The sequence below is a fragment of the Spermophilus citellus genome, assembly GCF_964194105.1.
Source record: "Spermophilus citellus genome assembly, contig: SCAFFOLD_113, whole genome shotgun sequence".
Lineage (NCBI taxonomy): Eukaryota > Metazoa > Chordata > Mammalia > Rodentia > Sciuridae > Spermophilus > Spermophilus citellus.
The window spans coordinates 581,319-653,407 of record NW_027672919.1 but is presented as its reverse complement, the minus strand read 5'-3'; positions in this window follow the sequence as shown (position 1 = coordinate 653,407).

The following is a 72,089-nucleotide window of genomic DNA, read 5'->3' as shown; positions in this document are numbered from 1 at the left end:
CCATTTCACTACTGTTAATAATTCTACAGTGAACATGGGAGTACAGATGTCTCCTCAACCTAGTGATTTCATTTCCTTTGAATATACATCCAGGAGTGGGGTTGCTGGATTATATGGAAGTGCTATTTTTTTAAAACTTTTTGAGGAACCTCCATACTGTTTTCCATAACAGTGTTACCATATTTATATTCACACTAAAGCATCACATGGTACCACATACATGTGTGAAACGTGAATGTTTTATATAACAATTAAAAACAAAGTTAATTTTTAAAAAAGATGCACCAAAGATTGTCAGTAGCCACCAGAAGTTAAGACCAATGGGAAAGGATCCCACTCTGTAGCTCTCAGAGAAAGAACCCACCTTTTCTGTCACCTGGTTCATATTTCTATCCCCCAGAACTATGGAATAAACAAAATTATTCTGTTTTAAGCCACTTGGTGTTTGGTACTTTGGCTTCTTACTCCTCATTTTGTTCATTTGAAACTAACTCCAAAAGAAATGCCACAAACATGGGAATACCAAGAGAAGGAGATAAAGGACCCACCAGGATCATAGTGGAAGGGTCCCTTCAGCGCCTTCATGGGGCAGTGCTTGCTAATGCACGTTTTTGTCATTACTTTAGTCCCTTTAGGAATGCTTATGCTGATTCTGACCTCAGTGCATTCTGACAACATGTTATAGTGTCATAGCAGGGTCATGAGAACATATTTTTGTATTAAGTAGATTGTCAGATGTTTGCACCTGTTTGTTCTAGTTCTGAATTTTGGACAACAGAGTATAAATTTACTATTAATAGAATACCTCCTAAAATATTTGAAGGCACACATTCTCTATGCCCTTGATCTTCTGTTTTTCTTAGTATATTTGGAAAATAAAGAGCTGGAATGTTCATAGTCATATTGTAGTTCATAGTCATTATTACACATGCACACAACTGCAGCAACATGCTTTGTAGATATTTTAAAAAACACCATTCAGTCCAGCAAGCCATGTGATGAAGTCTGAAGGGAGAATAGAAAGCATCCCCTACACAGGACATTCTTACAGGATGTTTGGGTCACAAGAAGCAGCTCCTGCAGTGTGCACCCGTGGTGCTGAGATTAAGGCAGGCCTTCGCACAGCTCCTAGGGAATACTTGGATTGAACAGAACAAATTCTGCATAAATATTGGTTCAAGCTGATTTATAAATTTCAGTCCTAGTTGGGAAAAATGAAATACAAAGTGGTATTCAACCTCCCTTTTACATGAATGTTTGATTAGAATCTATAAAGAGTGAAAGAATCATTTTTTAAATTACATCACTCAGAAAGCAACAGAACAGATGTGGAAGTGCTCCTCAGAACCACGCTACTCCCATCGGCCTTTGGTGGGAAACTCTCGTCCCCACCGCACCGCACCGCGTGGTCTGTCCAGATGCAGAAGCACAAGGTGCTAACGGGATCTTCTCACCACCCGGTGGTGCTTTCATGTCTCTCTCTCTCTTTTCCCCCCCATTCAGTCCGTTTGAGACTCAGGGTATGTTCTTTGGGGTTAAGGAGAACCATGTGTGGGGGCGTGCCTGGATGGAGGTGCGTGCGTTTTATGAATGACTTCAGGACTGTCTGCGTGGACCTGTGCCTCTGTGTCTCACTTAAGAGAATCATCCGCCTCCCTGGCCCCCACGCGCCAGTCTTCTGTCTCACTGTGGGTTCGCGTTCGCACTCTCCATCTGAGGGGAGAAGCCTTCCACAGAGCGCACAGGGAGCAACCTGGGTTTCTGACACTTTGAAGAGTCTGGGTCCTTTCTCCAAACACTGGAATGCCTGCTCCCTCTGTTTCACAGTGGCAGCCAGAGGGGACCGCAGCACCTCCTGCGCGGTGAACAGAACCGGCCAGCGCAGCGGGGGTGCGTGGGGAAGCCCAGAGCCCAGGGCCTGGGCGGAGCTCAACCGGGCGCGCTGAGGTATTTCTGCCCAAGCTCCCTGTTTATGGCATCCTGGATCAGTACCAAACGCTAGGTGTTTATGAGCCACTCCAGCAGCATTTGTTTTACCATGAATCTTTACTCTTGGGTTGAGATTGTGGGTCTCAGTTTATAGGTACCTGTTCCAGACAATATGCCTTTGCATTACTTTGGCTATTGTCTTTTATTATTGCATCAAAGCATATGGGATGCATTCACATTCATAATGTTCATAATGTTTTAATTAATTTTTGTTTACTAATTTAAGATGCATTAATTAGCTACTTAATTTCATAACAAGTTGTAATTTGGGAATTTTTGTAACGATTATTAAGAAGGATCTTTTTTTCTTGTTATTACCCTTTTCATCTTTTTTTCTCCGTTGGATAAATTACTGCATTAACCATGATTGTAATATTTTCTTTTTCAGAAACTATATCAGGATTTCAACAAATAAGTTGCTTACATAAATGTTGCATGTGACTTGTTTTTCTTATTCAAAAATTCAAAAGATTTTTTTTCAGATGCCCTTCATATATTTTAGATGAATTGGTTCATTTTAGAAATCAGTTTTATATTTTTAATCATTTATCAAATAAAATGCCACATGAGCTTCCTCATACAGTTTGTAATTTATTATATGGACATCAGTAGTTATCAAGGATCAAGTATATTTTTCAAATCATAATTTTAATTTTTTTCTGATTGCAAAATATAAATTTGAAAATTAAAATGGCATAAATAAAAGTAGAGTTGAATTGCATAACTTATTATTGGCCTTTATAATTCTTTTAGTATAATGCTTATTTTTAATGGTGTATATATACATATGTGCTTCTCTGTATCTATTTATATCAGTTATGTCTACTTGTAGGTATAAAATTAAGAACACTTCTGATTTCTTTAACAACTTATGGGTGTAATAGCCAAATCAGACAACAATGCCTAAGAAAAGAGCTTTTTGAGAGCAGCAACCCTCCATGATTATATGTCTTCAAATCATTTGATTTATTTGAATGACCCTTCAGGGAATATGATTTTTTAAAAAAACAATTCTTGTAATGAGACATTTTAAGTGGTCAGAAAAAAATACATATGCACCCAGCACACAAAGCAACTCTGATCATTAGTAGTTGAAACCATTTGAAGTTGTCCCCTGATGACTGATCATTTGATAAGAAATTTGAAGGAATGCTCATTTTCCTGTAACAGCACAATCATGATGACCCGATTTGGAACTGAAGTAACAGAACATAACTTCTTAAAAACATCAATGACTATATAAATGACCTGAGATTTTGTTAAAATACAGATTTTTTATTGGGAGGATCTGGACTGAGGATTGCATTTCTACCAATTTCCCAGGCACTGCAGATGCTGCTGCTATCAGGTCCACTCTTGAAATATTGAGGTTCCAGAGCAAAGTGAAGTCTATTGGGCAGACATTCACTAGGGCTGTCCTCTCACCTTCTCTTAGGTTAGTAGATGTTTAAATAAAAATCATAGCAGTAAGATGCAAAATGGATACCCAAGTACATTCAGAAGTATAATGGTACTTTCTCATGTTATAAACTACAAAGCCGGTTCTAAGTTGGGGCAGGTGGCATGATATGAAACTTAGATGTTAGACCTATATTTTATTGTACAAAATAAGCTACCTATGTGCACACACATACACTAATTTTGCTGAGTTTTCAGAGTTTTGAAACTGGGATTATAGTACACTTAGCAAAATCCTACAGACAACTTTTATTTATGTAGTGGACCTTATGGTGGGTAGACCAACCACCTGTGAGGTCAATACCAACCTGCCTCCTACAAAGAACTAGGGATACTTGAAAAGTCAGGCTTAACGAACAACTGCTATTCCTACTAATAGCATTTAAAAGAATAAACCACTTGAGCTTATCATAGTCAAGTGTAACTTCTATAGATTTAAGTGGTAGATACTCAATTTTAGCAAGCCTCAAATTCAATTATACATGAAACATTTTTACTAGAAAATAAGTGAGCCCTTGGTTTAAACAATAATATGCCACAAATACTGAGATAATCACCAAATTTTTGGAGGGGGCATCAGCGTGGGACCTCTGATAGCTCAAGAATTTAGGACAATATCATTATTTTCTATTGTGGGAAATAGTAGATATGGTTTATTTATTCTAGCAATTCCATGAGCTACCTTTTAATATGGATGTTTTCATTTAATATCATAACAGACATATGGAGTAGACTTTACTTTTTCTTTCACATGGAGAACCCAGAGTATCAATGAGATTAACCTACTTATTCCAAACATTAACACCAGGAGTTAGGACACCTGAAAGTTGACTTCAGATTCTTTACATGTTTCACATCTTGACTCTAGGTTTTCTATAGATGGAGAATTCATTTATTCAGTTACTCTTGGTATGATTTCTTATTTATTCATTTGATTATTTGTTGGTCTTTATTAAGTTTTTCTCTCTTTTCCATTATGACAATTGAATAGTCTCTGATGATATGGGATTTTTCCAGAGTAGAGATGTGGTAGGAGAGTTCACTTAGAAGGAAAGTTCAGTCTGCAAATCCCCAAAAGACTCTCATCCAAATGTGCACTTGTAATGAAGACATTATGTCTGTGTAGAAAGCATGGTGCTTTGTTACAGGCATTAGGATGCTCCTGCTGAGAGATGCCAGCCATATCCATGATGAACAGAGGTGCAGATGTAGGAAGAAGTTGTCAGGAAATTTCTTGAGCTCTTTGTGCCCTCACCATCGGCCGACCTGCCACATGAGAAGAAAGACCAGAAAGCTGTCCTCATAATGTCACCTCTGAGACACTCTACCATGTGAGAGATTAGTAAAGTAAGAATGGGTACTGATGTACCTGGAACTCTAAAACCATGTTAAGAGGAAGTTGTGAAGCAAGGAGCGAACTGTGGGTGCCTGACCCTCAGGGTGCAATCCAACACAATCCTATATGATTCTCCTCATTAAAATATCCTGGTGCAATTGTTGCAACACATTTAGTGAAACGTTTACTAAGGAGCTTTATGCATCTTATAAATGAGATAATATGGAAGACTGAATTTGGTACATAGCAGAACAGCTCATACAATCATTTTTCATGGATAGTAAATTCATTTATATTATTTTGATTCACTTCAGATGCTATAATTTCTTTTTTTTAAAGAGAGAGTGAGAGAGGAGAGAGAGAGAGAGAGAGAGAGAGAGAGAGAGAGAGAGAGAGAGAGAGATTTTATATTTATTTATTTATTAGTTTTCGGCGGACACAACATCTTTGTTTGTATGTGGTGCTGAGGATCCAATCCGGGCTGCATGCATGCCAGGCGAGCACGCTACCATTTGAGCCACATCCCCAGCCCCCATTGCAACTTTTTAAAATAGTAAAAACAAAGAGATACGATGGTTTCAGTTATATAACTTGTACTCTTTTTTACTTCACTGAAAGAGAAATACTAGTTGCATGACAACACCAAGGATCTTGCAGAGATAAAGAAGAGGCAAGTTGTTTGCAAGTAGATCAGAGGCAGGGGGAGGAGGGTGCGTTTCTCTCTCCGCCTGATATGACCTGGGTGGGAGGGTGGGGATTTCACAACTCTGAGAGGGATTTTCAAAAATATTTCAAGGAAATCAAAAGCTTAAGAAGTCAGAAGTTATTTGTTTTTTAAGGATTGGCTAGCTTCACTTAGCATAATCTGCTCTAATGCCATCCATTTCCCTCCAAATTCTATGATTTTGTCATTTTTTAATGCAGAGCAATACTCCATTGTGTTGATATAAGGGGAGTAACCAAGGACAGGGTAGGGACGAAGAGCTTGAGAAGAAGATTAACGTTAAACAGGGATGAGAGGTGGGAGGGAAAGGGAGTGAGAAGGGAAATCGCATGGAAATGGAAGGTGATCCTCAGGGTTTTACAAAATTACATATAAGAGGAAATGAGGGGTAAGAGAAGAATAATACAAGTTGAATAAATGATTTACAGTAGAGGGGGTAGAGAGAGAAATGGGGAGGGGAGGGGAGGGGAGGGGGGATAATAGAGAATAGGATAGACAGCAGAATACATCAGACACTAGAATGGCAATATGTAAATCAATGGAAGTGTAACTGATGTGATACAGCAATCTGTATATGGGGTAAAAATGGGAGTTCATAACCCACTTGAATCAAACTGTGAAATATGATATATTAAGAACTATGTAATGTTTTGAAAAAAAGAAGTCAGAAGTTAGAAATGACCCTTGTTTTCTGTTACTATGAGCAGAAAATAAAGGCAATTTACTCAAAAATCCTCCTGACAGATTTGATTTTTTGCTTTTGTGCTTTAAAAATATAACATGTCAATTCATTTGTGACCTGCGAACTAAGATAGAGTGTCTCCTGTTCCTGGGTGATAAATTCCTGTAAAATACGAGTAAAATTTATTAAATTATGTATCAATAATTATATTTTTAAATGTCTCTGTTCTGCTGTAGATTATTATTATATAATAACTACAGATAATTATCAAAAAATAACAATGTTGGTCTCTATCCTAGCTACTTCTATGTGTGTATATGCCATAATTATTTGTTTAATCTGGGTCACAAACAAAAGTATAAAGAAATAACTGGGAAGAACTACAATAGCATGAAAGTTTAAAAACTAAAAATTCCAAAGACATAGCAAATAAAAAAGCTTTAAATGTAGATACATATGCATTTTCATGATTTAAAAGGTGAAGACAACTTCAATTATAGTAGACAAACAACTTAGATAAATAAGATAAATATATAAGCAATTTATTAAGAAGAGTATATTGTACTCACAAGGCAAAATTCTATTACACAGGTAATACAAATAAGAAAAGATAATATTTAAATACAAATTATCCAAAAACTATAGAGCTGTTAAGTGAAGTTTTCTTGAGATTCCCTAGGTTGTACTCTTTCTAATGTGTTAAGTGGCCTCTGACTATTTAAATTAAATTGAGTATCAAAAGCATGGGTAGTATTGCCAAAAGAATATCTTCTCTACATAGTGACCAATATACATCTATATATTACCTTATTTTAAATTATATTTACTTAAGTGATATTTATAAGACATTCTGGATTTACTTAACTCTTAACTTTGTATGAAATTTATTAACAAGTATAATAATTAAAATAGCCTAAGAGGAAGTCATATTAAACATAGCACCCAGTATAAAGGCACACATCAGTCCACAGACAAAAAATATGGCATTTTCCTGAAAAGTGTTACGTATGGATGAAACAAAATAAAATTGTAGGATTCACATAGATCTTATATAATATATTTATAATGAAAAAATGACAGAGTAGTAAAGTAATACTCTATGTGATGAAAACCTATGGAAAACTCCTTTAAAAAGAAGAATTTTCAGAGTAGCTGGAGTGAACTATTGTATCACCTGCCCTATTTTTATAGAAGCCACTGGAACACTAGAACATTCACCCAAAACCCACTTACTGCATTTTACATATAATTTTTCATGTTACATGAAATGAAATGAGAGAAATAAGATCAATTTTTATTTTATTTTATTTTTTTAATTTCTGTTTCACATTATGGCTGACTAGATGCTCCCAGGAATGGCCATGCTGCAGAATAAATAAATCCTGGGTACCACAAACTTTTTAAGGTGTAGCTGGCCTTGCATGACTTGAGAAGAGTTCCCAGACACACTCCCCATCACACTTCCCCAACCCCACTCCATGAGGGGAGGAATGGTGGGCAGAGAGAACAAGATGTATTTTTCTCAATAAAAGACACTATTATTAACTCATTCTGAACTTTACTAAGTTAAATATTCATGGAACAATCTTACCATTTGCTAAAGAAGCAGTAATAAGTGTACACTTTCAAAAGAATGAAGAATGAAGGAGACCAATGAGGAAAAATACAGCAAATGAAGAAAAAAGACAGCTGTTTCGTGAAGAAATGGAAAGAGAAAAATAAAAATTGTCCACATAGAAATAAAACATGAATCATGCAAGAATTCAAATATATGAAGCTTAAAAACATGGTCTCAACTCCCTAGACAAAGAGAAAATTCTACTTAATAGATTTTGAATAAATTGTATCTCCATTTTTTAAAAAGACGGGCAGATCAGAATGAATTAGACAGGCAAGATATAGACAAGTATAAATGCATGGGCTTCTAATAACAGCATTTTTGTGTGTATTCATGTGTAAAGCAAATATTAAACAAATAGCAAACTAGTGTGGATTATCTTATTATAGTAAATTTGAAAAAGAAAAGAGATTCCTTGAAAAATGCCCAAACTAAGAGGACTTAGAATTCTAATAATACTGAAGGTCTCTTAAAGAAATTGATATTGCTATGACAACTTTTCTACAGATTCAGATTGCTTCACTGGGTAAACTCTGAAATGAAAATTAAGAATTAAATAATACCAAATATGTACAAATATTTTCTGAAGACACAGAGGCAGAAACATATCATAACTTGTTTTAAGGCACCAATCTAACCCTCCAAAACAAAACCTGATGAGTATGAGAGAGAGGGAGAGAGGAAGAGAGAGAGGAGAGAGAGAGAGAAAGAGAGAGAGAGAGAGAGAGAGAGAGAGAGAGAGAGAGAGAGAGAGAGAAGAGCTTCAGACATCTACTGATCCTGAGCATCACCTGTCTTAAGTCCTTATCATGATGCTTGTCACATCATTCACCTCAGCAAACTGTTTCTAGGATTCAACTAAAAGCAAAACAAACTCTAAACCCTTTGCAACTAATGAGTTGGTTGCCTGACCATAGTTAAATGGATGTTATATTTGTAATCATAATACATATTTCATTTTTAGAGCTTAAAATTCATTTTACAAAGAAACAAAACAGTGAACAAAGCAGATGTTTAAAGAAAACTGTCTTTCAGATGTCATCTCCCATATGTTTCTTGCAGAAATAACTCAAAATTTCTTCTTGAATTATGGATAGAGATATTTCTAATTAAAGATCAGAGATATTTGCTGATAATAAAAAGTGTGAATAGCTTCATTTTTGTTTCCAGCATGGCATATTTTAAACAACAAGGCATCAATTGTATATTTTTTATGACATTCGGACCTCTTAATTCGAAAGTGGATAACATTTTTATGCACTATTTGTTATAGAAATACTTGCTTTAGACACATGCAATTCACCATCTCTTTTATACCTATTTGTGAAATGACCTGCTAAATGACTAGAAGTCTCCTATAGAGAATATGATAGATGAAGATCAATGATACATGTTAACTGTTTAACACATTAACCAATATTCAGTTGGACAAATATATCTCAAACTCATCAGATTTACAAAATGAAAAGTAAGTTCTAAAGGGCATTTCATGGTTCCTTCTGACAGTCATCCTAAAGGATGAAAGTAGGTTAAGTATTACGGATAGGTTGGGCATAATATAGTTTTACCTTTCTCAGGTGGAAATTTCAACCCTGCTATCTATTGACCAAAAAAAATTCTCTCAATGTAGAGAAAGCAATAAATTTCTTAATTTTAAGAAAGACTTGACAAATATACATTAAAGAACATTGACACATTATGTAAGTGCATTTCATTCTCAGAGTAAGCAACAGTTCCATAAGTGCCCTGTTGTCATATTAATGCATGGCAGGAAAAGTGGAGGAGTGTTAAAGGGGGAAATAATACAGCAAGATTGGAATGTCTGATAGTTTAAAAGGACTTCCTAATTCCAGCACTGTATTAAAATTTACAATAAATTTTAATCTTCCTTTTTTATTAAAAGAATAGAAAGTGAGACACAGCCTAAACACAGCAGAGAAAGATGTGGTCAAGCCGTTGGCTGGGACTGCATACTTAGCGTCTGTGCTGAGCTGAGCCTGCAGAATCTGTCAGGAGGTTGCCAACAGACCTGCTCCTCAGTGGCTCTTGGCCAGGCTTCCATTCCTCACCATGTGGGCCTCCAGCTACCTGAACATCCCCAGGACATGCAGCTGACCTCTCAAGGAGAGTGACTGGAGAGAATCCAAGATGGAAGCTGTAGTCCTTCCTAAACTCAATGTGCAATGGCAGACCACTAACTCTGTGTGTTCCTTTGGTTTCTGAGACCAATCCCAATACAATGTGTCAATCCTAGGAGATTGTTTGACTTAGGGTCACCCTATAGATTTTACACCATAGGAAATACATTAAGGTCCAAAAGAACACCATCATAGAGTTAAAAAGTAAAGTAGATAAGAAAGGGAATTGAATCAACTGAAAAACTTATCTACATAAGCAACAGGTTTAAGATACATACTAAATGAATAGGAAAAAAGACAATAATTAGAGATTTGAAAATAATACTTGAGAATTAAAGTCCATATAACACATGCATACTAAATAGTTAGAGAAATGAAATCTAATGAAAATTAGAGGTAAAATCCAAATGTTATGGAAATACTTGCTTTAGATACATGCAATCCAAATATACATTCAAAAATCACCCTAACTGAAACTCTCTCAGAGTAAATAAAAAGAAGAAATGATAGGCAGCTCAGCTAGTACTTTTGTACATGTTGATTAAGAGAGAAAAAACAGTGTTAGATCTCATAGCATAAAAGTAATAAATTTTGTATGAATTAAACTTTTACATTTTAATAAATAATTTAAATATTAATATAAGTTTGAGAAAACTTATAAACACTATTAAGAAATAAAGAGAAAAGTATAAAAATCCTCAGTTGAGGATGGGCTTTCTTAACATGGTAGTATGAATAAAAATCAACAGGACAGGGAATATAGTACTAACTACATAAACCTTCAAAACCTCTGAATGTTGAAACACATATTTTAAAAGGCAAATATCAAATGAAGAAAATATTTACAACATACACAGCAAATATAGACAAAATAAGCTCATATGTTTGAGTAAGGAAAGGAAAAAATACAAGATTAGAATACAAATAGAATATATTGTAGACAATGGAAAAAAAATAAACTAAAGAAATATAAGTGAAAGATGATTTACCTCACTCTCAGTCAAGGTAGTGTGTGTCAGCACAATGCTCAACACTAATATTTCATCTGTGGAAATACAAATATTTAGCAGTTGTTTAGGGAAGAAGTGCTTTCAGATAATAATGCAGCACCTGTAGGGAGCCACTACACTAAGTGATTAAGAGTGGTCTCACTGGAGAAAAGAAAATGTTCAAAAACTGATATATGATGACAGTTGTTACACCAATAAAGTTAATAAAGTTATTGGATTTTACTTCAAAGGGATAGATTTTGTGCTATTTTAAAATAGCTCAATAAATTTGTTACAAACAACATTTGCATTAGAATATTTGTTAGTGTGGATTTCTATCATCTTTTTCTGTGAGAAAACATCACAAAAATACAGAGTGTTAGCATTATTTTTATGCATAAGCATCTGCAAACTATATTTTATTTGGTGCTGGCGATTGAACCCATGGACTTGCATATGCTGAGCCTGTGCTCCATCGCTGAGCTACACCCCCATACATCCAACTTCATGTGTAGTTGTGTGCTCTCCTATATCTACACTGCATCTAGAGTCAATCAAGTGCTGAGGCTTCAAACATTTTCTAACTATTGATGGCCACTAAATTAATAATAGTACCCCTGACCTTGCTTTTTTCCTTCAGATTCATGTTGGTTTTTAAGCCTCTCTACTACACATTTATTCCTCATAGTTCATATTGACTTTCGGACTTCCTACTTGAAAATCAAGTATACCTCTTAAACACAATGTGTCCACATCCAAAGTGAATGTCCATCTGGTCTACCCATAACTTCTGTTGACTGACTTTCCCATCTCAAATGCCATGTCCATCCCTGAAGACACTCAGGACAAACACTTCACAGTCAGAGCAAACTCGTTTGGTTTCTTTCTCTCACACCACACAGCCAATCATTTGGTTCTAGCTTCTGTTTAAAACATCCCCAATCCATTTCCTTCTCAGTCTCCACATTTTCCCTACACTCTTCTGCATTTCCACGTGACCACCTGACTGGCTTCCCTGCTTCTCCATCAATCCTCCGCCTCCATTCCCAGGTAGACTGCACTTTCAAAAATATGTCAGGTGGTATTACTGCGCAGCTCAAAGCCTGCCACAGTGGCTCTCCACTCCCCCTGGAATAAAATCAGATTTGGTCCATCCTTGCTTTCATCAGTGTTAATTTGGGCAATAATATATCTAGGTGTGACAGAACTATTTTATCCAAAATGTAAGGATTTTAAGCAAGGTTGAGTAGCTAGTATCCTTTCCACCAGATGAAATTTCTAGTGTCCTACAGTTCAGGAGCACTGAAACAAAGCAGAAATATAATTTTCTTACCCTGCATATGGAAGAAGAGGAAAGTTCATTATGTAAATTCATTCACTTTTGATTCATATGAAATGTGTTTTTTTGTGGTTCTAATAACTTTTCCTAGAAAATGTTGCATGATCAATGATTTATTAAGAAAATGCAAGAATGAAATCAGTACTTCTTAAAGCTACGATAGCCTATGCTTCTCCTTTGTCCTTTAGGGATATTGAGGCTTGGAGGCTAGGACAGTTTCATGGAGGTAAAAATGAGGCACAGAAATGTAAATATAAAAGCAAAGGAAAGAACATTTAATAGTCTATTAGGTTTGTTTACCTCTTGTGTATTCTAAGGCTCTATTTCTAAGGCAAGAGAATATCGGCCAATGGTAAAAAGTGTAATCTATGTTCTTGCCCAATTTCCATTTACTTACTTCTCAACACACATATGCATACACATACACACACACATACATACACATACATGCAAATTGAAACAGAAAGAATGAAATTTCCTCAACAAGTTTGATTTCATTAGGCAATTTGTAGGGTAGTTCATACAAACCCCCAAAGACTTTCTTTTCTTTCCTTCCTTCCTTCCTTCCTTCCTTCCTTCCTTCCTTCCTTCCTTCCTTTCTTTCTTTCTTTCTTTCTTTCTTTATTTTGACTACTAAACTTTAAAATTCTTCAGAACTGTTGTTCAAATTATTGAAGAATAACAATAAAACAAAGATACAACTAAGAAACATTGAATAATTCAAAATTTTCCGTGGTGATTTGGACACTGTCATTTGATTAAGAGGTATGATATTTTAGACTAATAATAGATTATGTTTGATTTACATGCCCGAATCTAGGGAGAATGTCTTTTTTGAGCTCATATAAAATTTTGTAAACTTGTGAATTGAATGATGATTTTGCATTCTGTTAATGCTTTTCTGTGGTTTTATATTTTAAAAAGCTACCTCTTCCCCCCCCCCACTGGGGGTTTTCAGCACATTCTCTGATGTTTCAGTTTTCTAAGACTGGAGAGGTGAGCCTACTTGTTTATTCAGGGTAATATCTGTCTTTTAAAGTTCACTGTATGATAGAATTCTCAGGGTAAAGGGGTTTCTTACACAAAAGTCCTCAGTCTTGTTTTTTTTTCGTTTTGTTTTATATTAAATTAGATCCGTTTTAAAATCAATAATTAAGCGTCACAGGGAGAGAGCAGGAGAGCCCAGTTTCAGTGCGGAGACAGTACCACAGAATTCATTACTGCCATTCAGGTCGTTTGTTTTCTCTGGGCCTTTGTTTTTATTGCTAAACTTTAAATGGTGAGGAACCAACGATCTCTAAGCTTCTTGTCAGCTATAGAGCACAGCAGCCTTCAAGGCCCTGTGACTTGTGTCTAAGCCCCACCTCTGCTCTGCCCTCACTCATCTCTGGATTCCTGGCCCTCCTCCTTCCTTACTATCCATGTGATCAGGACCAGGGCACCTCAGTAAAGGTGCCTGAAGATAATGAGGATTTCTTTCAGCTGCTCTCAAAAGCACTTTTTTTTTAAAGAGAGAGTGATAGAGGGAGAGAGAGAGACAGAGAGAATTTTTCAATATTTATTTTTTAGTTATCGGCGGACACAACATCGTTGTTTTGTATGTGGTGCTGAGGATCGAACCCGGGCCGCACGCATGCCAGACGAGCGCGCTACCACTTGAGCCACATCCCCAGCCCATGCACTTCTTGCTATTATAAGAAATAGGGGCAGGTAGTTGATAGGATAATATTAATTTTCAAATGAAAGGATATTTTGAGAAATTCGCACTTTACAAAGAAAAAAAAATTTACTCAGCGTCAAAAGATGTGATGAAAATCTGCAACATACCATGCTGCAGCACCCACCTCTTCTGAATATGTAACAACTCTAAAATTGCAGTTGTTACATATTCAGAAGAGGTGGGTGCTGCAGCATGGTATAATGCCACCTAGTTATACTGTGTTGGGAATGTAAAGTGACAGTCCAAATGTGCATGGCGAAGATTCACTATATAATGAAGTCCAATGTGTTCTCAGCTAAGACTCTGGCCTGCATTCTGTAGTGAATTAGAATAGCTTTGTTTATGGATGGCTATCTCAATTAAGGACTCATTCGGTCTGAGACTGACTCAGAAACAACATATTTCCTGGTTTTAGTTTTTGTGTAGTTGCTATTTCTTAAAGGTCATAAAAATTACAAATAAAATTTAGAAATCATTAAAGTAATCCAATCTCTTTCTTTAGTAGACTGGCAAAAGAGGACCCAAAGCATAACTTAATAACTGTCACATATGGCTTCTTCCTGGAGTCTGTCCAAGGGCCCTGACTGTCCAGAGACTTTTCCAGGACGCACACACACACACACACACACACACACACACACACACACACAGTCATACACACAAATGCAAATGCAAATCTGCATGAGGTAGTCTTTAGGATATTTTTTCCTTGTGTTTCATCTGCTTACATGTAATTTATCTATACTTATTGTTATGCTTATCAATCTATCAAATATATATATACATATATATACTGCTTTTCATAAATTTTGTTTATATAATTATATGTTTACTTATTTTCATTTATAGATTTATTTTAACTGATACATAAAAATGTAAAAATTGTACATATTAATGGGGTACCATGAAATATTTTGATACACGTATACATTGTAGAATGTTTAAATCAGAGTAAATGCATATATTCACAAACATTTATCATGTCTTTATGGTAAAAAATCTTCAAAATCCTTTCTCCTATCTCTTTGCAGTGTAAATACACTATCGTTCTGTCTGCCCACCCTTTGTGCAGTAGCACACTAGAGTTTCTGGCCGCCATCTAATTGTAACTTGCTATCCACTGATCAACCTTTGCACAACCGTTTCTCTCCTCACTGCCTGGCCTCTGGTAACCACCATGCTACTCTTCACTTCTATAAGATCCCCTTCTCACACTCCACATGTGACTGAGGGGCACACAGTACCTGTTTTTCTGTGCCTGCTTTATTTCCCTTAACATAATGATCTTCAGTTCTATCCATGTCATTGTGAATGACAAAATTTCATTATTTTTATGGCTGAAGAGTATTCCAAGGTACATTTGTGCTACATTCGATTGTCCATCCATTATTTGATTGACAGTCTATTTCTTGATTCTTGTGAATAGTGGTACAGTGAACACAGGAGAGCGGCTCTCTCCTGGACGTCCAGGCTGCATCTCCTTTGGATATATTCCCAGGAGTAGCAGTGAAGGATCTTATGGAAATTCTATTTAAAAATTTTCAGAAACCTCCATAGTGTTTTCCACAACGACTGCTCATTTATATTTCCACCAACAGTGCACAAGTGTTTGTTTGTCTGCACATCCTCATCAGCACATTTTGTGTTTAGGTCTTTGTGGTAATAACCATTCTTACTGGTGTGAGAGGACATCTCTGCAGTTTTGGTTTGTGTCTTCCTGATGGTTAGTGATGCTACACATTTTTTCATGTATCTGTTAATTCTTCCTATACCTTTTTTTTAGAAATGTCTATTTAGGTCTGCAGATTATTTTTTAATTAAGTTATTGCTTCATTTTGCTTCTGTTTTGTTTTTACTATTTTTTTTTTTTTTTTTTTTTTTTTTGCTATTGAGTTTCCGGAGTTCATTGTGTATTCTGGGTATTCCCCTTGTCACATTATGGTTTACAAATACTTTCTCCCATTCTGTGGGTTGTCTCTTTCTTTGTTCTGTTGATTATTTGCTTTGCAGAAGACTTTAAGTTTGATGAAATCCCAATTGTTTGATTTTTCTTTTGTTTCCTGTACTTTTGGTGTCTTAGCCTGAAATGTAAAGTGACAGTCTACTGTTCCACTGTGCTGAAGCATTTACCCTCTTTTCTTCTATGATGTCACAGTTTCAAGGTTCACCATATAAGTCTTTAATCTATTTTGAGTTGACTTTGTCTGTCCTTTCTCCAGTGTGTCTTCTTAGAACTTTTGTTGGACATCAGTTGTCTGTAGATGTGTGGGTTTACTTTCAGGCTCTTCATTCTGTTCCATTCCTCTACCATACTTACTTCTGAACATTTACCTATTTTCTAAAAGATGCTTTCATTTTGCCCCATAGAGGATCCCTTACAGAGACATCTGAGTTACCTGCAAATATAGGTTCACAAATTGTACCTTCAAGATTAATATATAGTTAATGTATATTAACTGTCTAAATGTACATTTATGTTATATGCACATATACATAGACAAATGCATTCACCATTGCAAACCAAGTATCAAAAAGAGTTATAAAATACATTTGGTACATCAAGCCTCTCTACATATCAGGGTGGATGTTCTTTTATGTAATGCAGACAAGTATCCATAGCATTTGTTTCCATTGGTTTCCACCAGCAGCACTGTAGAGCTGCCTGATAGGTCTTAATCAGCTTACTTGGGTTACTCGAATATCACATGGACCCTGAGCAACTGTCTTATTCACACAAAGGAAGCCACACATTGAAATATCTGGACTTTAGCACTGAGGAATGATGACACAACAGTTCATGACCCCAAGCATCCTTTTCATTTTGTCCTATGGAAACTGAGCACAGGGTGCTAAAGATAGCAAAACAAACTTGAAGAAGACTTTGCACAAATCAGGAAACCCATCCCCTGCTATATAAACAGATAGGCAAAATTGTTGATAATATATTTATTTTCAGAGAAAAAGGCAAAAAATAAAAGTGCAGCCCGTTGGGATTGAAAATGGTAATTTCTGATATTTCCCTCAAATAGACCATACTCTCTTGTTGTTAAAAAATTCAGAGAGAGAAAAAGACCCAAAAAAGCATCTAGGGCATTTCCTGGCAGGCAGAGAAAGTGAAAGTGAATTACAGATGTCTGTGAAGAGAAGGGTATTTCTGTGAGAGGGTATTTCTGTTCGACTAGGGAAGTGGAAAATTATTACGCAGATGGAAGTCCTGGAATTAATTCTTAATAGCACAAGGTGAGTTTTTCAGCTTTGGTAATACAAAACTAGGCACAATATCATGTGATAGATTTGTATATTGTTTATAGTAATTTTGAATATGCCAAATGCCAATTAAAGTCCTTGAGGTGCTTAATAAAGATAAACACCATAATAAAGGAGGCTTGGTTTTGGTTGTATCAGGTACTGCTGTTCTCTCTCAATATTGATTTCAGCTTCTCTTTTATTAATACTATTCCATTTTATTCCCTTAGTTTTCTACCTGTAACAAAGGCTAGAATTTCTGGAGTACTTTGCTGCTATGTGTGATTTTTGTGACAAAAAAAAATCTGGCATGTAAGATGCCTGTAGAATTATCAGGTCACTTGCAGGAAGGTGGCTTAGAAAACCAGGGCACATCCTTCCACTTCTAACATTTTTCTCTGTGAAATACACACATGACAAGGAGCTCAGTTGCTAGCAGTTATTAAAGAACGAAAGGTATGGGAACAAGGCGCAAAAATTCAGAAGCCTGTGATTCTGCTGAGAGCATATCCATTCTAATCAGCAGATTAGGCTGCTCTTCTGAAGACTTGTTTTGTTGCAGAATTAATTTCAGTTCTTTCTTGTTAAAGAAGTTGCATGATTTTCCCCACCTTCTCTCTCTTTTTTTTTGTCCTGAAGGACAACCTATCTTTAATTGTGTATCCTCATTGAAAGCACCAAAAAAAAAAACAAACATAAAACTTATTCAGAGGATAATGATTCTCCACACTAACTTCACAGAAGCCTAATGATAATATGACAGCACTTTAAACTTTTATGGAACTTCAGAATTTGGGTTCAGTGCACATATAATATCTTGAAATTTCAAATTCAATCACTTTAAGGAAAATGGTGAATGAATATATATATGAAATCATGTGAAAATTTTACAGATTCTTCTCTAGCAAAAAGGTGAATTCAATTCAAATTTGAATAATTACCTCTATAAGATGTTAAATTGATTCTCTGCATTAGATAAACCCTGGTTGTCACTATTCTTTGTTGAATGTATAAAAAATATCTTATCTCTATACTGTTAAGAATGCCTTTTAATTGTCAATATAATTACAATTTCCTAGAGGAACAGTAAATTCAGATCAATTTCCTTAGGTCATCACATAGAACAAAATACCATTTCTTTACATAAATGATATAACAAAATGCCACAGCCCGGCTGCAGCAAACTAACCAGGGGGTGACGAGCAACTTGTGTACATTGATACAGCAGGAGTGGGAGCTGTTTACTGTAGGACAGAAGGGGTATGTATACATTCCACACAGCTTATCTTAATTAACATAAACTAGATACAGCAGTCAACCAATAAGGAATCTCCACACTTAATGGCTCCCTGGCATTACTTCACAGGCGCCATCTTGACTTGTTTACAGACCCTAACAACAAAACAGATGCTTGAATTGTGTGATAAAATCTAGATGCTGTGATATTTATGTGTACAAATTAAACATGAGCTAGGCACTGTAGCACAGGCCTGTGATCCCAACTATTTGGGAGGCAGAGGCAGGAGAATCACAAGGTAGAGGCCAACCTGAGCAACTTAAAGACACCCTATCTTAAAATTTAAAAAGTAAATAGGGTTAGGGATATATCTCATTGGTAGAGTGCCCCTGGATTCAATCCTCCATACTTCAAAAATAAATAAATATGATCATGGATCATAGGATATAATGTAAGAAAAATAGACTTGAAACATTTGGTAGAGCAATTTCAGTAGTTCCTTATGTACAAATTGCCTGCTTCATTAGAGAAATATTTTATATTTTGCTTGGCATTTGCTTGGATTTCATGAGAGGGGGGGGGGGACACTGACTTCTGGATTTGATTTAACTTAAATCTTCTTATACCATAGCACATTTGCAATCATGATTTAAAATTGTTTTCTAATTCCTAGAACAGACAGGTTCCTACAAGAGGTGTCCAGTACTATAAGTGCAAATTTACATTTAAATTAACTGTAAAGGTAAACACCCTATCACCACTGAGGTTATTATTATTTGTACTAAAAACTCTTTATCTCATTTAGTTACCATGGTTTTTGTGCTATTAGAAGAGCAATGCCCTGAGTCAATTACTCATTCTAATAAAATGTGACTGTTTATTCAGTTATAAATATTAAATAGAAAATTGTGGCTTATCAGCAAAATGTTAGCTTTCCCTCTTGAAATTAATTTCAAAATTGATTTGTCTTAATGACAGATAGCTGGACTCTTTTCATTAGTTTTATTGTAATTTCCATTCTGATATTAGATTAACTTTTTTATCCTTCCATAATCCCACATTCATACTACATAGCACACATACACAAAATTCATCTTTATTATTTTATTGGGCAATTATGTTTGCTGGTTGTACTCAAGTAAGCTTCCCAGGAAAACCAATGATAAGTTAATAGGCACAGAATTTGTTTTGTGGTCCTTCTAACTGATGCTAATTTTTTTCCTTTTTTGTCAAGTAAAAATTTGGGTTCCTTTTTATTCAGAAAACTATTTCTGGCAATTCCTGTGACTACTAATACATATCTACATTTAGGAAAAATGGTTTGTATATAGAATTAAATACTGATTTTCCAAACCCATGAAGCATAATAAAGAAAACAAGAAAAACCCACAAATAGACTATCTACCTGAAGATGTATTTTTCTTCAGCTTTTTAAGCAACTCTTATTTTAGTATAGTTTACATACCATAAATTCTTCCATTTTAAGAGTGCAAGAAATGCATATTTAGTAAATGGTAAAGTGATGCACTCATTACCAAGGGTAGTTTCACCCACCACCTCAAAAAGAGAGAAGCCATGAGGGAGTGGAGGAGCCAGGTGTCAGAAAACCTGCTTAACATGAAGTGCAGTCCTGAAGAGCAGGGATGGTCTTAACTGCCCAGTCCCTGTATCTGGATAACTTGAAATTTGATTCCAATTAGTGGTGTCAAGACTTTTCCTTTAGAAAACCTCAGGGATCAAGCAAGTCCCATTTAAAAATACAAACCTAAAACCTAAAACTTAAATAGTGACACCATGTTTTTAAATCCATAATCAGTAGGTGCTTGCTCAAATTCACCTAGACCATGCAGATTCTGCTTCCTTGTGACAGTGTGAGGCCTCAGAGTTTGCATCTAACAAATCCCTGTGGGATAACTGTGGGGTAGCTATTTATGTAGCTTTCTTAAAAATCTCTCAGATCACAAAGTAAAATAAATTTACACAGAAATAATATGAAAATACTAATTTTCCATGTGTTTAATATTCAAATTCATATTTCCTAAAGATGAATTAAGTTTTATATAAGATAAAAAAATCATAAAACATCCAACACTGGCATAATTTAATTGTGACAGTGATTTTAGTAGAGGGTTGGTGTCCTTAATGAACAGTTATTATTCTGGTTTCAGGTTTTAGTGAGACTCTGTGGATACTGATAAATTAAATAGCTTTCATGCACTTTTATTTAAATATAGCAGAAAGGATCACATGTACGTGGTGCAACTCTAAGCAACATTTAAATAATGTAGATCTTCAAGAACTTAAACTGATGAGCAGATACCTTCAACTCTAGATATTAAAAAGCTGAAATCACAAAACTTTAACAACTCTGCTTTGCTCAAGTTTTCTGCTTGTCACTTATCCTTTTCATAGTAAAGAAAGCAAAAGTAAATTAACACTTCTTTTCTAAATTTGAATTTATGGTCTTTTATAATTGTGTGATGGATTATTTTGGAGGGCCTACTGGATATGGAACTCTGGGGTGCTTAATCACTGAGCCACATCCCCAGCACTTTATTTATTTATTTTTAATTTTGAGACAGAGTCTCCAGTTAAGAAAATCTCACAATTGCTGAGGCTGGCTTTGAACTTGTGATCCTCCTGTCTCAGCCTCCTGAGTAGCTGGGATTACAGGCATGTACCACCATGCCCAACTCTATCATGGATTATTTATACATCCCATATTAACATTGTTTCTGAAGCATAAATTGAATAAATATGTAAGAAAATTAAATATTATACTGTAAATAGCCTCCTTCCTTAATTGTGCATGCACATCTTTTGGTTAATTCTTAAACATTATAAATGTAATCATGCTTGATTGAATGTGATTCAAAATCAAATAGGAAGATAGATATATGCCATCATGGAGAGACTGAGCAGAGTAATCTCCAAAGATCAGAGAATTAGAAGTAGAGGCATCTACAGGAAAACAAAACAAAACAGAGCTGCTTTTATGGAGACTGAGTCACAGATAAAATCCTAAGAAGCAAGACGGCATCAGAGGAGAGTGGCAAAGGAAGCTTTGGCAGGGGAGCTGGGATGTTTGTCTGAACACAAAGTTTTTCCTAATAACAACTATAAAAGATTGAATATTTTCAAGCATAAAATTATTGATGACCTTGAAAGTAAGAGCAAAGAAAGAAATAAAAAACAATATGTTTATCAGCTGAACTTGGCCAAGCAGGTGTTCATGATTAAATGTGTGCTTATGGGAATCATAACACAGTTTGTACACCAAGAAAAACTACCATGAAAATGCTTTTTTTTTTTTAAAAAAAAAAAAAGCTGGAAATAGATAATTATATAAAAGATAAAAAATAGTGAACTTTATACATTTCTTTCAGTGTATATAAGAAACCTCTTCCACACCTCTATATGAAAGCACAACCAAGAACACATCGCATTTCTTACGGTTCCAACTGTTGAGTACAGAGAGCTCTGTATATGGAGACTGCCCTTGTGTTTCCAAATGTTGGAAAGTCATTTCTACCTGTTGATTTATAAGGATGACATTTTTACAGGTTTTCTACATTTTACCAGGATTTAATACTGAACTAAAAGCAGAAATAAATGCTGAAAATAAGGGGGCCATTCTTGGTGGCTTGTGCCTTGATAACTATTATGGGATCCTCTGCAATGTCATTCAGTGATATGATGGAGAAGCAGTCAACTTTTAGAAATGTTGTTACGACCCCATGAAAGGAACAGACGGCAAGTACTCTGAATTCCTACTGAAGCTTCTCAAGGTTGACAATGACTGCTCAGTCTCAGGTTCCGAGGTGAACAATAATCTAATTATCTGAAATGCTTTCCCACTGCAGTTGGAGGAGAAAGTGCAACAGGACAGGGCAACTTCATTGTTAGTACCAGCTGCAGATGCGAATGAAACCAAACAACGCTAATTAAAACTGAGAAAAAGTACAGCAATGCTAAAAAGAAGGATAGTGTATTAACCCCTGAAACAGTCTCTCCCTGAGATAAAGGTGGCCAGGAATGGAAGATAAAGCAATACTTCTATGAGAACTGAGATTAAGCAATAGACTACAATGGGAAACATCTCCCAAGAAAAAGTTACACTCGATACCGAAGAAATTTTGAGGATTCTAAAATGATTAAAACCAATTGAAATTAGAATTATTTAAGCATTCTGTGATATCATCAGAAGCCATTGTAAGTATCATGGGGAGGAGAACCTTCACAGGAAGCATTCACAGTTGTCTGAGATCTTCAAACATCGGTAGAATTTCTCAGTGCTCATCTTCTCTGGAACTGTGTACCTTCAAATCATCTGTGGACACTGGTCCTGCCACAAGATAAGGAATCACTGCTACAGTAGAGAGCGACTGCATGTGTAGCAATGACAATGATCGTAAAGCTTTAGAGGCATGGATAATGTCATACATCCCATTTCTCACCAAGGACCTGCGGCCAATGTAGTCCATAAGCATTACAGAGCCAAGCCTGGGGCTGACGATCGCACAGCTTAACTCTGATTTCCATGCTATCCTGTGATGGGAAATACAGATGCTCCTTGAATATTGATGGGGTTACCACCCAATAAATCATCTTAACTTCAAAAACCTCATGTAACGAATGCATTAGGTACCCCAACCTACCAAACAGAGCATCCTAGTTTAGCAGCCCAGTACACTGTGGAGTGTGGGTTAACTCCGGCTGGCACAGCCTACTGGGAGCTGGGGCTTGCTGCCTATGAGCTGTATCACCAGAGGATCCAGCTGCATGTTGCTAATCTGGGAAAAGATCAAAATTAAAAATTTAATCAAAATTCAAAGTCCAGTTTTTATCAAATGCATATAACTTTCACGCTACAGTAAAATTGAAAAATGGTGTGTTGAACTGTTATAAATCACTCACTGGGCCACACTAATAAACTAGTGGATATTTTGGTCTTCACACACAAGTGAAGCAAACTGGCACAGCCACTCTACACACATTAAGAAAAGGAGGACACAATGCTTGTCATTATGTATAATATTATATGCATTTGAAGATTAGCAGTAGAAAAAAGGGGGGAATTATTATCTCTACATAACCAAGGCAGAGATTCTCTATGCGAAGTAATGAGCTCTGAACACTGAACAATTCCTGCAATATTCTTATGGCATAGAGATTCCATCAAAACATTACTTTATATGAGAATTTGTTCTTTTCTAAACACAATAGAACCAAAAGGAATATTTTGAACTTTTTTTTTTGGTGAAAGGTGTTATATAAACAAGAAGATGAAAGCAATGTTATTTTTTACCTTTTATAGTAGGAAAGCACATAAAAGCAAACACACTTATGTTAGATATTGAGACCCTAAAAAAATAATAAGCAAAACAGACCTAAAATATTTACTGGTACACATCATGGGATGAATAGCCTCTTTATCAAGAAATAGTTCAGAGTCAGAATGCACTGAGGTTGTACTATAGCCCTGGCAGCCTGGCAGTAACTGAATCACCCTGCACATCTCATACCTGCAGCCATAAGGCTGCAAACTAAAAAAAAAAAAAAAAAACTCTGTAAATTTCTGCTCTTGTTTTCAGTTAAAAACATTTCAAGATTAGAAAAGAGTGTCCATCGCCAATCACACTATGAGTTCAGTCCATGGAATGGATAATGAGAAAGTCAATCAAGTAAATCTCACCATGAAAATTAAAACAAACTTGGTGTTTGTCCTCCATTCTGGGGCCATGCCTGTGGCATGAGTGCAGAAGCCTCTAAATTCATCGAGTTGGCTGTATCTCATCCCCAAATAATCTCCTCTCTGCTCAGGTTCCTTTATTGACATCTGATTGCTAGTGATATTCATATATTGCATTTCTAATAATAAAATCATTACATATGCAAGCATTCTCCAAATACAACTTGTTCTACACCCTATATCTGTGCCCAGCTGCATCTGTAGCCACACAAATGTGTACTTCTGTGTCCATAGCTACCCACACATGCACACATCCTGCTCTTGTGAAGTGGGCAAACTCCTCTCCATCTGGATTCCTCCCTCCCTGTCTCCACACTCTCTCTCACTTCAACAGCAATGGCGCTCTGGGCATTTCAAGGCCTGTCTTCTCCATCTAAGTTTCAGAAACTAGCCATCACCCATGGGGGGACCTGTGACAGTCCTCTAGGTGAAAGCAGCTCAAATCCCTGCTTGGAGCTCTCCCGCCCTTGACTGAGCCTGTCACTGCTGTCTGACTGAGGCTATAAGCTCACTCTTTGTGATAAATCATCAGTGCATCTGCCTGAACCCCTGAGAGGAGCTGATGCTCCTAGGAAAGGCTTACCTGGACTCAAGTCAGCCCCACCCGTGGGAAAGCTAGAGGGGAGACCTGCTGTTACTGGGTCTGCCAAAGCAGTCAGGGTGGAGGATCTACTCGGCAGAGCAGTAGAAATATCCCTCCGTTGTCAGAGTACACGCCAAGCAGGGAGAAGGCAGGAGAGCCACCATCACACTCTCCTCTACCCTCTGCTGTATTGTTGCTCCCTTTGGTCACAGAGCAATACCAGTCAGAGTGTGAGGGGGCGAGAGTGGCACGATCCCTAGTGGTCAGCGTCACAGCCAGCCAGCAAGGCAGAGAAGGGCGGAAGAGTGAGGTGGAGGCTGACAGGGGATGATCAGCACAATCACCCACCAAGAGGCCCGGATCTTGGTGGGCAGTGTGACGGCATCAAGGAATGCCAGTCAGAAACTTTAAAAAATATGAACTCCCGATTTGCAGTAGAGTCCAGGAGCCTAAATTTTTTAATTGCTCCCTAGACGAATATCCCAAAGCCTGGTTTGGAACCTCCTCACCTTGTGGGGAGCTCCACAACCTTTGATGGAACATGAGGAAAGCAGCCGTGGCCTTGCTCTGCAATCTCATGTCCACACCTTCACCTTGACCCCAGCGGTCCTGTCATGCAGGACCCGCCACTTCCTTTATCTGCCTTCAGTCTTGACTCAGGCTCCCCTCTCTGGAGGCTGCCTTACTTCTTGCTCCCAGTCTCCAAATCCTGTCTTTGATCTTGTCTGCACTGCTCTGGGCCCAGGAGATGCATGCCTGTGAAAAGCATCAGCATCTTTCGTTTCTGAACGTGTTTGGTCTGAGTGATGTAAACATTCTCATCTCCCCTGGCCACACTCCCCCCTGGACTCCACTCCACTGGGAGCTGTACTCTGCCCTTCAGCTGTGTGCTTTCTCACTCTGCACTCTGATTCCTTGTTCATCTCCATAACAAGTGATAGATTCTTGAAAGGTAGCACCTATCCCACGTAACTGTCACTGTACTCAGCATGTCATACAGCTGGGTCCTGCTGATTGTGGCACTGGATGGAGCACAAGATAGGAGAGCTCCTTGAAGAGCTTGTGGGCACCTCAAATCAGCTGAGGAATGATAAATCAGCATAAAACTGCAATTTATGGTATTGGATGCATTTTCTCTTTCCCTTCTGGCTATCTCAAGGCTAAATGAAAGGTAAGAGTGATTTGGAAGGGCTTGAGCTGTCTGGTTGTCTTTTGGAGTCAAGAAATATTACATGAGCTGACTTCTCCTTTTAAATACTGAAACTCAAATAAGAGATGTTCCATCATAGGGAAAAGCGTATGCCACGGTGAATTAGAAACCAAAGCTACTCGTACAGAAATGAGAATGATAGATATTAATTTTTCTAGTTCTGCTCACCAAGCCTTCCTTTAGCTTTAATGTCAGCAAAGCAAGCTAAGCAAGCATTTGTCATGTATTATTTACGTCACTTTTCATACCTTTCCATATGCATTGATCTTCTGAAATCTTCAGTGGTATTTGTCAAAAGTAGAAAAAAGCAACATGTCAACTTCTTACTATGCCAACATGTTCACATTCTACTTGACAAACCAGTTGTGTTTGTCCCTGTACTTCAGGAGACAAGTTCTTGTTATCTCTTTGAATTCTTGAAATAATTTGTTTTGGTACTTGGATGGATGAAAAATACAACAAAATCATGTTCTACAAAATTTGAAACCTGGCTGTGGTGGGCAGAATTTTAAGTTGGTCTCTGGGACTTCAATACCTTTGGATGCAGATATAATTAAATTAAAAATCATTATCTTTGAATTAATTACAAGAGAGAATTTCCAGGTGTGCCTGACCTAATCACATGAGCCTTTTAAAACAGTTTTCTCTGGTTGGTGGCAGGTCAGAGACCAGTGGCATGAGAATTATTCTACCCAACATTACTGACTGAAGATGAAGGAGTTCAAGTGTAAAGCCAAAACAAAACAAAACCCTCCGGACTTGGGTCCTAAAACCACAGGAATTGAATCCTGTCAGTAGTAATAATGAACTGCAAAGAAGATTGTCCCCTGGTCTCCATGATTCTGCCCTGCTGGACCTTTGATTCCAGTCTTGAGATACCCTGAGCTGAGAACCAAGGCAGCTGTACCTTCTGCCATACAGAAGAGGGAGTTAAAAATCTGAATATTATTTCTTCAAATAATTTTAGTTATAGATGGACCAAAAACCTTTGTTTTCTCTATTTTAATGTGGTGCTAAGGATCCAACCCAGAGCCTCATATGTGTGAGGCAAATGGCACTACCACTGAGTCATAACACCAGCCCTAAATCTGAATAAAATTTTAAGCTGATAAATTTGTGGTAATTTGTTACATAGCCACAAACTTCTAATACACACACACACACACACACACACACACACACACACACACACACCAGTCAATTATGTAAGAAATAAATATGGCACAATGTTAATAACTATAATTAAATGCTTTCTATGTCTCAAGGAGAAGGATAAGCACTTTGTTGCTCATTCCCAACATAATCCTCACAATGATTTTGTGAATCAGATATCTGAACAATTGAAATTATCAGACAGACTCAAATGTGTGTATGAGGGAAAAATCTACTAGCATAAGCATTCAACACAAAAATAATACTATAAAAAAGAAAATATTAGATAGCAAAGTGTATGGATTGTACATAGATTAAAATTAAATGTGTCATATATTTTTTAATGCTGTGGAACAACTCAGAGTATTGACTAAAAAGGACTCAGAAGAATGTTTTTACATTTCCTGAAAATAAATTACTGTTATAAGAGATACTCTAGTACATATGTCATTTTTGACACTAATCTTAAACTACTCTTAAACTGTGTTGAATAAACACTAGATCACAACAGAGGTAGCAACTTCTACGGGTGAGAACTGCTATTTTTGTTGTTGTTGTTCTCTTGAAGCATCACAATTATACTAAATCTTTTTCTCCCAGTCATGAACCTACAATTACCTTGATCAAATATATTTACCCAGATTTCCAGGAGCCAATAGAAATTTTAAATTAAAAAAAAAATCTCAGAGATTTTGCTAACTTAAAATATAGATTAATAAAATAAATTTCATATGTTTCTGTATTTCATTATGTTAAAAGTTAAAAATCATTTGAGCCAGAATTTCTTGATGGAGTGGCAAACATCAGAAAAACTATGTTATGGTTATATAAGCTAAATTTGCTTCAGGGAAGACGTCCATAAGAATTATCATCAATTTTGCATCTTTTTAAATTTTGTCCTCAAGATAGAATAATTTTTATAACCAAATCACATTTGATTATGCAAGGAGGGATTTTTATTAGTTCTAAAGCATAACAGAGTTACGTGAGAAAATGTTGATTTAATATTAGGAATATTTAAAATCATAGTCAAACATGTGTCCATATGGCATCACAATGCAAAGTGGCATTTTGGGTTTGGTAAAGCAAATAATGTGGAGACTTTGAAGAACTGGGGAAGGTGTATGTTGCTACTTGGGGATATATGGAAACAAAAATAAGTATAAACAATTGAAATATTACAACATTGTTCCCTTCCCCTATACATATCATTTTATTACAAAAATAATTTAACAAGAATTCATAAAATTCATCTCAAGGTAGAAAAACAGTTCTTATTACATTCAGTATGCTTTGTTGGCCAAAAATAATTCTTGTCATATTAAATGTTAAAATAATATTGCTTAAGTTATAATTAAAATTTGATCGATGTGGTTTAATTTAATAAAAATGTAAACATTATACATGTTGTAACAAACCACTAACCTTTAGAAGACTGAGCATCTCTTTTCATAAGAAAAAATATGAAACTATCTTTTTAAAAGAGAAACAACATCCTCAACATTTTAATTATTGTGGCTTTTGCATAAATTACTGAAAAAGAAAATAAAAACTTGGGGAAAATAACTCCCAAATCACTAATTACATTTTCAGTCATATGCACCCTTATATGTGATATTTTGTGAACTCCTCCTTGCTTCATCTCTTTAACTTATTTTTTATGAGATAGAAGATATAGTCATGCACCACATAATTATGAGATTCCACATGTGCCTTGGAGGTCTCTTAAGAACATGCCACTCAGTGACATGGCAGCCATCTCAGTTTGAGTAAGTACCTTCCAAGTTGTGTGCCCAGCAAAATCTAAGGGTGTGCTTCTCAGAACCCACTGCCATCATTGAGTGATGCATGACTGTAATTTTTTTTTTGGTACTGGGGATTGAATTCAGAGGCACTCAACTACTGAGCCAGATCACCAGCTGTGACTGTATTTAAATACAAAGAAAGAAGTAAGAATCCTTCCTATAAACTTCACTTGTTTATTCTTATTATTTGCAAATATATGGTGATTTTTACAGCAAGATCATGGTTTTGTTCAGTTAGGTCTCTGGAAGTCATTATTCTCTGGGTTGAGAAGATTGCACAGTCTTGGACAAGGAGACAGAGGTTGGTCATGTGGAAAGTACGGCATTGGCTTTGGCCTTTGGTCCTTGGGCCTTCATTCTTGGGCAGCAGCTTCTGTCAGGGGGGTCCCCGCTGCCCAGCAGGTGGACAAGCTATCAGATCCCACTGTCTCACTCCCATCCCAATCCCAGTTTCGAGGGCTCCAAGAGGCACCAGCCTATCACCTAAGAGCAACTAAGGGGGGAAACCTGCTTCACTTACCTATTTACTTCCTGCCTTTCGATTCTTCATTCTTTTTCCCCTTCTTTTCCCTTCCTTCCTATTGTCTGGGTCTCTCACTTGCCTCTTTCTTCTAGGGAAGCTGGAGACTTTCAGAGTGATGTCGGGCAACCCTGCTCCACCTCCATCGCTGTCATCAGCCTTCACTTGCTGGCCCAGAGACATTGTCAGAACCCCCCTCCCCACCCCCGAGGTTTCCAATGCTAAGAATCTATGGAAAGGCAGGGGAAGTCACAGTCCTCACCAGCCAAAGTAGCCCAGACGTCCATGCAGCCAGGGAGGGACCATACTTTGGAAACCACTGTCTGAAATGGGTATGTATGTGTGTGTGAAATATATGAAACATTTAGAAGTGAAGCTTTCGAAATTCGAAACTCTCTTCATGTCATGTATTCTTCCACCCTCTTTACATTTATGAACTCACTCAGTCCTCTCAACAATGATGTTAGGAACTATTACTATCCCTACTTTACCTTAGAGCAATTGAGTCACAGAAAGAGTAACTGAATACCTAAGGTAACAGAGTCAGTTTGTGGCCAGGAAGCCTGCCTTCAGAGAAGCTTGGTGACCCAACTCTACTCTAAACCATGCAAGCCTACCATCTCCACAATCCTTGACGGGCTAATCTGTGAAGCAAATTAGAATTTGTATAATAGTTCATAGAGGAAAATTTGAAAATCTTACCAGTATATATTATATTAGAAAACAAAAAGATTTCAGCAGATCATTAAATAAGGTATGTAGTTCATGTAACAAGCAAGTAAAATTTTAAGGTACTTTCAATATTAAGAACTTTGCATTTTAATTGTAATACATTTTCACATATTAATCTAGGTTTTCTGATACCATAAATAACTATGATTACAATATAAATTCTAATCATAGTTAGAATAGCTGTATTGTCAATCAGTTTTGGGAAGTCATTTTCTTTAACATTATTATTTTTATTACTGCTATTATTTCATTATGCAATTACTGAGTTGAAATCATTGTTCATGTCTACTAAATTATCATAATAAAGTGTCCTGTTCAAATTGCTATAAAATTTTTGAAATTTTATCACCATTATTAGAAGCTGTTTGTGTACAAGAATGTTGAGTAGGTAGTTATACCACAGCCCAATGTGAAAATGACAATACTTATTTCTTATAACCCAAACAATTGAATGGATGGTTTCTTTATCCTCTCAAATACTGCTTTTCTATGTACTCACAAAGATAGTATTTACAAATATTGTGTGTATAACCTAAACTAAACAACTCAGGTCCATGGTATTCTGTGCATACTTTTAACACATTTTACCGAAAGTTTAATTCTACATATTTGCTTGTTCCACCAGAATGTATATGCTAAAAGAATAAAAATGTTCCACATTTTTTTTCACTATTTAGTCCCTAGTAACTAGAAAAACTACTTGGTCTACAGTAGCCTCTCAATAAACACTTATCAAAATGAGGAATGAATATATTGTGGTTCTCTGATAATCTCAATACTTTCTTTAAATTAAGTGTTCAATAATTTCTTTTTTTCTTTTTTCAACTGTCTCCAACATTGATATCCAATTTCCAGGGCCCCAGGTTAATTACAAAATTGTGAACAACATATCAAAGTACATTCAATTGTTTGTTAATTTAATTAATAGTTAATTTATATTTTCTGGGATTTTTTTCTGCATATAATGTGTTTTCTTCACATGCTCTCTAGTTAGGAACATAGAATTGATATAGAATGGTACTCATATACATTTGGCAAACTATTAAAAGGTATTAAAACAATGATAACATTTGGATTTAAACATTAGGTGGTAAACATAAGGAATACAAGATGATCACACACATTTTACTGCATTTGTTAAAAGTTGGATTTACTGTTCATTTCTTGCTCTATATATTTTAAAAAATGTGTCAGTGGCCAAATTATGAGTCTAAGCCAAGTGAAAACTGCAGCAGAAAGGTCATTCTGCAGAAATAACAGTATTTTAACTTCCTCTTCGTGGGTGAGTTAATGCCAGGATGCCGATGCCTTCCCCATTTAGATAAGAGATGATAAAGAAAATTGTATTGTAATTTTAATATTTCCTTTAATATTTAATTGTTACTTTGAATAAATTCCATTAATGCCAGGGCTTTTACAGAGCTGTCCTGTGTGGACAGAGAATACAGCCAGGTTATTAACCAAATGTAATTCCCTGATGATAACAAACCCTTTGAGTCTCTATTTGGTGCTTATTAAACTTAAAAAAGGCTATCAATTAGGACACCACATTTCAAGCAAGTGGGAAGACTATGCGTGGACACTTCCAACAAAAAGGCAACACTTTAGTAAAACAGCATATATCAGTTTTAGAAAACCAAGCTCCTACTTTATTCTTGTTTAAAAAGGGAAAAGTTAGTATAATTTTTTTGTCCCTCAATGTTAAACGCATGAGATTTTAATATGTCCAAGCCTCAAATTGCTATGTATTATACTGTCATTCAGAGCCATTGTTCCCCTCAGTTTGGTGCATCTGTTCAGACAATTCACATGGTACTTGTAGAATATAAGTCCATGTGTTTGTGTGTGTGTATGTTCCTAGTAGTGAAACATGTTAACCAAAACTCTGAAATAAGAAAATATTGCTCATTGATATTATAAGTTTAACATTTAATTTTGTGGTGCTGAATCCAAAGTATTTTGACTCAAAAGCTATGTGTGTTGGTCAGCTTTACATTACCATAGCAAAGTAACTGAGATAATTAACCTGTAAAGAGAAAGGTTTATTTTGGCTCACAGTCTTAGAGGTTCCAGTCCAGGATCAAGTCGGGCTGTTGCTTTTGGGCCCATCATGGTGAGGACATGTGACGGAGCAAAACTCCCCACATCATGGCCTTGAGGCAAAAGAGAGAACCAAGGGCCAGGGTCCCACAACCCTCTTCTCATGTACGAATTCAGTGACTTAAGGACCATTCGCTAGGTCTCACCTCCTAAGGTTCACCACTTCCCACCACCACCTTGGGGATTAAGCCTGCTCAGGTTTTCTTGTGTGAGCGGAAGCCTTCCCACACATAGCAGACATGAATTATTCAGTCATTTGATCTGGCTAAGCATGAGCTTCCTCCTCTATAAGAGTGTGTGGAAAGGTATATTAGGGTAGAAGTTCTCCTGTGACCCCCTCAACATGGTTCCTGTACTTTGGACCTTTAATACCATCAGCCTCTGGGGCTGGCACTAGTGAACCCAATTATGCATGTGGTAGAGACACTGTGCTTCTGGGGGTCTGCAGGGGACAGGTTGTGATCTTTCTCTCACTTGTGCACTCTCCTTTGTTTTCAAACCTCTCTTCTCAGCTAGGCATCCTCCTAGCAAGGAGGAGCAATGTGGTCTTGTGTTCAAGCTCCCAGGGTCTTTCTGTAGCCTTCCGACACATGGCCTGACTCGTGAATTAACTCATAAATTGCTTTTCTGGGAGAGACGCAGCAAGTAATCATTCAACAGTTCATGTTATTCAGTAACAAAGATAAAGTCCACTGCTTTACCAGGCTTCTTTTTACTATGCGTGGGACTGGACCACATAAACAAGCCCGGGGATCCTTACAGGATTGACAAATATCAGCGAATTTCTTAATAAATATTTTACCCTTGAAATTGTAGGTACCCTTTCCTCAAACAGTAAAAATTAAGTGACCAAATTCCGATCCTTAGTTTAAGGGATATTTTATTTCAAAATCACCTCATGTTATACTTTTTTTAAAAAAAAAACTAATTTTAGACTGATACAGTGTTCTTGTGTTTCTCCTAAGAATGATAATAGGGCCTACATTTTTGCAGTGCATAGCTTTAGATTTGAACAAAAAGGAAAGGAGCTCTGGTGAAATTGACAGGGGCACTCTAGCTTGCTGTGCAGGAGGGTTCTCAAATCGGAAAAGAGTTAGCTCCAGTTTTCTGAACTCATGATGGTCATTCTAATATTTAGGACCTGGTACATCAGAGATATAAGCCCTTGCAGCCTGCTTCAAAGTAAGTGTCTCCCTTTCCCTTTCCACAAGTCCCTGGAAGGATGCCCACCACAAGCTTAGAAGCAGAATGACTTTTGACTTCTACCATCTCTCTCCAATTTTCCGTTTATCCATCTCGTTCCCTACCACATCCCCAATGTCAAACAGGAAATGATCTCTTTGCCTCCATATCATGCATTCCATTTTCAGGTCTTTGCTAATGGTCTGTAGCTTTTCTGTTTAAACTTTTTGACTCATTTACAATTTTTTTGTGGTAATGGTGCTTGAACCCAGGACCTCACACGTGCCAGGCAAATACTCTACCACTGAAGTATACCCCAGCCCTAACTTTTTAATTCTTGAATGCACAGCCCAAGCTAACCTTCTCTATAAGTCCTTTCTCAGCCTGTCTATTCCACATATAGTTTCTTGCCTCTGAATTCCAATGGCAGACATTCATTCCATGTATTTAATGTTCAGTTACCTGCATCCCTCTGGGGTCTCTTCCTACTGTCTTGTGGCAAAACTACTGTGCTGTTATTGAAACTTACACTTCTAGGTATCCTCCTTTATTTACTATAAAATAAATTTGTTGGATGCTTCAAATAAGCATATAGAATACAGCATGTCATTATGGATATAATTTTGAGTGATTAATTCCAGGCAACACATTTCCGAGTCATTCAGATAATCAGTCCTCATTATTTAGGTTAAGAACATGAAAGTACGGCACAAGTCACATAGTCAAGTCCCACAACCCTCTTCCCCAGTACGAATTCAGTGACTTACGGACCATTCACTAGGTATCACCTCCTAAAGGTTCTCCACTTCCCACCACCACCTGAGGTACTGCAGCTTAATAAAATTTAAGTCACAAGCCCAAGTCATACAAGTTAAGTGGTATTAAGGACTTAAACCCAGGTCAACTTACTCTATAATATTGGCCTCTCCTTAAAAATAATTATCTAGGAAGTAAATGTGTTGATTAATAGAACATACGATACAAGGTTTCCAGGTAATACTTTGATCTACAAAATCTGTTTACCTCAAAATTATTAAATTGATTGTTAGAAAAAAAAGTATTGATTGATATTGAAAAAAGCATAGACTAATATGTAATCTAAAATCCAAGAGAATTTTTATTCTCTGAATGGCTGCATGGGTTTACTTTTGTGTGTGTGTGTGTGTGTGTGTGTTTATTTGTTATTTCTAGATATACAAGACAATAGGGTGTATTTTGACATATTACATATATAGAATAAGTATAAATTGTTCCAATTATGATCTCATTATTGTGGTTGTACATGATGTGGAGTTACATTGGTCATGTATTCATATTTAAAGATAGGAAAAATATGTCCAATTCATTCCTCTGTCTTTTCTATTCCAATCTCCCCTCCCTTCCCTTCATTCCCCTTTGTCTAGGCCAATGAACTTCTAATTGTCTCCTCCCTTGTTGTGTGTTAGCATCCAAATATCAGAGAGAACATTTGTCCTTTGTTCTTTGGGACTGGCTTATTTCACTCAGCCTGATAGTTTCTGGTTTCATCCACTTATCAACAAATGCAATAATTTCAAATTTTTTATGGCTGAGTAATATTCCATTGTGTATATATACCACATTTCTTTATCCATTTATCTGTTTTGATGTTTGATAACATCTCACTTATTGATTCTTGGTTTTAATTCTTGAGCTTTAGGAGTCTTACTGACAAAGCCAACATGGTGGAGAGTTGGGCCTACTTTTTCTTCTATTAGGCTCAGAGTTTCTGGTCTAATGCTTAGGTCCTTAATCCATTTTTAGTTGAGTTTTGTACAGAGTGAGCTACAGAGGTTCAATTTCATTTTGTTACATATGGATTTCCAGTTTTCCCAGCACCATTTGTTGAAGAGGCTATCTTTTCTTCAATGTATGTTTTTGGTGCCTTTGTCTAGTATGAGATAACTGTATTTATGTGGGTTTGTCTCTGTGTTTTCTTTTTTGTACCATTGGTCCACGTGTCTATTTTGATGCCAATACAATGCTGTTTTTGTTACTATAGCTGTATAGTATAGTTCAGGGTTTGGTATTGTGATGCCTCCTGCTTCACTCTTCTTGCTAAAGATTGCATCGGCTATTCTTGTTCTCTTATCTTTCTGAATTAATTTCATGATTGCTTCTTCTATCTCTATAAAGAATGATACTGGGATTTTAACAGGACTTGCATTAAATCTGTATAATGCTTTGGGTAGTATGGCCATTTTGACAATATTGATTCTGCCTATCCAATAACAGGGGAGATCTTTCTTCCTTGATTTCTTTCTTTAGTTTTCTGTAGTTTTCATTGTAAAGGTCTTTCATGTCTTTTGTTAGATGGATTCCCAAGTATTTTATTTATTTATTTATTTTTTGAGGCTATTGCAAATGGGGTAGTTTTCCTGATTTCTCTTTCAGAGGATTCATCACTGATGTATAGAAATGCATTTGATTTTTAAGTGTTGATTTTCTGTCCTGCTATTTTGCTGAATTCATTCATGATGGATAAGCCTTCTAACCCAGTTTTGTAAATAAGGCAACTAGGTAACCAAATGGTCAAAGATGTTGCCGAATCTGATTTCTCAGTCTGGGACCTTCCACTGGGCCACATGCTCTTTCCAGCACTTTTGCATCTTCTCCCTCTCCCATGTCTTTCCGCAAGCTGCCTACCCAGTTATTGCCTCCTGCTAGGCTGTGGATGTGTCCTCTGCTGATGCAGGTGGTGGCAATGTCCTGGTCTTAAGACCTGAGGCTTTGAGAGGCACTGAGCCATGAGGGCTCTTCTCTCGTGAATGGGATTCAGAGCGGTGCTTGAATTCAGAGCAAAGGCTTGATGGAGGGAGCTCATCCCTCTTGTCCTCTGCCTTCTTCCCTGTGACAATATGGCATCCTTGCCCTGGTGTCTTGATCTTGAACCTCTCTGCCTCCAGAGCTGTGAGAAATGAATTTCTATTCTTTATAAATTCCGCAGCCTGTGTCTTCTGTTATAGCTTCTCAGACTACAACTTCTCCTCACCTCAGGAAAGACTAACTACATGTTGCCTTGCTTATGTAGTTTTTCCTGAACACTTTTTCTAAAAGGAACATGTTTTATTTTTTATACCCAGAAAACAGCAATTCCTTAATAAACTAAGATTAAAATTATTCTGAAATTTCAATGTTGTCCATTTCAATTTTATATTTGTTTTCTTCCTTATTTATTTCAGTGGCTAAACTTGTTGTAGTCACAACTTCCAAATTTGGGTTCAGGTTGTTATTTCTCTTTAAACATTACTAACATTTTATTGAGGGATATTTTCCCTTAGTGAAAAACAATAGAAATTGGCATCGTTCCAAGTAGGCTGATTCAGCAAGAATGCACCTGGCAAACTGAAATGTGTCTCTTTTATACTTTCAGGCTTTCTGCTATGAAAAGCTATAACAGGTCACAAAGTAGCTGAGGACAAAATGTTCATGCAAATTAGATTTTACTTCCTTAGTGTCATATCACAGATGTTGAAATTTTTGCAGATATAGTCTTACATATCTCTTATATATACAAGTCTTATAAGCCAGCCTTCCATTTTATTTTGAGTCTCTCCCTTTGTGAGTTTCTTTATTTGTAGAATTGAAGTTAAACTACACATATGAGTCAATGGTAAATCATCATAGATGGCTGATTTTAAAAATAGAAACTGACAAATATGAGATTGAATTCAATAAGAGACTAAGTACTTTAAAATACGTGTATATGGGCATCATCTAAAAGTCAAAACATTTAAAGTGATTATCCACCAAAATTACATAAAACACACCAAATATATTTACCAATTACTGAGATACAAAAGCATCCTTTGTCTTCAAAACAGTCTACTGCAAACTGAATTGCATTGAGTTCCTAAAATGTACTAGCAATAATTCCAAATGAGGTATATTTTAACCCATTTCACTATCAAAATAATTGAATATAGTGGAATCAGTTTGTATATCTAAATAAAGAAGCATAAACTAAGATAAACAACTTCCAAATGTTACCAATGTTCTAAGAATTCCCAAATATATGCTAACTGTATGTCCTCAATTTAGTAGAGATTATTGGCATAGTTATGGGACTATTAAGATAACCTTCACTGTTTTATTATCAACCATTATTATTTAGTTTTCATGAAATGTAATACTGTGAATCTACAAGATTTTTTTTTAATGTGACCTTTGCAACAGTCACCTGTCATGTAAAAAAAAAAAAAAAATACCTCACATCCCCACAATTTTGTTCCTGGAGGAAATATAAAAGAAATTAAGGAGTCTTGGTCAACAATACCACCGAGATGGTTGAAAGTGACAACATGTGGCATGTGGCGCAAGAAGCTAGATGAAGTCCTAGTCTCAATTACACAAGTAATTACTGATAGCTTTTAACACATCTGAACAGGAGTGTGAAACACGGGCTAAAACAATATGACTTCAAAGACTCAGGGTTCTCTGTCTGAGTTAGATTTGTTGGTTTGAGATTTGGAGAGCATGTGGATATTGATAACATTAAGAGGGGTTTCACGTTATTATTGAGTGCACATGCTCACTCTTTGCCACAGGGAATGTATTTTAGTAATAAATATCATATAAAATAAAAAATCACGAATGCACACATGCAGAGGCCCAGAGTCGGAGAGGCAGGAGGCTGGTGGGCTGCCATCTTGGCCTCCCTATTGCAGACATCGAATTGCACACAGGTTAGATTTTACTCGGCACTTCAAAGACAGTGTGCAGCCTTTTGGAGGTCACCTAGTCCTGGGGCTGAGGGTAGGAGAAAAAGCAAAGCAGGGACTTGAGAAGATGCAGAGGTGAGGCTGGAACTATTTTCAGGAATGAAATTGGAAGGAAAATTGGCTAGAATATTGCTGGCACGGACTCCCCCCGGCCCTCAGGGCTTGGATCCAGCCCTGATTTTTGTGCACGTCAAAGAGGCCAGCTCACAAGGCCTTGAAGGATTTGTGGTGTCTGTTTTCATATTATTTCAGCCTGTAATGGTCATGTGGGGACGCCCTGACCTGCTTGGGTCTGATAAGGTTCCTGGTTGAAGGCTCATTATGAGTCGACATGAACCACCTGTTTTTCCTTCCCCTTTGCCCCCGCCTACTAGTAACCTTCCATGCCTTTTGCAAAAAAAATATATAAGTATGTGCTGAGCTAATAAAGATAGATTCCCCCTGGATGAAGAACCTCGGACTCCTGTGTCTTTTTTTAATCCCGACGTCTCTCGCCGGACTCGGTCCATTCGCCGAACGCGCGCGGCAGGTGGAGGTCCACACCGAGACCGGAAAGCAGAGGTAAGCGGACGGGACTCACCTTCCATAAGAGAAGGGGGAGAATTGGAGACCTTCCATAAGAGAAGGGGAAAAGAGACCTTCCATAAGAGAAGGGGAAAAGAGACCTTCCATAAGAGAAGGGGAAAAGAGACCTTCCATAAGAGAAGGGGAAAAGAGGTGCGCACCATGGGTAACTCAGCAGCTAAAGTTCGTCTGGCCAACGAACTCAGAGAGCTGTTGAACACACAAGGAACAGGAATAAAAACAAAAACTGCAACAGAATTCGTTGAAGTTATTGCCCAGGCATGTCCTTGGTTTCTGACAGGGGGATTTCTTAATAATAATGATTGGGATCAGGTCAGACATGATCTTCAGAAATTATTGAGGGATAAAGGACCAGGGAGTGTCCCTATTGCCACTTTCTCTTTGTGGAGATTGGTTAAAGATGCCTTACTAACAGACAAAGTAAAGATTAAGGAACAACTTGCAGAATGTGAACAAGCCCTTAATCAAGTTCAGGAAGAACAGATGGAGGCTTCCCTAAAAGAGGAAGGCTCTCCTGAAGTCCCTACTGGGAAAAATAAGAGACGCCTTCACGTTAATTTAGACAAGGACATTGAGAATGCTAGTTGCCTCTCTGAAGAGGAGGAAGAATTAGAAAAGGAGATTCAAGAGATGGAGGGTCGTTTAAAAAGAATTATTTCAAAAGCGCCTAGTGCACCCCCATTTGTCCCTCCTCCTCTCTATAATCCTTATTGGGACGGAAACGGAGACCCCCTAATTAGGTGAGCCGGGGTCCATTGGAGCCCTAAGATAGCTCAAACTTTTCCTGTGATAGAGAATATTGATGCTGATGGACAACCAGCCCGGGTCCACGTCCCTTTAGCCTTTAAAGATATCAAACAACTTAAGGAGGCAGTTATAAATTATGGGCCTCATGCTCCCTTTACATTAACCCTTTTTGAGTCTTTCTCAGCTAATCAGCTGGCTCCTAGTGATTGGCAACAACTCTGTAGGGCTGTTTTATCAGGGGGAGATTTTTTGTTATGGAAAAGTGAATATCATGAGAGATGCCGTGAGTTGGCCCAAATTAATCAGAATGCCGGCCATCCACAGAGGAATGCAGAAATGTTGACGGGGACTGGGCAATATGCCACCATTGACCAACAGATAAATTTTGATCCAGGCGTTTACGCTCAGATTGCTGCAGCTGCCGTGCATGCCTGGAAGGCCTTACCTGTCTCTAGTACTGAGGCTAAAATTTCAAAAATTTCCCAAGGACCTTCTGAGCCATATTCAGACTTCATAGCCCGATTGATGCAGACAGCAGGAAAAATTTTCCCTAACTTGGAACAAGCCATGCCGGTCATTAAGCAATTGGCTCTTGAAAATGCAAATTCCTATTGCCAAAATGCCATTAAATCTACCAGAGCAAAGAGTGTTGATGACATGATTCGAGCTTGTAAAGATATTGATGGAGCTCATGTTACCGGACAGGTTCTGGCCGCGGCCCTTAAGACTGGTTTTCAGAAAATTAATAATCAAGGGGCTAACCGGAGGGAATGCTTTAAATGTGGCAAAAGGGGTCACATACAAAGAGATTGCCCAGAATTTCATAAAAATCCTGGCAGAGGGAGACCGGGACTTTGTCCCCGCTGCCGTAAGGGTAATCATTGGAGTACTGAGTGCAGATCCAAATTTGACAATGAAGGTCACTTCATATTGCCGGGAAACGGGAACAGGGGCCCGCCCCGGGCCCCCGAAACCAGAGTGTACGGGGCAATGCCGAGACAGAGTCAAATCTCAGGGACCAGGCGTCTCCGCCGCCTCCCGCTAACCAACCCCTTTCTATCAGTCAACTCCCCCGGGGAACCCCAGGAAGTGCAGGACTGGACCTCAGTTCCACCTCCCGAGCAGTACTAACCCCACAGATGGGGCCCCAAATTTTACCCACTGGAGTATTTGGGCCCCTTCCTGAAGGAACAATGGCATTAGTGCTGGGGCGGGGTAGCACTGCTCAGCGAGGATTGAGAGTCCTTACCGGAGTTATTGATTCTGATTACCAGGGAGAAATAAAGATGATGGTAGAGGCGACACAGGGACTTGTTGTCATCCGCCCGGGAGAGCGTATAGGCCAACTGGTGCTTCTGCCCTTGGTCTCTGTCCCTGGACCTAATCTTCTCAGATCCCGAGAAAGGGGCACATTTGGCTCCACCGGGACCCCCCAAACCTACTGGGTGGTTCACTTGGATTCACGTCCCAAGTTTACATTAAAAATACAAGATAAAACCTTTAAGGGAATATTGGACTCGGGGGCAGATGTTTCTGTCATCTCCGATAGACAGTGGCCTCGCGCCTGGCCCCTCCAGAGTTCTTCTGCTGTCCTACAGGGCATAGGTCAAACCAGACCACAAAAGAGTGCATCCTTCTTAAAGTGGGAAGATAACGAAGGTCACAGCGGCTTCTTCCAACCTTATGTGGTGGCTGGGCTTCCCACAAACCTCTGGGGGAGAGATTTACTCCAACAAATGGGGGCTATTCTTACCACTCAGACCTTAAAAGAAAATAATCATTTTGTTAATAATGTAATGCTGAATATGGGATGGCTGCCTGGGAAAGGCTTAGGAAAAGGACATGAGGGCAGAACTTCCCCCATAGACCCAATGGGCCAGGTTATTAGAGAAGGAAAGGACTGGCGAGGATTGGGAAATTTTTCTTAGGGGCCGCTGAAGAGCGGCCATCCCCACTAGCCATCACATGGCTATCAAACGATCCAGTGTGGGTAGAACAGTGGCCCCTGACAAAAGAAAAGTTACAGGCCGCTTCTTTATTAGTTCAGGAACAACTCAATTTGGGACATTTGGCACCCTCTACTTCTCCCTGGAATACTCCTATTTTTCTCATAAAAAAGGGATCGGGAAAATGGAGACTCCTGCAGGATTTACGGGCGATTAATAAAACCATGCAGCCCATGGGACCCCTGCAACCAGGGCTGCCATGCCCGACTGCAATCCCTAAGGATTGGCACCTTATTGTCATAGACTTAAAGGATTGTTTTTTCTCCATCCCCCTACATCCAGAAGACCGAAAACGCTTTGCCTTTTCCCTACCATCCATAAATTTTAGGGAGCCTTACCAACGATTTGAGTGGACTGTCTTACCCCAAGGAATGTCCAACAGTCCCACAATGTGCCAATATTTTGTAGCCGAAGTTTTACAACCCTTTCGGCGCCAATTTTCTCAGCTGTATCTTATTCATTATATGGATGACATTTTATTAGCAGGGCCACAGAAAGACTCCCTCTTTCAGGCTTATGAGGTTCTCCAGTCCCTCCTACAGAGGGCAGGATTGATCATAGCCCCTGAAAAGGTCCAATTCCAACACCCTTTTAACTATTTGGGGTATGTTATAAATCATATTGGAATCTATCCCCAAAAGCCTCAATTCCAAATACATCACCTTAAGACTTTACACCAATGGCAGACCTTTTTAGGAGAAATACAGTGGCTACGTCCATCCTTCCATATTCCCACAGGGGAACTTAAGCCTCTGTATGATCTCCTCCAAGGAGACCCTTCTCCTACCTCAGTCAGGAAACCCACACCTGAGGCTTTGCATTCACTAAAACTGATAGAGAAGGCCCTACAAGACATGCAGGTTACCCAGATAGATTACTCTACACCCCTGTCATTTGTAGTTCTGCCATCTAAAATAACTCCTACTGGAGTGTTTTGGCAAGCAGGTCCCATCTATTGGGTCCACTTACCCGCTTCTAACTCTCGGGTAATAACTCCCTTTTATGAACTGGTGATAAATTTGATCTGGAAAGCCAAATATTTGGGTGATGCACTGTTTGGAAAGACTTTTGATATTCTTATTCAACCTTATACCCAGGATATGATTTTAAAATTGCAACAGGAACATGATCTTTGGTGTCTTTTTCTTTGTAATTTCAAAGGTAAAATTGATAATCACTTTCCCTGACATAAACTTCTAGAAGGCCTTAAAAAATGTCCTATTATTTTTCCAAAAATTATTAAAGGGGAGCCTATCCCGGGAGCTCAGACTGTTTATACAGATGGAGCAAAAGGGGGGTTTGCTGTTGTTTTTGACGGGTCTCAAGTAATTCGACACCCTGTACCTAAACTGTCTGCCCAAAGATCAGAAGTTGAGGCTTTAATTATGGCCCTTAAACTATTCAATTCTATTCCACTTAATGTGTACACTGATAGTCTCTATGTTGCCAATTTAGCCTTAGTTATTGAAACAGCCCCTTATATTGGCAGACAATCTACCATCATGGAACAATTACAAACGGTTCAGCTCCTTGTTTGGGCTAGACGAGATCCTTTGTTTATTGGACATATCCGAGGACACTCGGAGCTTCCTGGGCCTCTGGTGGAGGGTAATGCTAAAGCAGATGCCGCCACTCACAATATGGGCCTGGTATTTGCCATAACCAGGCATGATGAGGCCTCACAGCTCCATGCTAAATTTCATCTAAATGCACAATCCTTATGCTTCCGCACAGGATGCTCGCGTGATCAGGCTTTACAAATTGTTTCCCTATGCCCAGTATGTGCTCCATTTCTTCATTCTCCCAGTTTAGGTGTTAACCCTAGAGGCTTACACCCCAATGATGTCTGGCAAACTGATGTTACCCATTTCCCAAGTTTTGGAAAGCTGTCTTTTGTGCATGTTTCTATTGACACATATTCTGGCTATATCTTTGCTACCTTACATACTGGGGAAAAGGCTAAGGATGTAATTGGACATCTCTTAAAAGCTTTCTCTTGCATGGGCACTCCACGCTGCCTCAAAACAGACAATGGACCCGCATATACAAGCCAAGCAGTTCAACGATTCTGTGCCCAGTGGGAGATTAAACATAAAACTGAAATCCCATATAACCCCCAGGGACAAGCAATTGTAGAACGGGCCCATCAACATTTAAAAACCTATTTACAAAAAACAAAAGAGGGGGAGATATATAGATGCTGCCAGGGACCACAAGCGCTATTATCCATAACCTTGTTCACTTTGAATTTTTTGCTCACTGATGCGAGGGGACGTACGGCCGCACAGCGCCATTTCTCCCCTCCCACTGTACAAAATGCTCAGGTACGGTGGAAAGATTTATCCACCGGAAGGTGGCAGCCTTTGGCTCCACTCTTAGCGAGAGTGAGAGGAGCCATATGTGTTTTCCCTCCAGGAGCAGAAAAGCCCATTTGGGTCCCGGAACGCTGCATAAGACCAGTGAATGACAAACATGAGGCTACAGATGAAGACCCCCAGACACTTGAGCCTGTCGTTGCCACCAAGCTTCCGAACCGTGCGATGGACTCTGCTGGTGATGTTCCCTCTGGGTGAGTTAGTTCATGGGGGCCTTGGTCCCCCGGCCGGCACAAATCTTCTAACATACCTCTATGGAACCCCCTGTGAATGCAAAGGGGGAACAATGACGCAGGCCCCAGGCTTTTACACCGCCACTTCTGATTGTACCAATAGGGTAGCTTACCTCAGTACAAGTTTCCAGACTACGGGTGCTACCCACCCCAATTGGGTTTGTATCAATAAGCCAAAAATTAAAGCTCCAAACCCGGAGGGCACTCCACAATGCTCTTCAACTTGCAATTTTACGTCAACAATTCATTCCTCATGCTATACGGAGGCCTCCCCTTGTATTAAAAATGGGAAAACATATTTTGAGGCTACGCTGACTGCCGTCAAAGGGGAGGGTCCACCAAATAGTGCCTATTTTTCTCAACCTATGTTTGGAGGGGGAGACATATCTGGCTACATGAAGCTGGCTGGTTGTTATGGTATTGTTGGCAAGCCCTCCTGCTGGTCTAGCATGGCCCCTGTAGGGATCTCTGATGGAGGGGGGCCCACAGATGCCATTAAACACATTGAGGTAATTAGGCGACTGGAACCAGAGATCCCCAAACTTATGTATCACCCCCTGGCACTACCTAAATCCCAACTCCCTGATCTAGATGCTAACACCCTAGGTATTTTAGAGACCACCTTTTCCCTGCTTAATGACTCCAATCCCACTCTTGCCAGAGATTGCTGGCTTTGTATGACCACAGGTGTAATGATGCCACTGGCCATTCCTGTTAACAATACCATTCAAGAGGGCACAGTGTGTGGTCCTGGGTTACCCTTTAGGGTGCAAGTTGTGGAGGGCTTTATGATGTGCCTTATAGGATCTTTTCAAAACACTTCTAATGATGTTGATGTAGGGTTCCTGAATGTAAGGAACTGCTTGGTGGTCACAAAGTATTCCTCACCAACCCCACCTCTTTGTCCTCCCAATGGTACTGTCTTTGTCTGTGGCGGAAACCTTGCCTTTTCCAGGCTCCCGGCCAACTGGACGGGCGGATGTGTCCTGGCATTTCTCCTCCCTGATGTTACAATCGTCTCAGGTGATGAGCCCCTGCCTATTCCCAGCCTGGACACTTTGATCAGGAGACATAAAAGGGCTGTTCAGTTTTTGCCGCTTCTTGTGGGCCTTGGAGTGACCGCTGCTGTGGGCACCGGTACAGCCGGATTAGGCACGGCTATACATTCATACCGCCGCTTATCCCAACAACTCATAGACGATGTACAAACCCTATCAGGGACCATTAAGGACTTACAAGATCAAATAGACTCCTTAGCAGAGGTGGTCCTTCAAAACAGACGCGGCTTAGACTTGCTAACTGCTAATCAGGGTGGGATCTGTTTGGCCTTGGGGGAGAGATGTTGTTTCTATGCTAATAAGTCAGGCATAGTCCGTACAAAAATTAAGGAGCTTCAAGATGACTTGGAGAAAAGAAAAAGGGAGTTACTTGAAAATCCCCTTTGGACGGGACTAAATGGATTTCTGCCTTATCTCCTTCCTTTGCTTGGACCCCTGTCGGGCCTTCTCCTTATAGTTGCTATAGGCCCCTGCCTTGTCAATAGAATAACACAATTTATTAAAGATCAAATTAACATTTTGACTTCTAAGCCAATACAGGTTCATTATCAACGCCTACAAACCAAGGACGATTTTGCTGAAGTTTGTCTCCGACCGATTCGAAGATGATTTTTCTACAATGATCCCTGCTTCATGCCTTCCTCCCTTCACCCCCTTTTTTCTTCCTTATTTTATTATTCCTCTCCTCTGACTCTATGCCTTGTAGAACCGGAACCAATTAAAGACCCAATAATGAATGGCTAAATAGATACCACTAAACGCCTTGGCAACAACGAGCTGATCTTGTAGTACCCAGAGACGGGCAACTTTCACGCTTGCACTGCAACCTAAGACAGGGGAATGGGGCCTCCCCAAAGACGGGTAAGCAGTGTAAGGGCAGTGAACGACCTAAGACAGGGGCTACTTGATTCCCTTTGACGTGCAACAAACAAAAGAGGGGGAACTGCTGGCACGGACTCCCCCCGGCCCTCAGGGCTTGGATCCAGCCCTGATTTTTGTGCACGTCAAAGAGGCCAGCTCACAAGGCCTTGAAGGAGCTCACAAGGCCTTGAAGGATTTGTGGTGTCTGTTTTCATATTATTTCAGCCTGTAATGGTCATGTGGGGACGCCCTGACCTGCTTGGGTCTGATAAGGTTCCTGGTTGAAGGCTCATTATGAGTCGACATGAACCACCTGTTTTTCCTTCCCCTTTGCCCCCGCCTACTAGTAACCTTCCATGCCTTTTGCAAAAAAAAATATATAAGTATGTGCTGAGCTAATAAAGATAGATTCCCCCTGGATGAAGAACCTCTGGACTCCTGCGTCTTTTTTTAATCCCGACGTCTCTCGCCAGACTCGGTCCATTCGCCGAACGCGCGCGGCAGAATATAATTACTACTACCTACTTTTTGTTTTATTTGTCTAGGATAGAAACAAACTAGAATCGAACAAAAATGAAAACATGATACATTTTAAATAGTACTAGTAATTTACATATTTGTACCTTTTTTCTTTGCTATCTTTAGAGTAAGGACAAATCTACTTTGATTGTCACTAGGATATTTTATTTTCTAAACAGTGTCTTTTAAAACACAAAATGTTAAAGTGTTTAAGTGTTCCAAGGGGAAAGCAAACACAGAGTTGGTGTTGGATATGAGAAATTAATTTTGGGGTAGAATAATGCATATTTGAGAGTAAGCACTGCAAGGGTTCTAATTAGTTGGGAACTCAGGCCAGGCCCAGATCCTCCCAGGGTGGGCCTGTGTCCATTCCACCACCAGTAGACAGATCTGCCCACACCAACATACGCAGGACACAGACCCAGGGTAGGTCTGAGTTCGCCACTCCCCCCCAACCTGGGAGCCCAAGTGTAACCCACTTCCATCTTGGCACACTGTAGACATCGCCACAGCCTTATCCATGCAGTAGCCCCTACCTTTTGACAACAGATATGGCCTAGAAGCAACTGCATCTCAAAGCAGGCATCCCAAAGAGAGTGTAAGGCCACCCTTTCAGCCCCATATCTGTAAGACATTGCATCCATCTTTGAGTATCTCCACTATTATCTCAAGCTACCTCAGCTATTGCCACCACCACCTTTAGTTGTAGTAGCAGACACCGAGGGACACCAGCAGGGTCTGGAAGACCAACATCAAAATGAGGTACAGACAATCTGCATGGAGACTACAAGAATACAGGGTAGAAACTGTAGTATCTCAGATCCACACTGCAAGAAAAGAAGACACGTAGACAGAATGAAAAAACAAGGGAGGAAAGTGCCCCAAACAAACCAGAATCCTACAATAGTAGAATCCATGGACAGCAAAGTTGATGAAATGTAAGAAAAGGAGTTGAGAACATTCATAACTAAAATGATCTGTGAATTAAAGAATGATCTAAATGAGCAAATAGGCAAAAATTGACCATTTCAATAAGGAGATAAGAGAGCAAATACAGGTAGCAAAAGATTAATTCAAGAAAGAGATAGAGACTTGGAAAAAAAAAATCAATCAGAAATCCTTGACATGAAGGAAACAATAAACCAAATACAAACCTCAATAGGAAGCATCACCAACAGACTAGATCACATGGAAGAAAGAACATCAGATAATGAAGACAAAGTATATAACATGGAAAATAAAGTTGATCACACAGTGAAGAAACCATGAACAGAACATCCAAGAATTATGGGAGAGCATCAAAAGACCAATTCTAAGAGTTATTGGGATAAAGGAAGGTGCAGAGTTTCAAGCCAAAGGAATGCACAGTCTATTCAATGAAATAATATCAGAAAAGTTCTCAAGCATCAAGAACAAATTGGAGGGCTGGGGATGTGGCTCAAGTGGTAGCGCGCTCGCCTGGCATGTGTGTGGCCCGGGTTCGATCCTCAGCACCACATACAAACAAAGATGTTGTGTCCGCCAAAAACTAAAAAATAAATATTAAAATTCTCTCTCTCTCTCTCTCTCTCTCTCTCTCTCTCTTTCTCCCTCTCTCTCTCTCTCTCTCTCTCTCTCTCTCTCTATCTATCTTTAAAAAAAAAGAACAAATTGGAAAACCAAATACAAGAGGCTTACAGGACACCAAATATACAAAATTACAACAGATCTACATCAAGGCTATAATGAAAATGCCTAGTATGCAGAATAAGGATAGAATCTTAAAAGCCACAAGAGAGAGGAATCAGATTGCATATAGGGGGAGACCAACCTGTATCTGCAGATTTTTCAACCCAGACCCTCAAAGCCAGGAGATCGTGAAACAACATATACCAAGCTCTGAAAGAAAATGGATGCCAACCAAGAATCTTATATCCAGAAAAACTAAGCTTTAGATTTGATCGTGAAATGAAAACCTTCCATGATAAGCAAATGTTAAAAGAATTTACAACTTGAAAGCCTGCACAACAGAACATCCTCTGCAAAATATTCCATGAAGAGGAAATGAAAAACAATGATGAGGGGCTGGGGATGTGGCTCAAGCGGTAGTGCACTCGCCTGGCATGCACGGGGCACTGGGTTCGATTCTCAGCACCACATAAAAATAAAATAAAGATGTTGTGTCCACTGAAAACTAAAAAATAAACATTAAAAATTCTCTCTCTCTCTCTCTCTCTCTCTCTCTCTCTCTCTCTCAACAATGATGAAAATCAGCAGAGGGAGGTATCACACTAAAGGAAAACCTAATCAGAGGAGAAAACAAGTCACATTCATTACCAAAAATAAACAAAAATGGCTGGGAATACAAATCATGTCTCTATAATAACCCTAAATGTAATGGCCTAAACTTACAAATCAAAAGACATAGACTAGCAGATTGGATTAATTTTTTTTTAAAAAAAAGACCCAACAATATGCTTCGTCCAGAGACTCATCTCATAGGAAAAGACATCCACAGACTGAAGGTGAAAGTTTGGGAACAATCATACCACTCACACAGACCATGGAAGCAAGCAAGGGTTTCCATCCTCATATCAAATAAAGTAGACTTCAAGCTAAAGTTAATCAAAAAGAGAAAAGAAGGACACTACATACTGCTCTAGGGAATCATACACCAACAAGACTTAACAATTATAAATATATAAGCCCTTAAAAATGGAGCATCTATATTCATCAACACACTCTTCTCAAGGTCAAGATCAAATAGACCACAACACAATGATTTTTGGTGAATTTAACACACCTCTTTCACCACTGGATAGATCTTCCAAACAAAAGCTGAACAAAGAAACTGTAGGACTCAATAATACAATCAATAACTTAGACTTCACTGACATATAAAGAATATTTCATCCTTCAATGAGCAAATACATTTTCTTCTAAGCAGCACATGGATCTTTCTCTAACACAGACCATATATTATGCTACAAAGCAACCTTTAGCAAATATAAAAAAGTAGAAATACTACCCTGCATTCTATCAGATCATAATGGAATGAAATTAGAAATCATTGATAAAATAGGACATAAAAGCTACTCCAACATCTGGAGACTAAATAATATGCTACTGAATGAACAATGGGTTGCAGAAGATGTCAAGGAGGATATTAAAAAAAATTAGAAGAGAATGAGAGCACAGACACAACATATCAAAATCTCTGGTATGCCTATGAAGGCAGTTTAAAGAGGAAAGTTCATTGCATGGAGTTCATTTCTTAAAAGAAGAAAAAGTCAACAAATAAATGACTTAACATTACATCTCCAAGCCCTAGAAAAGGAAGAACAAATCTACATCAAAAGCAGTAGAAGGCAGGAAATAATTAAAATCTGAGCTAAAATCAATGAAATTGAAACAAACAATTGAAAAAATTGACAAAACAAAAAGTTGGTTCTTTGAAAAAATAAATAAAATTGACAATCCCTTAGCCATGCTAACAAAGAGAAGGAGAGAGAAAACTCAAATTACTAACATATGTGATGAAAAAGGCAATATCACAACAGATGCTACAGAAAAACAGAAGATAATTAGAAATTATTTTTAAAACTTGTACTCCAATAAAATAGAAAATATCAAAGGCATCGGCAAATTCCTAGCATCATATGATTTGCCCAGTTTGAATCAGGAAGATATACACAATATAAACAGATCAATTTCAAGTGATGAAATAGAAAGCACCATCAGAAGCCTACCAACCAAGAGAAGCCCAGGACGAGATGGATACAGAGCCAAGTTCTACAAGATCTTTAAGGAAGAACTAATAACAATACTCTTCAATTTATTTCAGGAAATAGAAGAAAAGGGAGCACTTTCAAACTCACACTATGAGGCCAAAAAATATCACCCTGATTCCAAAACCAGGCAAAGACACACCAAAAAAAGAAAAGTTCAGACCAATATCTCTAATAAGCATAGATGCTAAAATTCTCAATAAAATTCTGGCAAATTGAATATAAAAACATATCAAAAACATAGTACACACCAATCAAGTTGGGGTCATCCCAGGGATGCAATTTGGTTCAACATAGGGAAATCAATAAACGTAATTAATCACATCAATAGACTTAAAGATAAGAACCATATGATCATCTCAATAGATACAGTAAAAGCATTCAACAAAATACAGCACCCACACATGTTCAAAACACTAGAAAAACTAGGGATAACAGGAACATAGCTCAACCTTGTAACAGCTATCTATGCTAAGCCCCAGGCCAACAACATTCTAAAAGGAGAAAAATTGAAGGCATTCTCTCTAAAAACTGGAACAAGTCAGGGATGCCCTCTTTCACCACTTCTTTTTAACATAGTTCTTGAAACACTGGCCAGAGCAATTAGACAGATGGAAGAAATTAAAGAGATATGGATAGGTAAAGAAGAACTCAAATTAGCATTATTTGCTGATGATGACTCTATACCTAGAAGGCCCAAAACATTATACCAGAAAACTTCTAGAACTAGTAAATGAATTCAGCAAAATAGCAGGATACAAAATCAATACCCACAAATCAAAGGTATTTCTATATCAGTGACAAATCCTCTGAATGGGAAACAAAGAAAAGCACCCATTTACAATAGCCTAAAAAAATGAACAAAAAATAAATAAATAAAATACTTGGAAATCAACTTAACAAAAGAGGTGAAAGACCTCTACAACAGAACTACAGAACACTAAAGAAAGAAATTAAAGAACACCTTAGAAGATAGAAAGATCTACCTTGTTCTTGGATATGCGGAATTAATATTGTTAGAATGACCACACTACAAAAAGCACTATGCAGATTTAATGCAATTCCAATCAAAATCCTGATAGCATTCTTCATAGGAAAATAGAAAAAGCAATCATGAAATTCATCCGGAAAAATAAGAGACCCAGAATAGCTAAAGCAATCCTAGGAAGAAGAGTGAAGCAGGTGGCATCACTATACCAGACCTTCAATTATACTACAGAGCAATAGTAAAAAAAAAATGGCATGGTATTGGCAACAAAATAGACTTTTAGATCAATGGTACAGAATAGAGGACACAGAGACTAATCCGCATAACTACAGTTCTCTTGTATTTGACAAATGTGCCTAAAACATACATTGGAGAAAAAAAAATCACCTCTTTAACAAATGGTGCTGAGAAAATTGGAAATCCATAGGCAACAAAATGAAATTAAACCACTATCTCTCACCATGCACAAAACCCAACTCAAAGTGAATCAGGACCTGGGAATTAAACCAGAGACAATGTGTGTATTAGAAGAAAAAGTAGGCCCAAATCTCCGTCATGTTAGATTAGGCCCCAACTACATATAGTGCAAGAATTAATATCAAGAATCAATAAATGGGATGGATTCAAACTAAAAAGCTTCTTCTCAGCAAAATAAATAATCAGTAAGGTGAATTGAGAGCCTACTAATTGGGAACAATTTCTTACCACACACATGTCAAAGAGAGCAATAATCTCTAGAATATAAAAGGAACTCAAAAATCTCAACACCAAAAAATCAAATAACCCAATCAATAAATGGGCCAGGGGACTAAACAGACACTTCTCAGAAGAAGATATACAATCAATCAGCAAATATATTAAAAAAATGTTCAACATCTCTAGCAATTAGAGAAATGCAAATCAGAATTACTCTAAGATTTCATTTCACTCCAGTCAGAATGTCAGCTATTAAGAATATAAACAACAGTAAGTGTTGGCGAGGATGTGGGGAAAAAAAGGTGCACTTATACATTGCTGGTGGAAGTGCATATTGGTTCAGCCAATATGGAAAGCAGTATGGAGATTCCTTGGAAAACTGGGAATGGAGCCACCATTTGACCCAGCTATCCCTCTCCTCGGTCTATACCCAAAGGACTTAAAAACAACCTACTACAGGGACACAGCCACATCAATATTTATAGCAGCACAATTCATAATAGCTAAACTATGGAACCAATGCCCTTAGGTAGATGAATGGATAAAGAAAATATGGTATATATACACCATGTAATATTATTTAGTATTAAATGAAAATAAAATCATGGCATTTGCAGGTAAATGGATGGAGCTGGAGAATATAATGCTAAGTGAAATTAGCCAATTACCCCAAAACCAAATGCTGAACGATTTCTCTGATTTAAGGATGCTGACTCATAATATGCTGCAGGTGGGGTGGGGAATGGGAGGATTAAATAAACTCTAGACAGGGAAAAGGGGAGGGAGGGGAAGGGAGGGGATATAGGGATAGGAAAGACAGTGGAATGCGATGGTCATCATTACCCTACATATGAAGACAAAAAGGATGTGACTCTACTTTGTGTACAGAGATACGAAATTGCATTCTGTTGTCATATATAACAAATAAAAATTTTAAAAAATTTGAAAACATTCTTAACTGGTATAATATATGTATGCACACATAAACAAATTATATTACACAAAACAAGCCTATGTATCCACATACATCATTACACAACTATGGAAAGTTATGTAAAACATGATCCATGAATATTTCTGATTTCTGAGATTGTGGATAATCTTGTATTCCACTTGACAAGTTTTATTTTTATATTCTTACTAATTTTAGGCAAAGAAAGTAAAACTAGTAAAAAGTAACTCTGGAGAGCTAGATAACTGAGTTTATCAAAAATTAACAGTGGGATACTATGTTCTCTGAGGATTTCCACAAATTATTTCACCCTTCCTTTTGATCCAGAAGATTTGAGTTCTTCACTTTATAGTGTTCTCTCTCTTCTTCTCCCCACTCCCACCGAAATATAATTACTGCATGGTCAGTTATAACACAATTCAATCTCCTTAGAGACGGGAGCATGTCTTTCAAAAAATTAAGACACACTGAGCAGATTCTCATTCGTACTACAAAACTATTTGAGATCTAACAGCAATCATATACTTAACAAAGTAGATAAAGCCTATATTTCTAGTTACTTTCCTGCTTAGCTTTGAAGTGTTGAGAATTTTTCTTGCTCCATAATTCTAAATACAAACACTGTTGCCTTGTATAGAAGAAGGAGTATATTTTAAAAAGAAATTAAACATCACTGTAAACACATAGTGGTAGAGATTTTACTAGTCCTGCAATGAATTTTTTTATAGCCCTTCTATTATACAAGCACCTTCAGGGAATTGGAAAATAATTATTTCAGAAAATGTGCCAAGCTCTTGAATTTTCCTAATTTCCCACCAGAAAAATTAAATCAGAATTATGTAAGAACACTATATCATCACAAATCTAGTTATCACAAGGCAAGGCTGTGGAAGCAATATGAACTCAGGAAACCCCAGAAGGTGGGCCTGCCTGAAGCTCCCCCAGCCCCTTCAGACAGCCTGACATGATCATTCAGAGGGAAGCACACATACATCAGCTCTCTGTGACGTGGAAAGGATTTAAAAATGAAAATCAGGAGAATGTGTATACAGAACCCTTGCAGAATAAGAAAATGAGCAAAAACAAACAACCAACCAAACAAAAAACACCACTACATGAAGACCAAGAGTGGCTGAAGAGTACTGAAGAGTATTAAATTAATTTTGTCTTGGCCTTTAGTGAAACCAAGTGATCCAGGAAGGAAAACAAAATCCACAGTGAGACCCGGATTTTCTGAGCATGCAGTCTATATTTATAAAATTATTCAGATTTGGAAAATAAACTTTTTCAAAAAAGATTCTTAGAAGGGATTTTTTTAAGAAGCCCTTTAGTATGCATAAAACCCCTTTATATTTTCTGGACAAACCATGGTTATCAGTACATTATTATTTTATTTCAGATAATATTAACCATAAAGTAACTAATTCTCATTAATGTCCACATAGTATTCTGGAATTCTCTGTTGATCACTTAAAACACTATATAATGTTATCTATTTTTCATCTGTTTTTTGTCCAAGCCCTCTCCAACACACATACTCACAATCACATCCAAATACTAGTGACTATGTCTCTCATGGGTACTCTGTCCTGAGACATGGTTCAGTACTGAGAACAGAAAAAGGGCCAACTCCATTAGTTGAACTTAGGAAATTATACAGAGACATAAATTGACCATCCAAAGTTTTGATATTCTAATCTGACAAAGTTTATTTTGTCTCTTAACAATTTTAAATTAAGTCTGCAAATATGGTGCTAGTAAAATTCATCAGACACCTAATTACCCTTTATTAAATACGTTTGTTGACACTCACGAGCCGTGAAACTTTGTTTAAAATTTTTATTAATGCTGTCAACATTATCTTAATAATTTTTCTAAGTTTAATCTTTTAAATTAAAAATGAATACATACCAAATTTCAGATTCTGTGGGAAAAACCCCAAATTTTAGATTCTGTGGTGAGAAGGAATCTTTAACTATATGAATGAAGGTATTTATTTTTAGGTCCTAGGAGGTAATGGGCTTATTTTAATGAATTGAATAAACAAAATCAACATTGCTAAAATATGCCTTAAAAAGCCAGAGCTCAGGTGCATTTAATTGTATGAGGGTAACAGGAGAAGACTCAGCAGTGGAGGTCCATTCTACTTCTGCATTTTACACTCTTCATAAAGTGAAGGAAGCAACTTCACAAATTCTTCATTCTTTTTGGTTCTTCCTTCAAAATGCTCTTTCCAGCCTCCCTCGTCCTCTTCCTCCCTCCCTCCCATCCTCCCATCCTCCTTTCTTTCTTCTCCTCCTTTTCTTCCCTCCCATCTTCACATTTTCTTTTCTGTTTCTGAGCCAGTCATACTATAATACATCAATAAGTGCTGACTATTATGATATTGTTATTTTCCATAGAGATAAAAGATAAAATAATTTTGTGGGAGTTATTTTGACATTATTTTCAATGAAAAGGGAAACTGAGATGTTGTATGGGTCACTGAGACGTTTCTTTTATAGTTACAGTTAAAAATACAAACTAGTGACTCTCCAGCACCTGAATTTTACATAAATAATTTAAACCATTTTCATTTTACTTAAAAGCAGCTTTCAAAATGGGCATTCCTAAAAGTGGAAAACACATTCTTACAACTTGAATGTATTTCCCTATTAATTGTTTCTATTTGAGTTTTTTGAATACTTAAAAATGATTGTGAAAATTAATGACAATGAGTAAACCTGTAGCATCAACCATACTAAAGGAGACCATCTGTGATTGAATCAACATGTTTCTCCTCACTTCTGACTGTGAGCAGCTTTCACAACCAGAGTGCTAGAGTGCTCCTGATGCACATGGCAACAATGTTAAGATAATATTGGAAATCTTCAGAAAAAGAGCTACAGAGCTACATGAATGTTCTAGTCAAAGAAAACTTCTCAAGCTCCAAATCCTAGATGCCTACAGTGGATGTAAAAGTCAGAAATATGAACTTATGTGTCATAAAAGCCTAATTTTAGTATTAGGTTCTGAAAATACAACAATAATGAAGATAATTTAAAATATAAAAATAAAATACAAAATATATAAATAAATATATAAAATAAAACATAAAACTAGAAAATATAAAAATCATGAACAATATTTTAGTTCATTGACATGAGCTATGTGTTCTTCTAATCAGATCAGTTTTAATGGAAATATTCAAATTTTAAGTGACGCTATTGAAGAGTTATATTTACAGGAACATGAAAATAAAGTATTTAAGCAAGGTAAGAGGAAATGAAAATTTGAACATTTGGAGCACTTTCAAAGAACAAAGAATGTACTGAATTTATTCAGAAAATGAAATTAAAATGTATAGAATCACAGCTTCAATTTAAGGAGATAACATCTAATGAAGAGATGTTCAAAAATGTTCAATATTAGGTTAATAATTAATGACTCATACTCTAAGTTCCTTGAGAAATGATAAACTAGATTTGGATATAAATAATTATTTTCTATTTGAATGGAGTATAAATGTCCCATGACCTTTCATGGCATTTAGTTTGCTCAGTCTGATTACACCCCCTTGAAGTCCAGGCCCTTTCTCTTTTCTTTTTTTTTTTTTTCTTTTTCTTTTCTTTTTTTTTATTTTATTGTTGGTTGTTCAAAACATTACATAGTTCTTAATATACCATATTTCACAGATTGATTTAAGTGGGTTATGAACTCCCATTTTTACCCCGTATACAGATTGCTGTGTCACATCAGTTACATTTCCATTGATTTACAAATTGCCTTTCTAGTGACTGATGTATTCTGCTGTCTATCCCATTCTCCACTATCCCCCCTCCCCTCCCCTCCCCTCCCCTCCCCTTCTCTCTCTCCACCCCCTCTACTATAAATCGTTTCTTCCACTTATATAATTTTTCTCCTACTCCTCCTTTCCTCTTATATGAAATTGTGTATAACCCTGAGGCTCACCTTCCAATTCCATGCAATTTCCCATCTCTCTCCCTTTCCCTCCCGCCTATCATCCCTGTTTAATGTTAATCTTCTTCTCAAGCTCTTCGTCTCTACCCTGTCCTTGGTTACTCCCCTTATATCAAAGAAGACATTTGGCATTTGTTTTTTAAGGATTGGCTAGCTTTGCTTAGCATAATCTGCTCTAATGCCATCCATTTCCCTCCAAATTCTATGATTTTGTCATTTCTTATTGCAGAGTAATACTCCATTGTGTATAAATGCCACATTTTTTAATCCATTCATCTATTGAAGGGCTTCTAGGTTGGTTCCACAATCTTGCTATCGTGAATTGTGCTGCTATGAACATCGATGTAGCAGTGTCCCTGTAGCATGCTCTTGTTAGGTCTTTAGGGAATAGACCGAGAAGGGGAATAGCTGGGTCAAATGGTGGTTCCATTCCCAGCTTTCCAAGAAATCTCCATACTGCTTTCCAAATTGGCTGCACCATTTTGCAATCCCACCAACAATGAATAAGTGTACCCATTTCCCCGCATCCTCGCCAGCACTTGTTGTTGTTGGACTTCTTAATGGCTGCCAATCTTACTGGAGTGAGATGGTATCTTAGGGTGGTTTTGATTTGCATTTCTCTGACTGCTAGCGATGTTGAGCATTTTTTCATGTACTTGTTAATTGATTGTATGTCCTCCTCTGAGAAGTGTCTGTTCAGGTCCTTGCCCCATTTGTTGATTGGGTTATTTGTTATCTTATTATCTAATTTTTTTGAGTTCTTTGTATACTCTGGATATTAGGGCTCTATCTGAAGTGTGTGGGGTAAAGATTTGTTCCCAGGATGTAGGCTCCCTGTTTATCTCTCTTATTGTTTTTTTTGTTGAGAGAAAACTTTTTAGTTTGAGTAAACATAGTCCTCGAAACACTGGCCAGAGCAATTAGACAGACGAAAGAAATTAAAGGCATAAAAATAGGAAAAGAAGAACTTAAATTATCACTATTTGCAGACGATATGATTCTATACCTAACAGACCCAAAAGGGTCTACAAAGAAACTATTAGAGTTAATAAATGAATTCAGCAAAGTGGCAGGATATAAAATCAACACGCATAAATCAAATGCATTCCTGTATATCAGCGACAAATCCTCTGAAACGGAAATGAGGACAACTACTCCATTCACAATATCCCCCCCAAAAATAAAATACCTGGGAATCAATCTAACAAAAGAGGTGAAAGACCTATACAATGAAAACTACAGAACCCTAAAGAGAGACATAGAAGAAGACCTCAGAAGATGGAAAAATATACCCTGTTCATGGATAGGCAGAACTAACATCATCAAAATGGCGATATTACCAAAAGCTCTCTATAAGTTCAATGCTATCCCAATCAAAATCCCAACAGCATTTCTTGTAGAAATAGATAAAACAATCAGGAAATTCATATGGAATAATAAAAGACCCAGAATAGCAAAAACAATGCTAAGCAGGAAGGGTGAATCAGGCGGTATAGCGATACCAGACTTCAAACTATACTACAGAGCAATAGTAACAAAAACAGCATGGTACTGGTACCAAAACAGGCGAGTGGACCAATGGTACAGAATAGAAGACACAGTAACCAATCCACAAAACTACAACTATCTTATATTTGATAAAGGGGCTAAAAGCATGCAATGGAGGAAGGATAGCATCTTCAACAAATGGTGCTGGGAAAACTGGAAATCCATTTGCATCAAAATGAAACTGAATCCCTTTCTCTCACCATGCACAAAAGTTAACTCAAAATGGATCAAGGAGCTCGATATTAAATCAGAGACACGGCGTCTGATAGAAGAAAAAGTCGGCTATGATCTACATACTGTGGGGTCGGGCTCCAAATTCCTCAATAGGACACCCATAGCGCAAGAGTTAACAACCAGAATCAACAAATGAATTAGATCTTAATAGAGCTGTTAATAAAAATATGAGTATGATGTACATTTTGGTTGCTACCCTTTTATGTGGTAAGCCACATCAAGAATAATTCTAGAGTACCCACAAATAAATTGAACATACATGATTCCAAAGTTCTTAAGAATGTTATCTTAAATAATCACATCATTTGAATCTCTACCATTTCATTGCTTTAACTCTGTGTGATGAACTTTTAAAGTCTCCTTAAGAATTGATGCAAAACATGGGTGCCGATGCCTTAATAAATCTAATAAATACTGGCATTGCTTTAAAACATGTTAACCTAGATAATCTTATGGGCTTAGTGATGTTTGCATATAAAGCATTCCATTAAACATAATAAAATATTTACGCAGTTCAGAATTATTTTTCTATTTTTAACCAAATTAAACCAGCACCATGACCAGAGGAAGAAAAGCACTTAACTTGCTGTGAGGATGGTGCTTCTTAGTTTGTGCTGAAGAGGAATACTGAGCATGTACTCAGGATGCTATAGCAACTGCAGAGTGGAAGCCACAGCATCATGTGGCCCACTGCTGCCAGGAGACCACTGCAGCATTCCACTCATCTTGGTATGACAATATTACATGGTACGGTGTGGCGTCTTGATAGGGGTCATTTATCCAATTTTACCAAAATTAACGACAACTATAGAAAATCTCTTTTCCCAGAGGAGAATATTCTTTATCAAGAAGTATGACAAAATGTTATAGGTGCTTAATTTGTAACCAGTATGTCATAAGATTTTTTGGTATGGATCTTTATTAAAACTAACTTCAAGTTGCATTAATCTGAATAATATGCTAAATTATTTATATAAAGAATAACATGATGTCTAACATCAAAGGAAGACAAAAAATTGTCAACTAATATCAATGCTACTTTTCATGACAACAGCATGAGTATTTGATCATCGTACAATGTACCTATCTCCCACTTTGCTCTGAACACCTGAACAGTAGAGAGCAGTAATAAAGCACCCAGGGAACTGACAACTCTTCCTTCCCTATGCCATCTTTGCTCAATTAACACATGACAGATGTCTGCTTTCAGAGGAAGCATTTTAGGAACTCTGGGCTATGTGCCTCTTTGCCTTCAGATGTGGACAGGAATCTAGCATCATGAAACTCAATGAAAGAAACTTAATTGCCATTTTTCTCCAGAGTTCCAATCTGTTATCACAAGCTATGGACTATCAGACTCATCCCCCAGCTCATGTTGAATCTAGGAGTATCAAATTCTGTTTTATTTGAACTCAAAGGAAAGCATATTAAATATTATATATATATATATATATATATATATTTTTTTTTTTTCCCTAAATACAAAGATGAAGTGTGGCTAAATTATGAAACTCTCTTAGAGGAAATTAAATATTAAGAACATGAGAATTCAAAATCAATTTACTTGGTTTTATTTACTCACTTATTTATTACAATGTACCTTGGCACTACAACAACTCAAGCCACTTTTTAAAGGTGCACCTGCCCATGATGTGACAATCTACCAGTGAGTCAGATAATTCCTTGCCACACCTGCCCATGATGTGACAATCTACCAGTGAGTCAGATAATTCCTTGTCACACAGGGTACTGCAATTTTCATAAAACACAGAAAAAGCAATTTATTAAAAGCTATATAGTCTTCATCTGAAAACAAAAACAAAAGAAAAAAATTAGGAACTAGTGAAAAATTCTTTTAAAAAAACAAAACAAAAAAAGCCCTCTTGGCTTATTTATTAAAACAGGTTCAGGCTATTGTTAATTTTTTTTAAAGATCCCAAATTAGAAAAATGATGTGACATTAAAATAGATTCACAAAAACATGAGTAGAAAAAGCAAAGGAAAGACCTCCAAAGAGGTGCTTTACAATAAAGCAGACTGCATGAAATAAAACAATAAGAAATAAAAATTTTTTATGTACTTTATGAAAAGAAAACAAGAAACAATTTTATGATTGTATTATAAGTTAAGGGAGTAATATTTACAGTGCCTCAGAGAAAAGGAATGACATTATAACCTGATATTTTATTTTTTTTTTAATTTAGAAGAGAACCTGGTCTAAAAAGGACCATAATGACAATAAGCATATGTGGTGCAAGGAAGAAACGCTTCCTGTACAATACATACATCCTTCCTGATGACAGTTTCCAAATGACAAACACAGGGGAAATCATTTTACCCCGAAACCTCTCCTTCATTAATAAAGCCCTTTGGGCTACAGACACCTAAACCCATTTCTATGGGTTTCCTTCCTTGTATGGAAAATTAAGCAAAACAAATCAAATCAATCCTTTTATGGGTTTAAATTTTTTTAAAAAATCTTTTAATAAAAGACATGTATATCTATTTAAAATCAAGACAAACTGAATTGCATACAAACTTTTACATATATAATCTATAAGCATAATATTGTCCATATTTTTATGCCAATTTGAAGAAACTGTTTGAAACAGTTTGAAGGAACTTAAAAAATGCTCTGTTTCAAAAATGCCTTGATATAGAAAAAAAGGGCACCTCATTATTTGTTAAATTAATTTAATCTGAATTCTAAGCTTCCTGATTTGTCTAGTATAAATTTACTCATAACTAGGCCCAAAATAACATTTCCTTCTAGATATTACTGTACCAAAAACTTTGATTAATTTCCTATGAACAATATATCAGTATCTGAAGTGATGAATATTTAAAAAAGGTAGTTAAATGGCATGTAAAGTATTTACAATAAAGCAAAATGCTTAAGTATTCTGTTATACATATTTCCTAGTAAAACTAGGTCTAAGACTGATTCATGGTTGTATGCTGTCATCACTGGTACTGTTTTGAATAGCTGCAGGGTAGAGTACATGCATAGTCACAATTTACAAAATTGATGCCATATCAAAATAGAAAGAAAAAAATTCTTCACAAAATAGTAAGTAGAATAAAAGTGGCACATTTTTAGTTGAATTTCAGTGAAACACATCACTTCTAGTCATAGCATTAGTGGTATTTAAGAAGCCAAAGGAGACTCTTTAGTGCTGAAGGGATAAAGACAGAGCATTGATATTGAAAGCACATTCCTTAGAAGAGAATTTCTGCTCTGTATAAATGAAAACTGATGAGAGAGCAGCAAGCGCTTTCTTGAGATGACTTTCAGCTTCCAAACTCACCCTCGTCTGCCTGCCATTTCTTACTTTGAACACAGCCCTTGCCTATAATCTCAGAACTAATCGTAAATATTTTTACTGATAATTTTTCAATGAACAATTTAAATTTAATACAGAGAAAAAGGCAAAGAGAACCTTAAAGTTATTATTAAAATAGTGTTGACCTCATGGACCTCCAACAACCTACTCTAGGACCTGCTGAGTTGAGAACTATGGGTTTGAAGAGTGCTTGGAGTATGCACCCAGCTGGATGAGCTCTTAAGACAATTTGCATTTGGATAGAAGTTTCTACAAGCAGTGCCAAAATTATCCTCACATATCTAACACATGCCTCTTTACATATGGGTTACATTAATAAGGAAGCATATCATCCAACCTGATTAAGAATGAAGGCTTCTTATATTTAGAATAACAATAACAATAGGTCTTTTAAAAGATGTTAGCTCAAAGTGCTGTTTTAATTAACCTATATGAGTACCTGTAATTACTGGTGGAGATTTAGTCTATTATTATATATAAAAGTTTAAGTGTATATGCATGTCTACACATATGTATACTTGTACACATATTTATGTCTGTATGTCCCTGTCTAGTCTATTTATCTATGTCTACCTATATCTAAAATGGACCTCAAAAAAATAAATAAAATGGACCTCAATTAAATGGTTATAATGTTGAGCCACACCATTTATAATGTGCATAGGGTGGACAAATGACGGTACTTGGAAGACTAAAGGGAATAAACTGTAAAGAAAAAAGAATGTGTTTGCAGAACAGGATGCTAAGTTTGAGGTTCTGGGGAAACACAGCCACATTTATATATGATTTTGAGATTAGGGTGCTAAGGTCTGTGTTGGGATAGATAATTGGAAGAGAAGAATTGAGGAATGAACAGTTCAATGTACTAAAAATTGTCTTTCTGGGTATTAAAATCACCTGGAGTGGTGTTCTGAAGAGTGGAGATAAGTGCTAAAGTCTCCAGGAGTGATGAAGATTGGCAGCAGGGAGGAGGGTACCCTATGCCAGGTACGTGATGGGAGTAGGGGTGTGTGTGCACAAAGAGGGGAGTGAGAGAAAAGAGCAAAGGTCTGAAGGGCTGGGGTAGGCAAGCGAGGACCCCCGCCTCACCTTCAGGCCAGAGGACAAGGCATATTGAAAAGAAGATGGTCATTACCTTGAGATGGTCACCAGCCATATCACTGTCCTGCCTGAAATATTTGCATGGCTTGCCTCTTCTTCCGAATAAAGTTTGAGTTCTCTAATGGCTCTAAGCCTTATGCTCTGCCCCAGGGACTTTTTTGATTTCTCCCCCACCACTTCTCCCAGCCAGCCACATTTCAGCAGTGCTGTCACTCCTCTTTGGACTCGCCAGCCTCTTCTTCATTATGCGGCCTTCAAGGAGGCTCTCCTTCTGCTCCCTCCCCTCCATCTGCCCTGGCCCTGGCTAACGCTAACCTCTGTTCACCCTTAGATTCTCAAGGTCTGCCCTATAGCGTATATTTCTTCCAAGAAGCTTTCTGACTAGCCTAAGCTAGTTGTCCCTAGTTGCCCCCAATAAGCTACTAAACTCTCTCCAGGATAATTGCTTTTGTCTATTTTATCAAATGGATCATAACCTCTGCAAAACCCAAGACCATGCATTTTTCCACATATATTTTAGTATCTGTTAGGTGGCTGTCAGTTTCCTTAGCATTTTTATATCACCATTGAATCATCACTGCCTACTTAAGAACCTGGAATAAAGTAAATTCTTGGTACAACATATTCTTGTATTCAGAATCCCATGGACAAGACAAATGACTTCTACTTACTTATTACTTTCTGCAGTAGGCATTGGTAAATTGACACTCAGAGCAATATCACACCTATGCAATACTCAAGAAAAAAGCAGTTCTGTGTTTATATAAAATAGTTTTACTATGAAGTAAGTTTTAGTTTGCCTAAAAAAAAAAAAACTTCTCCATCAACATGTCGAGAGTATAAAATTTCACTGTTAGAATGCATAACATTGAACGTAAAATTTTAAACCAACTGTCACAACTTTAAAGTGAAAATGTTAATAGACTTAATGTTTTGCACCTGGATATTGCATGCAAATTCATAAAAATGAATCTTGCTTGTTGCATATGGAAAATTCAGTTTCTAAAAGTATACTACCCATTGACATGGTACAAATTGTATGAGCATGAAAGGAAACATATGTGTTGATCTTATGCCAATCAAAAAAATTGAAAAATGCAGAATAGATTGTTTTATGATGTATTAGAACTGCAAACTTATTTTAATAAAGTCAAGAAGCAAAAAGTTTCCATAGAATCATGGATATGAAAATCACTACCTGGGGTCATCAAAACCATCATCTGACCTCAAGCAACAAGTCCCATGACCCAATCCAATGAAGGTACACTTTTTATTCTTAAAGATCTTTTAAGCCCTGTTAAACATTTTTAAAGGAACTATGGAAAACAATGATTTTAAAATTTTGAATGGAATAGGTTTAAATTGTATTTACTTTGAATAATAGAGTAATGTTGCTACAAGGGAAAAATAAAGCTTCATTTCATCCTGCTCTCTAATTCATGACCAGAGAATAAAAAGATTGAGATGTTATTCCCACTTTACCTAGCAAGTAAAGTCCAGGCCACTCTTCCCTACCTTCTGATCCAGAGTCTGTCTCACCTCCTTCCCTGCCTGTTAATCTAGTTCTGAATCTCAACTGTTCTCGGCATTATCCTAGTCTGGATGGGTTATAGCCTGTTGTGGTCTAAAATGTGCTTATCACCTCAGGAACACACAAGTCCAACATTAAAGGCATTAACTTTAATCTTAAGTGTGTCCTCCAATCCAATAAGCTGTTACCAAGTAATGACAAAATCATCTTCCCTTCACTGAGCTATTCATGTTATTCAATCAAACAAACAAACAAAACCCAAAAAAACTTTGATGTGCTTCATTATCTATATAAATTTTTCACTAAAAATAAAATATTTTGTTTGTGAAAGCAATAGCATTTGTGATTTCAGCAAAAACTTAGGTCTTATCTCTCTGAAATGAGAACAAGACACATACATCAGTAGTTTCCCATTCTCAATACTGCTAAATGTTAACATCATCAAACACTTTCATACATAGTAATTTTCTCTTTTGGCCTTAAAATAAGTGCCATAGATTCTCATGGCAACTTGCCTCTCAGTTCTGGAACTAATTATTTCTGTTCTGTTTCCTACCAAAGAACACAGTCCCTTTGCTTTCTGAAGTAGTCCTTTGTTTTGGTTAAGACTCTGCCAATGTCTTTGTCTACTTCTATTCTGAATCTTTTTAAAAAAATGAATGAACCCATGTTCTTTGGAAAAACATATCAATCTATTCTAAATTGCGGTGCCTCCCAATTAAAATTTGTTTTCATATGAGAATAGTTTTCTCTACAAGTCAAATTATCTATCGATAGTACCTCTAATAGAATTTGTCTTCTCCATTTACCCTTCCCTTTTGTTGTGAATCAGAGGAAATTGGCCTCTATTCCCTCAATAAGAAGGACTCCAGGGAGGGATAAAGCTTATTGTCATGTCTGCATTTAGTCCCTCAAGCTCAGAGCATCTCCTACCTACCCGACTTTGAATACCTTATACCCTCATTTTCCATCTGCCTGGCTCCTGGCTCTATGACTTTTTAAAAAAATAAGTACTATATTAATTTTATTAAATGGATATATTGTTTTTTTAAAAAATGTATTTATTTGTTCAAATCAGTTATACTTGACAGCAGAATGCTCTTCAATTCATTATACACAAAGGAGCACAATTTTTCACTTCTCTGGTTATACACGAAGTAGGGTCACACCATTTGTGCAAATGTACATGCACCTAGGATAATGAGAGGTGGATAGTATAAGCTCAGGTCTGGTCTCTGGAAACTCCAGATGTCCCATGTTGCCTTGATTCTTCCAGCAGAAGAATGACTCTTCTGATCTTGGCCATTCTACCCTCGAGATGTAGGACATCCCTGGAGGTTCAGAATCTCTTTGCTTACACAAATCTGAAGACAGACATGCCACAAAACAAATCTCTAATGTCTTGTTTGACCAAGAGAGAGGTGTTTGCTTTCTATGTTGTTTTAACTATATCCCTAGACAACTCATAAGGTGACAGAGTAAACATATGGGTAAATATTTTTAATTCACAGGAAATAGCATATGCTCACTTAGCAGACTACTGTGTTTTTTAGGTGATTACTATCTACACAGGCATTTCTGTATAACAGAAAACTTATGAAGAATATATGTGTATACACTCATATATACATGCATACATATATAGTTATACTTTTTAATACTGATTTGAAATTCCATATTTCCAATATAAAGATAATATAGATTTCTGAATATATAGTATTTATAAAATTGTGACATTATCCAAAATAAATTAGCAAATGTTGTTTTCTCTTTTTCCCAAATTTGTTTTTCAAAGTTACTTGATTTAGTTTTATTTAAATCTGAAAAAATAAATCCACCCTTGACACATGCTTTCTTTCAAACATAATTTTAACACCCAATCTCACTATTTCTTATATTTTTTACATAGGAAAATCTCAAGCAAGCTTTTATTTCCTTCCCTAAATACAATAAAACACACTTTATTTTATTATTTTTATTTCTGGAACATTATTTCAAAATACTTGGCTCTGAACTCCATTTTGATTTTGTGTGAAAGGAACATTCTGATTAAAGCCAGGAAAAAAATTTTTGAGTATTAAAATGGCTCACCAGGAATTAATAATAACAATCTGACTAAACCTGCTTGGCAATTAAACATGAAAGGAATAGCACTTAATATACCTCTCATCTTTAAACTTTCTACTGCAGGGCAAGGTAGCTGAATCCATGTGAGTGTTGTCATGGAGTCAAACATGGCAGTACCCCAGGGGACATGCTCTGCTCATGCGCTCTAACCTCTGGGGAGGGGTCTTAGCTCTTCGTTTCCCATCAGTGACTCCTGCCTTAGCATTTGCTTCCTGAAGCTTCAAAAGTCTGTAATCATTGTACCTAATTGCAATGTTGTGATAAGGCTGACATAAAAAAATAACTGTTAATATTTATATTCCTAAATTACTATAACAACACGTATAGATTTATAATAATAGTAAAATATTATAACATATTAAACATTATTATACATTCAATATTGGAGCATTCTGTCAAATGTGGCTATATAAGGAAAGACTAAATTAAACACTGTAAATTAAATGCTGAACATTTGATCCATGATGTTTGCAGATCAACTATGTATCATTTTTAATATCTTAACATATACTACAATATTTATTTCTCTTAAAGTTTTTATTAAACCAAATACAGACATTTCAGTAGTTAAATTTATGTAAGCCCACACATTATTCTTCATTTTGCAGGTGAGCAAAGTGTAACACACGTAGCTAAACACTAACTCAAGATAATACCAATGGAAAATGCACAACAGTTAACTTCCAGATCTGACTATTTTACCCAATGTATCATACTTAGTGTCAAAATTTCAGAAGCTAGGCCAGATCTATATTTTTCACCTTCGTCTTCTAGCATTACTCAATCATAGTCACAGAGCAGAAGGATATATTACTTTAAAAAAAATACTATATTTTTCTACCTTTTCTACATTAAGCTTGTTTTTAGGAGCATTCAGTGTAGTTGTTCATGTAAAATTCCATACAGTGGAGTCCCCTATGTTGCACGTCCACCAGATTTTCCTCTCTACTCCCCCAGTAGCTAATGTCCCAGCCACCTCTTCCTGAGACTTCCTGAACAGTGCTGCCACACATTTGCTGTGTCTCCTCAGGGTTCTATGAGTTTCTATAGCAGGTAAGATGAGGAAACAGAATTAGCACAAATTCTCATGCACACACACATAAAACAAAGGACACATCATGCACAAACATGCATATAAAAAACACACAATAATATAAAGAGCAGCACACAGAAGGAGGACAATTAGAGTGAGCATGAGAATAAAACAGAATCAACAAATAAACAGAAAGCTATTTTTAGAAATCAACAACTGTGCCAAGAAATAACTTGATAGTATCCCAGTACTGACTCAGCCTGGGTTACCTACCAAAAGAATGAAGAGCAGAAGATAAAATAATAAAATAAAATAAAACAAAAAGTAGGGGATAAAGAAAGAGAAGAGAAAGATATTCATCTTTCTATCATCATTTATCTAATATAAAAACGTTTAATCCATCATTATCATAACCTTTCATAAATCAAGGGGCAATGAATGATAGAGCAGCAAGAGGAAAGGGAATGAGGAATCAGATGTCGTTAAAAAGAAAAAAAAGTAAAGAAAGGGTGTTTGTCTAGCACACAAAACAGGGAGGAAAAGTAATGACAGACCATGATCTAAGCCTTTCCATATCCCTGTTGTTAAAATATCTCATCCTGACTCAGACTCTTGACTCGGGCTCCCCTTCCCACTCATGTACAACTCATCAAAATTGTAGCTGATGCAATGCCAGGCAGGATGGTTTGGACTCCTACAGGTTATGATGGGGCAGAAGCAGCAGCCAGGCAAAAGAAGAATATCAGTGAATTTCAAATTATCCATAGAAAGTGAAACAGAACTATTGGGGCGATTCAGATTGACAATGAGTGGAAACTGGGCTGTGGGACCTGCGCTGGCCTTGTTCTTCCACAGCCTTGTTCTTCCTTTGGTAGTGCCTTCATTTTCAAGATGAGCTGCTGGCAGAGTCAAAAACCCTGCCATCCCCACCATGCATCCAAGTTAGGTGTCAGAAAATAAATAACAAACACAAACAATCATGAGGGCCTGAACATGGGAAGGAAAGAGCGTGGAAAATTGTTCCAGATCAATTTCACATTTATTTTGTTATATTTGACTCTATATATTTATGTTTCAATATCCCTTATGCAGTAAAATTCTTTGGGGAAAGAAATGATATTAAATGAACTGGGTGGACTTTGATAGGGCCTGGTGATCTTAAGAGAAGCTGTCACCATCTGTGTCCCCAGGTGAAACTGTAGTTGGTCTCTTCTTTAAGATTTCTTTTTAATCTTATCCAAAACACTTACCACACCCTTTTCATAGATAAATGTGAATTACAGTCTGTCATTATTCTCACGATCTTAAAATCTCTGGAAATAAATTAATGAGATTTTACTGAAATGGATCTAGGACTGGGAAATGATGTCTATGCCTTTCCAAATAAAGATTGTTTAAAAATTGGACATGAGTTTAGATGATTAATGTGTTAGCTTAATCAAAGTGTCTTTCACATTCATTATTTGTTGATGATATCCAACTTCTGAAAATATTCACCTTTTTAACACCTGAAGGTATTCAAATGTGAGGCCAAAATTAGCTAAGTTGTAACAATAAGGTGATAATTGCTAACTGTAAAACTACATCCAGAATGCAAAACACTAACAGTGTGAAATATGATATATCAAGAACTATGTAATGTTTTGAACAACCAACAATAAAAAAACACTAACTTCACTCTCCATCTGCTTAAATGACTTTTCATCTCTGAATTTCTTTCAAAACTAGAAGAAGCATTACATTAATTAAGTTTGTATGTTACAGTGTTAGGTTTAGACCACATAAAAAATTTACTTGGGTAGCAGATCATTTTATTTTTATGCTGTGCCCATAAAATTTGTTACCATAAATATATGTGATACAGGTATACTATAGTTAAACAAATTTGAGTCTCAATTGTTGCAGCCTTTTTTCATTAGACTTGTACTTCTGACATTTGGCCATGCATTGAAATAGTTTGAGAAGTTTTCTAATTGCACCTATAACAATCAAATAAGATTTTCTGGAGGTTAAACTTAAGTATCAATATTTTTTGAATCTTCTAAAGTGATACTATTGTGCAGCTAGTTTTAACACTACTAAAAAGACTTTAACACTACCAGAAAAATGTTTTCTCTATATATTTTTGCACCCAGAATTGTAGTGAGCACCTAGCTGAATAAATCATATTTCAACAAAGAAAATAATGAATTGCTTAGAGCATGAAGGTCACCTCAAGACCAGGTGAGTATTTTCTTCCCTTCACTTAATGTAGACCTTGCAGTTTTCAATTACTGTATACTAGCACTTGTTCTATGCAGTTTTATTTGTGAATATAAGAATCTGGCAGTTAGAAACTACTTCACCCTGATTTGTATCTTTTTAAACACAAAATGATTCACTAAGTATTTCAAACATCCTCATTTATTGAATCTTTTTTCTTCTAAACAAGTGCAGAGAACAAAAGTAAGTACTGCAATTGAATTAAAGAAACAGATTTCAATGTGTACAAATCCAATGAGGTGATATACTATATTAAGAAAATGAGAGGTAAAACCCACAGGATCATCTCAATAGATGCATAACAAGAATTTAACAAAATTCCACAGCTATTCATGATAAAAAGTCTAAACAAACAGAAATAAAATGACCTGTATCAGCACAATATAGGCCATTTATGAAACACCACAGCTAACATAGTAATGGATGGGGAAAAGAAAGTTTTTCCTCCAAGAAACCCACTCTCACCACTTCTGCTCAAAGTAGTCCTAGCCAGGGCAATTAGGCAAAAGAAAGAGAAGCAAAAGATATACAAATTGGAAAAAAAAAAAATATATATATATATATAATATATATATATATATATATATATATATATATATATATATATATATATATCCCTCTGTTTTTAGATGATCTGATATGAATGTGGAAAACTCTAAAGACTTAGGCTAGGGTTGTGGCTCTGTGGTGGAGCACTCGCCTCGCACGTGCGAGACCCTGGGTTCGATCCTCAGTACCACATAAAAATAAATAAGTGAAATAAAGGTATTGTGTCCAACTACAACTAAAAAAAGTAAATATTAAAGAAGAAAACTCTAAAGACTGCAAGAAAACCTTGTTAGATATAATAAACAAATTCTGTAGTGTACAGACTGCACATACACAAAAGAGTAGTATTTATTTGCAACAACAATTACCAAAAAATAGATTAAGAAACACCTTTATTTACAACATCAAAACGAATAAGATACTTTATAAATTTAACTTAGGAAGTGTAAGAATTGAACACTGTTACCTATAAGGGCTAATGAAAAAAAAAGTGAAGACGTAAATAAAAGGGAAGATATCCCATGTTTTGAAACAAGTAATATCGTTAAAATATGCATATTATGCAAAGCAATCTATGGACTCAATACAATCCCTGTCATAATTACAATAATATTTTTCAAATTAAAAAACATGTAATGTATGTGTGGAACCATGAAAACACCTGAATTCTCAAAGCAAGAAAGAACAAAGTTGGAGGCAATCACTTCCTGATTCCCAGTTATGTTAAAAAGCTACAGCAATCAAAATAGTATGTTATTGGGATAAAAACATGCAAATAGGCCAGTGAAACTGAACAGAGATCCCAGATACAGACTCATGCATGTATGGCCACCTACGTTCCAACAGGAGCACTTGAGAATTCATGATTAGGAAGGGAGATCTCTATGACACATGGTGTTGGAAAACTGGATGCCCGTGTGCAAAAGAACAAAATTGGACCCTTAATAATATCCTCAACCACCATCAACATGACCTAGACATAAGCACAGAGTCTGAAACCATATAGTTGCAAGAAAAAAAAAAACAGTAAAAGCTCCTTGATTTTTTGGTCTCAGAAGTGATTATTTTTTAATCTGATACCAAAAGCATAGACAATAAATTTGCAAAAACAAAGCTGGAACAAGAGAAAACTGAAGGGCTTATGCATGAAAAAGGGAACAGTGAGCAAAATGAAAACAGTCTCAGGGTGGGAAACCCTGGAAAACTGATAAGGGGTCAATATTCTAAATAGATACGGATTTCATATAACTGAATGGCAAAACCAAATTACTTAGTTAAACAAAAAGACCAAAAGACCTGAATACACTTTTTCCAAAGAAGACATACAAATAATCAGGTATACAAAAAGGTGAAGTTCAACCT